Source organism: Gorilla gorilla, chromosome 3 (assembly GCF_029281585.2).
Source record: "Gorilla gorilla gorilla isolate KB3781 chromosome 3, NHGRI_mGorGor1-v2.1_pri, whole genome shotgun sequence".
Classification (NCBI taxonomy): Eukaryota; Metazoa; Chordata; class Mammalia; order Primates; family Hominidae; genus Gorilla; species Gorilla gorilla.
This window is the reverse complement of record NC_073227.2, coordinates 39,631,864-39,703,952: the sequence shown is the minus strand read 5'-3', so window position 1 is coordinate 39,703,952 and position 72,089 is coordinate 39,631,864. Positions and strand designations below refer to the sequence as shown.

Below are 72,089 nucleotides of genomic sequence, written 5' to 3'. Positions count from 1 at the left end.
TAACCTCTATGTCCTTCATAGTTCTTTTTATTAAGTTTTAATTATGACACGAAAGAAGTGAAAACAAAATGCCTTAAGAAAAAGTAGAATGTGGTGTGTCGCCATCAGTGGCCCTGTGAACTGTAGCTTTCAATGCAATCGCATGACTCGTCTAACACTGACAATATCCAATAGTTATTTTTTAAAAAAAAAAAATAGGCTTATAAAGCCCCAAATGGGAAGCTTTATTATTTGGTTATATTTTTTCCTAAAGATTTTTATTGATCCTTAAATCAAAGGAATTTCCTTGTTGATATATCAGTGTAGCTCTCAAGTTTTTTGTGTGCATTCCAAGTTGTGAAATAAAATGAAAAAAGGACCTCAATTCATGAAGTCAATCAAATTATTATGATGGTGCTTTATTTATTCCCTGGGATACTGCTCCAAGAGCAATAGCTTTCTTGTCAGATTTATTTTCTGATCTTTAACCTTGATATGTGTATTTATTAGATTACCACTGGCATCCATGCTTTGTTAAAGAAATTTGAGTGTTTAAAAAAGAGTGAGGTTTGTAGAAATATCAATTTTTGTACAAAGCAGAGAGTCAAAAGGGCAATTTGTGGCTCATCACAGAGTAGAAAATATAATCCTAAACTGGATAGAAGCAGGGTTTCATAGATTGCCTTCACCCCACCTTTGAACCAAGTGAATATCTCAAGAACATGTATGCTGTGTTCTTTATGAGAATAAAGTTTGAAGCAAGTTTGTCCTATGTTTAAGTTCTTTTTTTATCATGTACTTATGTGGCTTTTTTACAAGTTATTTAATGTCTCTGAGGGGCAATATCTTCTTTTGTAAAATAAGGATATTGATACCGTTTCATATGATCATTGAGAGAACTGAAGAGGCAGAACTTACAGTGTAATTGTTAAGAATCCTGGTTATGCCAGAGTCAGAGGGTCTAATTTTGAACTCTACTGATTCTGAACCTATCAGTAATGAAGTATATTTTGGGGGCAAGTTACTTAACCTCTTTGAGCTCATATATATGATATGGATACTAATATTTCCTCCTACATTTCATTTTCACAACCCTTCATAAGGATTAAATAACATGGTTATACTAGTTTTCTATTGTTTCTTATTATCTCTGCATATTTCACGGCTTAAAACAATACCCATTCATTATCTCACAAATTCTGTAGGTCAGGGGTCTGAACATGCCTAACTGGGTCCTCTGTTTAGGGCCTTACAGAAATGTAAGCATTGGCCAGGTTATATATCTTCCTGGAGCTCCAGTGCTTTTCCAAGGCCATCTAGTTATTGGCAAAATTCACTTCCTCCTGGTTGTCGGACTGCCATCCCTGTTTTCTTTCTGGCTCTCAGCAGGGGGATGCTCTCACCCAACCTTTCACAGTACAACAGTTTAATTCTTCAAGGCCAACAATTTCCTCTCTTCAAAAATGATCTAGTCCTTCTTTTATGAGATTTTACCTTACCCCATTAAGTTAGGCTAACCTAGAAAATTCTCCCTTTTGATCAACTCCTAAGCAATAAATTTGGATTCTTTATTACATCTGCTAAATTCCCTTACCTTTGTCTTATAGTGCAACCTAATTATTGTGGTGGCATAGCATCATATTTATGTATTCCATCCACAGGCAAATGGAGAGAATTATCTGAGGCATGGGTACCGGTGATGGATATCAGGTAGGATTTTGCCTACCATTGCGACGAAGAAAAGTGTTCAGTACCAAATCTGGCAAGTAGTATAAATATTCAATGTACGTTAGCTGTTATCATATACAGGACTTTGCCTAGTTGATGATAACTCTCTAAAGAGTAACTACTAAAATTATGATTATTTTGACTACTCAGTGAATTAATACAACATATTTTCCTTGCCAACATGTTTGACCTCAACAACATTTGCATTGTTATCTTATCACTCATCAAGCTTCAATAATTTCCTTGATCAATTGGGAATTTGCATTTTTTTGTGTTAGTAAGACTTACAGTAGCAGGTGTTGTGATATTCCTGTAGCTACAAAAAAACCCCACAAACTTTAGTTTCAAAAGAAAAATCATGTAGTGGCTACTTTCACTAAGTTTTCTGGAGAAAATTAATATTTTGGATTTCATCTGGCCAAGAAAAAATGTTTTATAGAATGAGGTTCATGAACATCAGGACAAGTAAGTATTGTTTTATCTGATATTTGACATATTATGTACCAGTTCAGTTGACTGTTGTATTCAGTGTCTCTTTTCCCTTTGTACTTGGTTAAATGAAAAATTAAACAGGCTTGGTGTGGTGGCTCCCAGCACTTTGGGAGGCCAAGGTGGAAGGAACACTTGAGTCCAGGAGTTCAAGTCTGCAGTGAGCCATGATCATGCCACTGTACTCCATCCTGAGTTACAGAGGAAGATTCTGTCTCAAAATATATATATATATACACAAAATGAAATCTTATGTTGACGTTTTCATTGTTCAAAAATGGGTTCAAGAGATTCTCTGGCCTCAGCCTCCCCAGTAGCTGAGATTACAGGCGTGCAACACCTTGTCTGGCTAATTTTTTTTTGTATTTTTAGTAGAGACGGAGTTTCACCATGTTGGTCAGGCTGGTCTCGAACTCCTGAACTCAACTGATCCAGCCGCCTAGGCTTCCGAAAGTGCTGGGATTAAGGCTTGAGCCACCGAGCCCACCCAAGATTTTGTTTTTAAAATAAAAATTCTTATACATGGTTAAAAGGTAATTTATAAGGCTACTTTGCCTTAATTGTATTCAAAATCATTTAAAGCCCCACACTATTTAGTGTATATAAGGCTGGGATAAACACCATCATTTTTCAATTTCTCACAAATGATGGCTTTTTTTTTCTAAAATTCTGTGAGCATAGTAATTTCTAATTATGTACAAAGGAGGGAATATTCAGTACTTATTTTATTAGCACCATTTTGGGATATTTTTCTGATTATAATTTTCTCTTTGGACCAAATTAGAGATCTTTTGATTCCCAGAGAAATTTACAACTTCATTGAGTCTAAATAGCTGCCCCACTGACAGTCATTTTCCAAAAACTGTGGTTGTAATATGAGCTGAAATTCATTACTATCTGGATCTGTTAAAAGGAAAAGCAGAGTTAAGATTCCACACTGGGGAGAATTGCATCAGCTGAATGCTGTCTTTTTCATAAAAACATAAGACTATAACAGAAATCTATTCCCACTTAAAATCGTACCCCAGATACTATGCTTTGTAAATCATTTTATTTCCCCTAGAAAACATTTCCATTCATTCTCGAGTGATAACTAGAGGTGACTTTTCCATGTGTTTTTGAACTAGTAAGTGTAGGTAATTATTTCTTAAAGGTTGACAAAATGAAGTTAAATCAGATGGTAGAAGGATCTTCAGGTAACAACGCCTTTAATGTGTACCGTTAATAATGGCAGAGTAGTTTAATCAATCTTCGTCACAGAAGCTACCAATGATCGATCTGTAAATTAGAATATTGAAAACATTTAAGTTTTTTAAAGGTTCATATATGCACAATTTGGTGCCAAAATGCAAATTCATGCATACATAAAACTTTGTGCTGACCACTTGTTTCTAATTTGGCATATTTAAAGAAATAAATGTCATAGCAATGTAGAGTTCTGCTCATTTAGTAATAATAACATATTTTCATTGAAAATTTTATTTCTATAAGATAATTCAATGGATGAGAACAATTCGTGCTTATTGTCTCAAGTAGTGTATAGAATTAGTGGGAATGAGCAACCAAAGTTTTACAAAAGCCATAATTATGTTCAAATCTTAACTATTTACATTGCGTATTGGCAATCCTCCACTTGTTAATAACAGCGATTTTCATTCCAGTTTAAAGATCTAATATTTGTAAGACGTACCCTTCATTTTAATTTAGCTAAATAGAGATAAACAGGGTGATAAGAATTTCACATCCTCTCAAATAAATTTATACATAAGTTGAATATAAACTAATACATGTTGCCATTTAGGCATTCAAAATTTACTTCTAAAGTCTTCTGAAACTCAGCTTTACTGACCTGTACCAGATTACCTTATGGTTTATTTAGAAAGAAATTCTTCCCTTAGCCTTTGGGAATATAACACAAAGTACAGAATTTTTGTCAATCCAATGCTCTTTGTCTCAGATTAACTGTCAATACAGTGTTATTTCATGCTGGAATATTTCATGGTTTTCTGTATTTGAAAAAACTTCCCAGAGCATGGCAGGATTTCAGGTTCTTTTCATCCTCAAGTAGATACTTTTGAAGAAATAGCTCTGACATATGTTTAAAATGGCATAAAACAGGTGTTAGCAATCTCTTCTGGGCCAAATCCGGCTGACTGCCTGTTTTGAAAATAAAGTTTTATTGGAACAGAGCCATTCCATTTGTTTAAGTATTGTCTATGGTTGTTTTCATGCTACAATGGGAGAGCTGAATTGTTGTGACAGAGACTACATGTTCTGGAAAGTATGAACTGTTTACTCTCTGGCCCTTTATGGAAAAAGTTGACTATTTTTTGGCATAGAGGAAAATGGGAAGATTCTCAAGTTGAAGTAATATTAATATTTTAATAAAATAATCTCAGTTATTAAAAACGAAGTTTATATATTATGGCTATTATATTCATTAAACATTGTTTTAATTTTTTTATTTTATTTATTTATTTATTTTTTATTTTTTTGAGACGGAGTCTCACTCTGTCGCCCAGGCTGAAGTGCAGTGACATGATCTCGGCTCACTGCAAGCTCTTCTCCTAGGTTCACGCCATTCTCCTGCCTCAGCTTCCCGAGTAGCTAGGACTACAGGCACCCGCCACAATGCCTGACTAATTTTTTTGTATTTTTAGTAGAGATGGCATTTCACCATGTTAGCCAGGATGGTCTCGATCTCCTGACCTCATGATCTGACCATCTCGGCCTCCCAAAGTGCTGGGATTAGAGACGTGAGCCACAGTGCCCAGCCTGTTTTAAATTTTTTACTTTATGTAACATATTTAAAGATGTGTAGTTATAAGGTAGAATAAAAATGCATACACGAAAAAGCAGAGATAACATAAGCTGAATTGGCTTGCCTCTAATTTTGAAACCATCGAATCTTTTTGAATTATTACATGTCCTTCAAAGCCTAAAGCAAAATAAATAAATAAATAAATAAATAAATAAATAAATAAATAAATAAATAACACCCACAAGACAATTACCTTTCTGACTTTTACAGAATCACTTTTTCCTGTACATTAGGAACAAGTAAGGTCCAGTTTTGCAATTATTTCTCATCTTTAAAATCATTTTTATTTTCAATTATAGTGAAAATTACAACATAAAATTGACCACCAGTAACCAATGCTCAATTTAGTTGTGTTATATTCTTTTTTTTTTTTTTTTGTGCCACAGATCTCTAGAACCGTTTCCTCTTGCAAAAGTGAAACTCAATTCCCAATCAATGGTACCTCCCTATTTCCCCCTCTTCTCAGCTTCTGGAAACTACTATATAATTTTTTGAATTATATATCATAATTATACATATTTTAGGGTATACATAATATTATGCTACATGTATGCAATGTATAATAATCAAATGAGGGTAATTCAGGTATCCATAACCTCAGACATTTGTCTTTTCTTTGTGTTGGGAACATTAAAATTCTTCTCTTCTTGTTATTTTGAAATATGTAATAAAGTATTATTAACTATAATTTTCCTATTTTACTATCAAATACTAGATTGTATTCCTTCTAGCTAACTGTATTTTGTACACAGTAACCAACTTCTCTTCATCTCCCCTTCCTTGTTCCATTTCTAGCCTCTGGTAACCACCATTCTATTCTTTACCTTCATGAGACCCACTTTTTTAGACCCACAAATGTATCTTTCCATGCCTGGCTTATTTCACTTATCATAATGACTTCCAGTTCCATCTGTATTGCTGCAAAAGACAGCATTTTATTTTTTTTCAATGGCTAAATAATATCCCACTGTGTATATAAACCACATTTTAAAAATCTACTTATTCATTGATGAGCATTTAGGTTGATTCCATATCTTAGAGATTGTGAATTGTGCTACAGTGAACATGGGAGTGTAGATATCTCTTTGATATACTGATTTCCTTTTTCAAAAATGTATATACTCAGCAGTGGGATTGCTGAATTGTATGCAGTTGTATTTTTCAGTTTTTTGAGGAACCACCACACTGTTTTCCATAATGGCTGTACTATTTTACTTTCCCACCAATGGTCTGTAAGTGTTCTTTCTCTGCATCCTTGCCAGCATTTGCTATATGTTTGTTTTTTAAAATAATATTCATTCTGATAGCGACAGGAGACAGACACATTCCTAAGCAGATGGAGACAGGTTCCTGATGAAACCCAACCTTCAAGCCAAGGACATTCTAAAGCCTGAAAACAGAGCTGCCAGTTCCAGATAGAGTCCACGGCTGGAGTAACAACTTCCATCCCCGTCTTACCCACTCCCTCTCTATTGTTTTCTTCCAAATGATGCCATCTAACCAGTTGAATTGTGTTCTTTCCAAGACCACCCATGGACCAATCAGCATATACTCCCACATTCTAAGCCCATAAAAACCCCAGATTAAGCCTCACAGACAGCTACCCACTTCAGGTCCCATCTCATTATTGAGAGCTTTTATTTCACCCAGTGAAATTCTATTCTGCCTTACTCTCTGGTGTCTGTGTACCTCATTCCTCTTGGTCGTGAGACAAGAACCCAGAACTCAGCGAATGGCAGGAGTGAAAGAGCTCTAACACCCCTGCCTGCCAAGCTGTGAGTGGTCGGAATAAAAGAGCTGTAACCCTCTCTCCCACTAACCGAACAACAGGAGAGAAGAAGCCACTGGGTGCCATTCCCTCCCGTTCACAGAACTATAGAAGTGGAAAAGCCACTGGGTGCCACATAATCCTGCTCACTTAGCTATAGAAGTGAAGAAACTGCTGGGCATCACTCTCTCCCACTCACTGAACTATGGGAGCACAAATGGCACAATAATTCTAACTCAAGTGAGATGGTATCTTACTGCGGTTTTAATTTTCCCGGAAAGGACTTTTTGAAACTAATTTAAGCAACATGCGAAGTGAGGCAAACAATTCTTCAGGGTTGAAAAAAGGTCTTCTCTATTTCAGGAGTAATAAAGGGAAGAAAATACACACACGCATGTGTATACTATATCTATTTTACTAGTTTATATTTATATATGTTATAGTTTTAAATTATGTATGTATACAATATATACAGATACAATACTTAAACATAGAGGGTTATAAGAATAAGAGGAGAAAACATGCATACATGTGGTCGAATAAGATTCTACTCAACGTCTTCATTTATATGACAATAGAATAGCATTTTGTTTTCACAATCGTTCATTCACAGACAATAGCACCAAATAAATCCTACTTCTCCCTCGGCTATAATTGTAGATCAAGCTTCACCATTTCGATAGAAATATGGGAGGACCTGTGTTATTCCTATATTTGTCCCTTTCTCCCCTAATCCCTGGTGAACAACATTTTTTTCACTGTCTCCATGATTTTGCCTTTCTCCAGAATGTCATATAGTTGAAATCATACAGTACGTAGCTTTTACAGATTGGCTTTTTTCACTTTGTTATATGCATTTAAATTGCCTCCAAGTCTTTTTATAACTTGCTTGCTCATTTATTTTTATCGCTAAATAATGTTTTATTGTCTATGTGTACCATAGTTTATCCACTTGCCTATTGACAGACATCTTGGTGGCTTCCAAGTTTTGGCAATTGTGAATTAAGCTTTTATGAACATCTGTGTGCAGGTTTCTAATTTTCAACTCCTTTAAATGAGTACCAAACTGGATCATAAGGTAAGAGTATGTTCAGCTTTTAAGAAATTGACAAAATGTTCTCCAAAGTGGATGTACCATTTTGCAGTCCCATCAGCAAGAGTAAGATTTCTTATTGTTCCACATCCTCACCAGCATCTGATGTTGCCAATGTTTTCTATCTTGGCTATTATAATAGCTGTGCAGTGTTATATCATTTTTGTTTTAATTTGTAATAGCTTGATAACATATAATGTTGAACATCTTTTAATATGCATACTTGTCTCCTGTATATCTTCTTTTTTGAACAAAGTGTCTTTTGCCTATTTTCTAACTAGGTTATTCATTTTCATATTGTTGACTCTTAAGAGTTCTTTTTATATATTGGATAACAGTTCTTATCAGATGTCTCTTTTGCAAATATTTTCTCCAAATCTGTAGCCTGTCTTCTTAATCCCTTTACAGTGGTTTTTGCACAGCAGTAGTGTTCAATTTTAATGAAATCCAGCTTGTTAATTATTTATTTCATGGATCATGTCTTTGGTATTGTTTCTAGAAAGTCATGTGACAACCAAGTTCATCAAGGCTTTCTGCTGTTATCTTCTAGGAATTTTATAGGTTTACGTTTTACATTTAGGTATATAATTCATTTTGAGTTAATTTTTGAGAATGGTATAAGGTCTGTGTCACTATGCACTTTTTTTCACTTAGATTGCCAATTTTTTCAGCACCATTGGTTGAAAAGATAATTTTTGCCCTTTTGTATTACTGTTGTGACTTTGTCAAAGATCAATCGATTATATTCGTGTGGATCTATTCTGGGGCTCTCTTTTCTGTTCTTTTGTTTTCCGTTCTTTTCTTTTTCTGTTTTTTTTTTTTTTTAGTCAATCATTTTGCCAGTATTATACTGTCTTGATTACTATAGCTTAATAGCAAGTTTTAAATTTATGTGTCTCTGACTTTCATCTTCTCTTTCAGTATTGAGTTGGCTATTCTAGGTCTTTTGCTCTCCCAAACTTTGGAACCAGTTTGGCAATATTCATACGATAACTTGTTGGGATTTTATTGGACTTTTTCGACTCTATAGATCAAATTAAGAACTGACAACTTGATAATATTGAGTATTATAATCCATGAACATGGAATATCTCTCCACTTATTGAGTTTTCTTTGGTATCTTTCATCTAAATGTAGATTTTCTCATATGAATCTTGAATATATTTTGTTAGATTTTAAACAGTTCATTTTGTGAGGTGATCATGTAAATAATAATGTGTTTTGTTTCAAATTCCTTGTTCATTGATGATGTATAGGAAAGCAACTGACTTTTGTATATTAAACTTGCATCCTGCAACCTTTCTATAATTGCTTATTAATTCCATGAGGAGCAATTGGTTTGGATTTTCTATCTAGACAATCATGTTATCTATAAACAGACTTCTTGTATTACCTAGGACTTCCAGTACATTGAAAAGCAGTGGTGAGAGAGGAAATCCTTATCTTGTTCCTGATATGAGTGGCAAAGCTTCTAATTTTTTACTATTAAGTAAAGCCACGGATTGCATAACCACATTTTGGTAAATGACAGACTGCATTAATAATAATGGTTCCATAAGATTAGAATGCCACATTCTTACTGTACCTTTTCTGTATTTAGGCACGTTTAGATACACTAACACTTACCATTATGTCACAATTGCCTACAATATTCAGCACAGTAATATTCAAAACAAGTTAGTAGCCTAGAAGCAATAGGCTATAACTTACAGTCTTGGTGTGTAGTAGGCTAGACCGTCTGGGTTAGCATAAGTACACTCTATGATATTCATAAATAGCAAAATTGCTTAATGACGCATTTCTCAGAATGTGTCTCTGTCATAATGTGACACATGACTGTATGATGTTAGCTGCAGATTTTCTTCTTTTAAAATCAAATTGGGTAGATTCTCCTCTATTTGTTCCAAAAACAAAACAAAACAATCTATCATGAAAAGGTGCTGGATTTTGTCGAATGCTTTTTCTTCATCTATTAATGTGATCATAGAATTTTTATTTTTTGATGTATTAGTGTGTATTTTATTATACTTTAAGTTCAGGGATATGTGTGCAGAATTTGCAGCACTCTTGTATTTTGCCTCACATGTGTTGGTGTTCTCTAAGGACATACAGGTTAAGGATTGTTATGTCTTAATGAAGTATTAGTCCCTTTATTATTATATATACCTCTTATTATCCCTGATAACTATCCTTGCTCTGAAGCCTTCTCTCCCTAGAATTAGTATAGTTACTCTCATTTATTTTGGATAAGTGTTAGTGTGCTGTATCTTTCTCCATCCCTTCACTTTTTAACCTATATGTGTTTTCGTGTTTAAGAAGGGTTTCTTATAGACAACATACAGTTGAGTCTTGTTTTTTGATCCACTCTGACAATCTCTATCTCCTAATTGTATTTAGAACATTGATGTTTAATGTGATTATTGAATAATCTCTACAATATTTTTATAGTGTTCTATTTATTGCCCTTGTTGGTTTTCATTTCTGTCTTTTACAATTTTTTGTCTCTTCTGATTTAATTTAGCATTTATGGTTCCATTTTCTGTCAGTTTTTAGGATAACATTATACTTCTTTTTTAATGTATTTTTTCCATTTTAGTAGTTGCCCTTGAATTTACTATATAGTTTACAGCTAATTGAAGTCCACTCTAGAAAAACACTATACCATTTCATCTGGAGTACGAATACCTTATAATAACAAAATATTTCTAATTCTTCACATCCATCCCTTTTATCATTATTGTCATTCGTTTCACTTATACATAAGCATATATATAATATATATACATATATACACACATGCAGAAGTATGCATACATGAATACATTGTTGCTATTGTTTATAATAAACTATGCTAAATTAGAAATAAGAAAAATAAAAGTTCATATTTGACCTTCACTTATGCTCTGATCTTCTTCTTCTCTTTGTATAGATACAGGTTATTTGCCTATACCATTTTTCTTTCTCTACTATTTGTTAAAAATATTTTTAAAAATAATTTTTGTTTTTGTTAAAAATAGTATTTCTAAAAAGACTAAGATAAGGAATTTATATACAAAGACTTATCTGGTAGCTTTATATTTAAAGCCTGATTTATGTTGTTGAATGGAGAAAGCCTTTATAAAACTATTTTCCTTGTGATGTTCAAGGTTTTGTGCTCTCCAACCTTTTATAGTGGCTCCACAGTTCTTGAATATTCTGTTCTGTTTTTAAGTTTTTCAGTCTTTTTCTGTATGCTTTTTAATTTAGAAGTTTCTATGGTCATATTGTCCAGTTCAGAGGTTCTTTCTTCAGCCGTGTTCATTCTGCTAATGAGCACATCAAAGCATTCTTTATTTCTGTTACAGTGTTTTTATCTCTAGAACTTCTTTTTTATCCTTTCTCAGAATTTCCATCTCTCTGCTTACGTTATCCATCTGTTCTTGTATGTTGACTACTTTTTTTCATTAATACACTTAACATATTAATCCTAATTTAAAAAAATTCCTGCTCTGATAATTCCAAAATTCCTGCCATATCTGAGTCTGGTTATGATACCTGTTCAGTCTCTTCAACTGTGTATCTTTTCCTTTTTTGTGTGCCTTGAATTTTTTCTCTAAAGGCAGACATTAAATACTAGCTAAAAGGAACTGTGGTAAGTAGGTCTTTTATAACGTAGTGGTAAGCTGTGGTACAAGAAACATTGCATAGCCCTATGGTTAGGTCTCAGTCTTTCTGTGAACCTGTGTCCCTGGACTGTGAACTTTATTGTTGCTTCTCAATTTCTCCTGCCTTAGGTGAGACAAAATGGCTGAAGTGAACTGGAATTATGTATTTCTCTTCCCCCACAGTGAAGGCTACAGAAGCTGGAGCCGGGTATTTCCCTTCCCCCAGGTAATATAGGTTCTGGAAACCTTGGCTGATTAGGCTTTGGCAAAATAGATTTTCCTAACAGCAGGCCTTGTTAAGAAGGACAGAATGCTCTGGAATGTTTCAAAAACAGTTCCTTTTCTTCCTCTCTCTGCTAGAAACACAAGGAGATTTTTCTCCAATATTCAGTGTGAGGATCTGGTAGATCCTCTAATGGTAAAACCCAAAGAAGTGTAGGGCTGGCCTTCCAGAAGTTTGTCAAAGTATAAGTTTTTCTCCCCTAGTATTGGTTCCCCAGTAGGTCTCTGCTCATGGGTTTCTGCTCCAGTTAAGTTGTGGTTTCTCTGTGTCTGCTGTTCTGTCTCTCCAATTTTGAGGGCAGTGGTTTGCTCTGTGACCTTACTTCTCTTACAGATCTAGAATTGATTTTTCAGTCTACCTTTACACTTGTGAAAGCTTTTTACTTGTTTTTGTGGCAACTTCCCAACTCCTTATATGCAGAATCAAAAACCATAAGTCACAACACCTTTAGAAACCCTTCAATTCACAGCATTTTAATTAAGTTCTAATTGCCCATAATTTCTTAAATATACCTACAATGTCACTTGGTCAAAACAAGGAATAGACTATGCTTACATATAAGCAGTTTAAAAATAATTTTGACTAAAAACAAACAAAAACATAAAAGATGTTGTTATTTCTACTTCCTAAAGTAAATTACCTCTGTATTTATTTTAGAAGTCTTTTAAATAGCTTTGTCTATTCCTTTCCAGATTAAATATCCTTAAAATTTAATTGTAGCATATAAATTAATTTGAAATGATGATAATGGTAACAGAAAAGATTCTTTGTATTTTTATTAGAAACATTTTAATAATTTTTAAAGCAAAAGAGGCATAAAGAATCTTAAGAAATACTGTGCCCAATCATCTTGTCTTAGAGATATGCTGCCCCAAGTCATACAAGTGATCTGTGTTACAGCAACTTAGGAAAGTTGATTCCCTGACTCTGGGTCTATTACTTTTACCACTGCAAGAGGCTCATGTGGATTTTGTTTACTTTACCTTTTCTTGTTTTTCAAGGGCATAGAAAGGTGGAGCTGCATGGGGGGACTCATTTGTGCATTGTTTTCTGGTTATCAGTGATTTTTATTTGCTTACTTCTAAGGAATTTTATAAAGTATTTACACACAACTAAACAAGTAAATTAAATTACCAAAATCTTTTGGAGGAGGCACAAAAATAAATATTCTAGGAGCCTTCATGATTAGTAAATATATTTTGCATTTACTTTTATGTTTTCCAAAGCTAAAATAAAGCATGGAGTTGTGTAATACCATTTGCCAATGGCAAAAACATAACATTTTCACGTGATAGAACTTTTCTGCATACTAAATTATCAAATTTAGTTACTTGCAGTTTTTTCAACTAATTGCTTGGAGTATGAATAAAATCATACATATAATAGCAACTATTTTCATGATTGCTTCTTCTGATGATAGACTTTCTTCAAATGGCTCTTAGAGCTTATAGTTTTATCTGTGTGTATATACCTACAGTAGAAGCAGAGCATTATTAATAATTAAAGAAAATGTGGGAGGTCGAGTAAGTCTTGGGAAGGAGTGCTGCTATTGATGTTCATGTACATGACTTCAATGATCTCTATAATTACAAACAATAGGGTCATATGGAATGGATAAATACCATCTTAATACTATTTTATCACTTATAGTCATTCTAGCTGACCTTTGTACAGGAATGAAGACAGAGTTGAATAGTAGCATCTATAGTGCCATATTCAGCTTTTCCATTTTTTTTTTAAAGACAGAGTCTGGCTCTGTCACCCAGGCAGACCTCAGCCTCCACTTCCAGAGTTCAAGCAATTCTGGTGTCTCAGCCTCCTAAGTAGGTGGGCTTACAGGCACCCACCAAAACTCCCAGTAATTTTTTGAAATTTTAGTAGAGACAGGGTTCGCTATGTTGTCTGGGCTGCTCTCGAACTCCCAGCCTCAGGAGATCCACCCACCTCGGCCTCCTAAACTTTTGGGATTACAGGCGTGAACCACCATGCCTGGCTCACATTCAGCTTTTTCAACTAAAAGAAAATTCTTTTGCAAGAATATAATCGGTAACGCAATTGATGAGTCTGGCTTTTATTCTCACCCAGAGTGAGCATTATCTAACATCTTCATGGAGAGTGAAGAAAATTAAATTATAGTCAACATTTTTTGAGGCGATTTTTGTGATTTTGGATGAGCAAAGTTGATTGAGCAAGCATTCTGTGATCCCCGGTTTTTGCCCTAAAGCCTGGAAGAGATCAGAAATGTTTTTTAAAAAATCAATAATACATATTTTTAATTAATATTATATATTATTATTTTGTTTATTATATTATAATAATAAATATCTTAATTTATTATCAATTGGGTTAGCTAAAATGAAAGCCACACTGTTTTAGGCATGCCTCTGTGTAAAAGTTGTAATGGAAAATTCTAATTTATTAGAAATATAATTGAGAAAGTGGGACTATATTCATTGTGATATAATTAACTATGGATATTTCGTTAAGTTCTCCTACAACAAGTTGAGGACGAAGTAAAGTACAATTTTTGTACACCAATTTTTAAACTAGACATTAAAATGGCTGTCTACTCACGTCACTGTACTTAACTAACAAACAAGTCTATAAATCAGATGCCGATATTCCCATTTAACAGATCAGAAACTGAGGTAAAAATATCTCTGGTAACTGGTTCAAAACCAGCCAGATGACAAATTGTAACATAGGTATTACAATACTGGCTTATCTGATTTCAAAGCTCATCTTCCCTTCAGTTCTTTTCATATCTTTAAAATAACTGCGTTCATAAAAACACACTATTTATAGTGTGTACTTGCAATAGTTTCATAAACAAGGAAAACATGTGGTTTAGGAGCAAATATTTCTTCATCGGTTACTATTTCTCCATTCTAAGATCTTATCTGAAGGAATCTTTTAAATTAGTCTAGATTTGTTTTTATAGTTCTCAATTATTCCATCATTCTCTCCCTCAAGGTGAAGTCTTACTGCTACCTCTTAATTTTAGCAACGTATTTTTACTACCTTGTTATTTCCCACAGCAGCTAGCATTGTTTCTTATTGTGAGTAGCCTCTCTGTTAATCATAGTTGGTTTTCTACCATTGCAAAACAAACCGACTCAAAACATTGGATTAAAATCATTTATTATTTCTTAAGATTCTGTGGTTACACCAGGCAGTTTTTGCTTTGTTTTGTTTTGTTTTTACCAACACCTCCTTGTCTCATTCATGGAGTTGCAGTCTACTGTGACTCAGCAGAAAATGGATGGTTTATGATCACCTGACTCCCATATATCTGGAGTTGTGCTGCTGGCAATTGGCAGGTCCTCCCTCTTTCAAGTTGGTCTCTCATCAGTTAGCAGTGTGGCTTGGCTTCCTTAAAGGAGAGAAAAAGCATGAACAACAAGGACTCTTGGGGCTATTCTCTAGAATTCACATAATGTTTAATTTGCCTATTCCTATTGGTCAAACAAGTCACAGGACCAGCCTGGATTCAAGATTTGGGGAAATAGTCTCCACCTTTTGATAGAAGGACTGTAAAATATTGTATCCATATTTTCAATCTCCCATAATCATGCATATTTATGTTAGTATTACTAGAAAAAGTACTAGTATTAGTATTAAGAGATACAGAATCGTGTAGAACTAATATCTCCAACTCGAGGGTATGATGGGCCTGGGTTCAAACCCCAGCACTACTACTTATATCTGTGTAAACTTGGGAAAGTTAATAAATCTTTCTGCATCTCAGTTTTCTTATATCTAAAATAAGGATGATTTAATAGTATCTACCAATAAGGATATTAAGAGGATAAAATTGTTTTATATCATAAAGTGCTTAGAACAGTACCGGGCTTGTAGTAAGCACTACATAAGCGTTTAAATTTTCCATACTCTGTAATCTTAGAATTAGTTAATTAATACACTAATGAAGTACTTTGAAGCAATTAACTACTTACTGCATATTTGATGCTTAAATCTAGATAGTGTCAAGGTTTATCATTGTTTCAGATTAAAGTCCATATTGGGAACAGACATAATACCACCTCACTTTTCCTCACCTGCCTTCCTTGCAAGTTAACCTTCTCAAATATTCTTTCTCTCTCTCCATTCCATAGTCATTCTAAATATAATCAGTTGCATGTCTTAAAACTATCTTCTTCCATTTAGCCCTTTGCCAATGCCTTGGTTGAGACTTTCAGATCCTCATAATAAAGTATTACAGTGACCTCCCTATAAATGTGACAGCTTGCTTTTTGTCTTTGTTAAAATTATCTCAAATACAAAACTTGAGACAAGGATATGGGTACTGACAGACAACCTATTTGGGAAGTGATCACAGGCAGCAGTATTTAGGGAATGAGTTGCTGGTGTGGGAACCAGGCTCGAATCCACTGGGAGTGTTGACAAATGTGAAGACTCATCACATGCAGAATGGGAGGGGTGCATTTATCAGTCAACTTTCATCCTTCACAGATGAGGACCTAAACCTGGGAGGCTTAAAACACCCCTCTCTACCTCCCTGCTATGACTTCCGGGCTGTGCTTATGGAGAAACTACAGGAATAAAAAGTTCCTTGAGCAAATTATAAATTATACAGCTTGCAACTGAGGTAAGACAGTGGGAAAATTTGGTGAATGTGAGCTCACAAGATGTGACTGAAATCACAAGTGGATTGAAGGGATATAATGCAGTCAACAGAGGCATCTGCTGTGTCCACATATAACTTCCACCCAGTTACCAGAATAAACCTTCTCTCTTAATCCATTTAGGCTGCTATAACAAAATACCATAGAGTGGGTAATTTATAAACAATAGAAATTTACTTCTCCCACTTCTGGAGGCTGAGATGTTCTAGATAAAGGCTCCAGCAGATTTGCCGTCTGGTGAGGACCCACTTCCTGATTTTTAGAGGGTTGCCTTTTTGCTGTGTTTTCACGTGACAGAAGTAACAATGGAGCTCACTGAGGAGGGTGGAGGGTGCTTGTTATAAGGGACTAATAATCTCTTAATGACCCCACTTATAAATTTGTTTCAATGCATGAATTTTCATGGAGATGTAAGTGGTCTATAAGCATCTGCTATGACCTAAATCTGACCTCGTCAAATTCCATCCCCCAAAGACGTCCACAAATTAATCTCCAGGAACCAGTGAATATGTTATCTTACATGTCAAAAGAGACTGTGCAGATGTAATTAAGGTTATGGATTGTAAAAGGGGGGATTATCCTGGATTTTCTGGATGGGCTCAGTGTAATTCGACGGGTGGTTAAAAACAAACAAAAAAAGTTTGTCTAGATGTGAGCAGAACAGACTTGGTAGAAGATAAGCAGCAAAAAGTGAAGTCAGAGAGATTCCAAGTGTGAGAAGGATTTGATGAGCCATTGCTTGTTCTGAAGTGAGAGGGTCACATATAAGGAACAGAAAGAAACCTCTAGGAGCTAGAGGCCACCCCTAGCTGACAGCCATCAAAGAATAGGGACCTCAGTTCTACAGTTATAAAAAGATGGATTCTTTGAACAAGCTGAATGAACTGGAAAGCAGATTCACCCCAAAGCCTCCAGAGAAGAGCCCAGCCAATAAATACTTAGACTTTAGCCTTGTAACTCTTGGGTCATATAAACCAATTGAGCCGAATGGGACTTTTTGACCTGTAAAACTGTGAAATAATTAATTTGTATTGTTTTAAACCACTAAATTTGTGGTACTTAGTTGTGGCAGCAATAGACAACTAAAATAACATGCAGAACATGTCAATAATTTTCCACCACTTTTGCTGGATAATGACCAATGAATTCATTTGCAGAACATTTGATGTCAACCCAGCCTAGACTTCCAATGTCAGCTCCTGCAAAACCCCCTGAGAGATCTAGCTGAAACAATACCAGAAATACTTTCATGATTTCTACCCATCCATGCACACCATTTCATCATGCTTTTTAAAATATGCATCAACATTTTGAACACTATTCTCTTTGTCCTAAATTACCATGTCACTTTCCTATTCAAATTGTGAAAGAATTCTCACCTAAACAAAGAAGAAAAGAAAACTCTTTTAGGCTCAAAAAGCAAATAATGTAGAGCAAAACAAAATAGAGCTAAAATAAAATATGAGGAAATGTAAATGTACTTAGGAAGTTCTGAATCATAATGAGATAAGGCAGGCAAAGGAGGAAAAGAACAGATCTTGAATGATCCTGGATGCTATTGTAAGGGGCTTATTCTTGTAATCTATCATTTGAGAGAATCCATTGATGGATATTTTGTAGAGGAGTTGCATAATGAGATTGGAGGCTTTTTAGAATAGTGCTCTGAAACAGTATGAAAGAGACAATTGAAAAAGTCATAATGAAAGTATACCATGCCATTAATAGGAAAGATACAAATTAGAAAGGATGTGTAACATAAGCATTGGTGGAGACAATAATACCTAAGAAATATTTGGCTTAGTGTATTCAGCAATAAAAAATTAATGAATTAATGTTACACACAACCTGAATGAATCTGAAAAATATTATGTCGAACAAAATAAGTCACATACAAAAGAATATGCACAATATGGTTTTCTGTATTAAAGTTCTAGAAAAAGTAAATCTAAATTGTGGTGATAAAACTCAGCTCAACGGTTGCCTTGGGAGGATGACTCTGACTCTAAGAAGTTATGTGTAAACTTTTTGGGATTTAAAAAATATTTTATAGCTTGATTAAGGTGGTGTTTCTATAGGTAGATACATTTGTCAAAACTCAACAAACATACATTAAAATATATGCATTTTATTTTTGAAAATTATAACTGAATAAAGTCTATTAAAACATTTAGAGGCAAAATTAGCAAAAATATAGATTTGAGGGGTAAGGGGAGGAGATATTCAAGTAATAAAGGCAATAACTTCAGACTTTCAACATGGGCATAAGGACACGGGAATGTCATGAGTTGAGTGAGGGAATCCATAGGGTGAAGTAGGATAGAGGGACATGATAATGATGAGTTCAATTTGCAATGTAAGTCTGCAGTGTGCATGAAATCTCCACATAGAGGTGTTTGTATTTTTGAGATTGAAGTCGAGAACAAAACATGAAAACTTGTATTTCTGTCATCATTTTTGGTATTGTCCATGTGCTTTATTTAATTATTTATAATTTAACTAGTCATGGCAGATATCCAGGAAAACCATTCATGTTTATGTATTGATTAATTCTGTGACTTGCTTCATTAGCAAACTCTCTAAGTTCTCATCGTTTCTAAATCATTCTCATTGTTTCTAAATCATTTCCATGGGTTTTCTATGTAGACAATCATAATATCTGCAAATAAGCAAGGAAATGAAATTACTTTCTCTTCCTCAGCTTTTAGATCTTATTGGTATCCCCATCCTTTCCATACTGAAGACACTTTCAGCACAATGATAGAGAATAGAAGCCAAATGCCTTGATATAGCTGTGAAATAAGATTTTCCTTGCAATTCATTGAATTCTAGAACAGGGAAAGAACCAATTAGCATGGTGTAATCTTCAGTGGCATGTGTTTTAGAGTTGCACAGAAATTGATTTATGTCTTAATAATGTTATTTTAATAGTGATATGATCTTGGACAAGTGGTTTAACATCCATGAGGCAAAATTCCCATAACAGTAAATTTAAAAAAAGAATAATAATACTTTTCATGTGCATTTCTGTGAAGATTAAGTGTAATGCAATACCAGATGTGGTAAGTTGTTTGAAATAAGATCATAATATCCACAAATATTCTTTTCTAATATCCATGGCTTTTTACAATGGCTTTGCAGCAACTTTGATGAAGGGCTAGTTTATTTTTTATCTGAATTTAGATGGCCTTATGACTTGATTTGATGAATAGAATGCAGTACAAGTCAATACCTAAAATCTCAGACTCAAAATGTTGTAGAAACCAAGAAACTCTTATTTTAGATCCTATGAATCTCTGTTGTCAATATCTCGTGTTCAGTATGTAGTTGGGCAGTTTTTTTGTCAGCCAAAATGAAAATCTTCTCTTCTAACAATTAAGTCTATTCATATTTATTTCTATGACTGTTATTATTGGTCTCAGCTGTCAGATTTATAATTGCTATTTGTATTATATTTGATATATTTTATTGACTATGAATAATTTTTTTCTTTTTTTTAAATTTGGTTGATATTTAGAAATATCAGTAGTTTTGATCCTATGATTATCTTTATACCTTTACTTGTTTAAAAGCCTTTAATCTCTCTCTCTTTTTTTTTTACATTTTACTCTGCTACTTCTTATGGCATCTTTTGGTTCCCACCTATTGATTTTCATTATTCAGTGAATATATATTTCTTATTCCCATCTCCCCTTTTCTACCATTCTTTACATTCATTATTTTGACTCTGTCAGAATACATTTTGATTTATATATGTATACATACTGAAGTACGCATATGTATGTTTGTATATGTATATGTGTATATCTACAATAATTTTTTGGCCCTTGCCTTTACAATGAAATGTTCATCAATAGTGCTTTTGCCAGTGTTTATTTAGTCATCTCTTGGTTGGTTAGATGAAGCACATTTTTTAACACAGGAATTAATATGCTCCCAGGGGCCAAATCTGGCATACATCCTGTTAAATTATGGTCCATGAAATTTGTATTTCACAATTTTAAACAGTTGTAGAAAAACTAAAGAAGAAGAAAATATGACAGAAACACATAGAACCAACAAAGCTTAAAATATTCATTATGTGACTCCTTAGCAAAAACTTTTCTGACCACTCTAGTCAATTGCTTGAGAACAGCTAGTGAGTATAGTATTCCCTGGGCTATGCACTATTTAAAACAATATTTAAATAGCTTTGATACTTGATGGACAATTTAATAGTAAACATCCTTTTTCACTCGTTTTTTAATTAAATTTCTTTAAAAACTGATGCTCCATTAAAGGCTTGCTTTTTATATTGTTTTGATAAATCTGATGCCAGTCTAATTGTATTGTCTTGTTATTTAATTGGTAATTTCATTTGGAAGTTGTGGTGGTTAATTTTATATGCCAACTTGGCTTGTCCACAGTACCCAGATATTTGTTCATACACGTCTGAATATTGCTGTGAAGGTATTTTTTAAATGAGATTAATATTTTTTTTATAAACTATGGTCTAATTTTTATTTTTTTTTAATTTTTTTATTATACTTTAAGTTTTAGGGTACATGTGCACATTGTGCAGGTTAGTTACATATGTATACATGTGCCATGCTGGTGCGCTGCACCCACTAACTCGTCATCTAGCATTAGGTATATCTCCCAATGCTATCCCTCCCCCCTCCCCCCACCCCACAACAGTCCCCAGAGTGTGATATTCCCCTTCCTGTGTCCATGTGATCTCATTGTTCAATTCCCACCTATGAGTGAGAATATGCGGTGTTTGGTTTTTTGTTCTTGCGATAGTTTACTGAGAATGATGGTTTCCAATTTCATCCATGTCCCTACAAAGGACATGAACTCATCATTTTTTATGGCTGCATAGTATTCCATGGTGTATGTGTGCCACATTTTCTTAATCCAGTCTATCATTGTTGGACATTTGGGTTGGTTCCAAGTCTTTGCTATTGTGAATAATGCCGCAATAAACATACGTGTGCATGTGTCTTTATAGCAGCATGATTTATAGTCCTTTGGGTATATACCCAATAAGTAGACTTTGAGTAAAATAGACACTCTTCATAATGTGGATGAACCTTATCCAATTAGTTGAAAGTCTTGAGAAAATTAAGAATCATCTCCCCCAGGGAAGGAGAAATTCTGCCAGCAGACAGCCTTCAGATTCAACTTCAACTCTTCCTTGGGTCTTCAACCTGTCCATTTACCCTGAAGACTTTGGAATTGCTAGCTTTCCCAATAGCATGAACCAATTTTTAAAAATAAACCTCTGTGAGTGTACGTGCGTGTGTGTGTTGTGTCTGAGTGTGTAGATAGATAGATGCACATATATTTATAATCATCTATATATTCATGTGCATTTATGTGTATATACATGTATTTATAGACATATTTATATATGGCTATATACATAGTCATATATATTCTCATATATATATATACTTATATAGAGAGACCTTTTATCACTGTTCCTCTATATTTAATATGTATTTTTTCCTTACTGCTTTTGAGATTATTTCTTAATCTTTAGGTCTCATATTTAATTATAATGTGATTAGGTGGTGTTTTCTTTTTAATTAACATTCTTGGCCTTTATTTCACTCTAAAAATCTTTGGGTTACTGTAAGTTACCAAATTTAAAAAATTTTCAGGAAATAATTCTTCAAATAGTTTTACGCATAATTTTTTCTCTCTTCTTTTTCTGGAACTCTGATAGAAATATGTGAATATAAGCTGTTCTCCCATTACAGGAAAGAAAATTCCTTTCCCTGTGATTTTTTTAAAGGAAAAAAATTATAAAGATGAAATTCATACACCATATAATTCATGCATTTAAAGTGTATAATTCAGTGTTTTATAGTGTATTCACAGAGTTGTGCTATAATCAGCATAGTCCATTTTAGAACATTTTTGTCATTCCCAAAATAAACCTTGTACTCTTCACCTTACAACCTTCCCATTGTCTCTAGCCCTAGGCAACCACTCATCTACTTTCTGTCTCTATAGATTTGCTTATTATGGACATTGCATATACATGGGATCACACTAATGTTGTCTTTTGTCACTGGCTTCTTTCACTGTACTAAGTGAAACATTATACTTACTGTTTCAAAAATTGACCCATGTTGTATCATCTATCAGTGCTTCATTCCTTTTTGTAACTGAATAATACTTCATAGGATAATGGTCATCCATTTATCAGTTGATAGGTCTTTGGGTTGTTCCCATATTTTGACCTTCTTGCTCCTTGACTTTTAATGCAAAAAGAAAAAGGGAAATCCTTAAACAGTACTTTCCCATGAGACTTACAGAAATGTTAAACCCAAGGAAAACATCGATTAGGATCAAACTGGAAATTTTGAAATACTGTTCTTTATTCTACTTACAAATTATCCATTATATAAATTTATTAAAGCAGAGATTTTTAAATGTGTGGTTTATTTTCTATCTCTAGAGTAGGTGGTCAGTTATCTACAGAATTAATAAATGAATATATTTTCTGCCTCCAATACCAGGGAATAGTCCTCACTTAAGAATTTCTTTGGGGCCTGACGTGGTGGCTCACACCTGTAATCCCAGCAATTTGGGAGGCCAAGGCAGGTGGATCACCTGATGTCAGGAGTTGAAGACCAGCCTGGGCAACATGGTGAAACCCTATCTCTACTAACATACAAAAAATTAGCTGGGTGTGACTACGTGTGCCTGTAGTCCCAGCTACTTGGGAAGCTCAGGCAGGAGAATTGCTTGAACCCGGGAGGTGGGGGTTCCAGTGAGCCGAGACCATGCCACTGCACTCCAGCCTGGGTGACAGAGTGAGATTCCATCACAAAAAAAAAAAAAAAAAAAAAATTAGCTGGGTGTGGTGGTGGGGGCCTATAATCCCAGATACTTACTCGGGAGGCTGAGGCAGAAGAATTGCTTAAACCCAGGAGGCAGAGGTTGCAGTGAGCCAAAATTGCACCATTGTACTCCAGCCTGGGCAAAAAGAGTGAAACTCTATCTCAAAAAAAAAAAAATTTTCTTTGGGTAAACAATATTTTTCTCACACTTTTTGTTGTGTGAGACAGGTGATTATTTCCATGATTTATTCCATACTTAAGGGCAGAATAAGTCTACTGTTAGTTTTTTTAGAGAGATTCCAAGCGCTTGTTGTAGCCATCAAAGAGGGTCCTAAATTTTATCTGAAGAATGTCTAACATGATACTTAATAGTCATTGTTTAAGGCCTCAATTTGGGAATCTACTAATTAGTCTCATACTGAATTATATTATCTTCATCTCTTTATTTCATGCATATTCAACCAAACATTTGTTCAACACATATGACTTTGCTGATGACTTTGCCAATAAATGAATTTACTGGCAGCACAGTAAATGCAAAAAGAAAAATACAGCCACACTACTTTTCAGTTCCTTTTGAGACGTGTTCTTACTTTGTTGCCCAGGCTGGGGTACAGTGACATGATCATGGCTTACTGCAGCCTCAAACTCCTATGCTCCATCAATCTTCCTGCCTTGGCCTCCCAAAGTGCTGGGGTTATACACATAAGCCAACATGCCCTGAACCTTGCAGCTATTCTAATCAATGTGTAGTTTATATTTATGCCCTTTGAATCTGAGCTGCCCTGGTGATTTCCTTTGAATGACAAAATTTAGAAACGATGGAAGAATTTGAAGACTTGACCTTAGGAAGCCTTGCATATTCCACTCTTGCTGTCATTGTGGACCTGGTTGCCATTTGAGTAAGCCTGGGCTGACCTACAGGAGGCAGAAATAAACCATCAAAGAAGAGACTCTTTGAGACCAATGAGCCATGAGACAACCTGGCAGCTGACCACGTTTCACATGAGTCTTGCCAAAACCAGTGGAAAACTTAACCCAGATAAATGTGGCCCAACATGTAGACTTACAGAATAGTGACATAAATAAATAATATTTTAAGCTACAAGTTTTGGGCTAAGTGGTTAAAGCAGAAAGTTAAATAATGTCATTGTATAGTGGCCAAAAAGCCACGTATATCAATAATCACACAGTTAAAATGAAAGTATCAAAAGTCTAGAAAAATGCAGAAATATAGCTGAGAAAATTTTTAATCTTAGCTTTTTTTGAACTTCTACTTGTTGAATGCAGTGGTAGTCTCTTTCATATTTTCATCATGAATTGTTATACATGAATACATGCAACAAAACTGTTCTATCAGGCAGTCACTTTTTCCATTATTTTAGCTTTTTCTGGCCTTTTTATGATCATCTGTGAAATCAACTGTGACTTTGAGAAAGTTGTTGGCAGTTGTAAATTTATTTATTGAAAAGTAGAAATAAGACTTCTACAAGAGAAAAATGAAAATGTATCAACTCAATCAGAAAAAAATATTAGATTAAAGAACTTTTCTCAGTAAAAATAACTCTCATTTTTTTCAGACATTTGAAATTGAAAAAATAAAATCTATAGGCAACCACATTGTTAATAATGAGGTGTTTGATATCTAGCAGCAATTATGGTCAGGCTTCATACAAGAAACATGGAGTGAATAAAAATAAAACAGAAGATTTACTATCTCTGATGAATTCGTGTGTGAGTGAAACCAGATGTACAACTTTAGAACTAAAAGGGGCTTATGAAGTCATAAAACTTAACATTCTTCAGTTTAAAAAGAGGAAATAGGGATTCATGGTAAGCTCTTTTGCCGGTGACAAAAACTAGTATTACACATTGGCCTGGGATCTAAGTTTTCAAAGTCCAGTTTACTAGTTTTTCATATATATTTTTGACAATTAATTTTATATTTTACCGTAAAATTTGAATGCAGCTTTACTTAGTGATAAAGATACAAATCTATAGAAATTTTAAATAATGTATTTAGCATGCATTTACTTAAGGAAAATCTTTATATACTTCAGTCTTCCTTGAAATACATTGTATTTTTTTCTTTATTCTACAAATTCTGAAGTAAACATGACTTTTTAATATGCTTTTGTATATAACAGTTTTGAATGTACAAATTTAGATAATCAACTGTTTTCCATATTATAAGATTTTTCTATTTTATTTGTATTAAAATGTTAGTTAAGTAAAAAAAATAGTTTATTTCCAAAGCAAATTGTAGATATGAAGACAGTGGTTAACATTCTGTATTTTGGTATAAGCTTTGGTATAAGTTTGAATTTGCTATATATGTTATTAGCTTTCTACTACTGAGGCACTTATTTTATCTATATCTAAGTTACTTAACTTCCATGAGACTCAATTACATCATCGTTGAAATGGCTTAATAAGACTGTTTGGGAAAATGGAAATGATTGTCTTAGTCTGTCTTGTGCTGCTATAAGAAAGAAAATACCTAAGACTGGATAATTTATAAAGGATAATAATTTGTTTTCTCAAGGATCTGGAAGCTAGAAAGTCTATGATCAAGGTGCTAGCATCTTAAATGGCCCTTCTTGCTGTGCTATAACATGTCAGAAGACATCACACGAGGAAGACAGAGAGAAAAGGGGGGTGAACTCATCTTTTTATTAGGAATCTACTCCAACGATAATGAACCCACTGTTGAAATAATGGAATTAATTCATTCGTGAGGTAACGACTCCCATGACTTAACCAATTTGAAAGGTCTCACCTCTTAACACGGTTGCATTCGGAAATAAGTTTCAAACACATAAACTTTGGGGGATGCATTTGAACCTTAGCAATGATTATGTGCATTGTAAAAATGGGAATTGCAGGACCTATTTTCCTTGGATTTGTAGTTTTGGGAAAGTCAGCTACATTTTTTAGTACTACATTTTTTAGTTTGGACATCAAAGACAGGACTCCTGTTTTTGGTAATGGGAAAAACCTTTGACCGTATACCTAAGAGACATTTTTTTAAAACAAGTGCCTTAGAAGAGGCTGGTACCCGAAACAGGAAAGAGTCTCAGTGTTGCATATATCAAGATAAGGTGATTGATACTAACAAATGATCTACACATACTCTTCTAATCCAAATGCTCATGTGTTTTAATCAGACACATTTAGGGTAAAAAATATTTTTTAATAGAAAAAGTGAAGTTTTAAGTATGTGGAAAATTAACCAGTGTGAATAAGCTATTCCCCAGTGAGAACAGAATGACATAATGATTTAAAAGAAAAACTCACTTGAGAAGCTTGACGGTATCAGTATAAGTTGAAGTACTGAATTTCTTCCTACTGTCTTTTTTTTTTAATTTTTTCCAATGCTTTTCTCTAACCTTTCCTCCAGTTTTTTTAAATTAGTTAATTAACTGTTTAGTGATGAACACTGTCAAAACTAAATTAATATCTATAGAAACATTTCGTTAGGGAGTGTTGCAAATTTCTAGTTACAAGAGCAAATTGTTGCATTACAGCCAGTAGACTGGGATTTATATGGAACCTGAAATAAATTTTTTCCTATATTTTATATTAACCTGGTTCAAATCAGGGGTACACCAAGCATTTGAATACCCATTAGTTGAGAAAAACAAAACTAAACCAGTATTCTAGGTCAATATTTTTTAAACTTTTTAAAAAGTTCGATCAATTCTATTTTTGCCCATTAAATACTTGCACACATGCACATTTCTGTATATAATTTAAAACATTTCTTACTTTTACTAAATGTGATCCATTTCTATTTTAATCTGTTCTTTTTCATTTAAGAAATGTTCTTTTTCTAGTTTTAGCTCCAACAGTTAAAGAGCCTGAAAGTCATCACTTCAGTTCTGACAAGTTGAGAAATCTTAACAAACTGAAACCTTATGACTTTTCTTGAAGTTATCAGAGACCTGAGGTCACAGAGCAAACTGAGATCTTGAAATATGGAGAGATAGGTTGAATCCAAAAGTCATTGCCAAGATCTATTCATCTGGAGCAGAGGCTGCTGGGGTCAGTAAGTCAGAACAAGTAATCTTAATGAATGCTGAACACTGAGTGTGAACTACAGGGAGAGTGAGTAACTTCTGAGGCTACAGTTAAGTGGGTACTTTCTCCAGGAGCCCCATCAGTCTCTCACAGTCAGGAGCCAAGAAGGATACCCTCCTGGCTCTAGCGGTGGGAAGGGAAGAATAATCATCATGAAATAAATTCAAGTTTTACCCACAAAAAGATTTAATCTGTAGGGGAAAAGGCTAACATAGGGTTATCCCATCTAGGAGAAGATAACTGCTCAAACATCACACTGCTTGCCTTCCTGTCTCACTTAAGTGGGGATAAAAAGTTAAGAAATGTGTGAAAATCACAGCCCAGAAACATCAGCTCACTATCAGACAGAATTTAATCATAAGATTACACAATACTTTCTTTCTCCTACAATTTACCACTAGACCAACAGGTTTCAGTGGAATAGCAGTGGATTATAGCTAACAAAAACAACAAAAAAGCTGCAAGTTTCAGACTCTCCCTGAAAGCAATTATTAGAAAAGCCCAAAGACCATGTAGAAGACAGAGAAAGAAAAGAAAAATAATTTTAATCCTTAGTATATACAACTATAGAAAACAGTAAACACAATCCTATTTCAAGCAGGAGTAACATAAATCTTCACACAAAAGGCCACATATAATGTAATCCTTATTAATAGGACAGATACATCATGTCTGACTTTAACAAAAAGTTATAAGGCCTGCCAAACGGCAAGAAAAAACATATTTTGAAGAGACAAAGCATTCATAATAACAAGAACCAAATCTGATATAGATGTTGGAATTGTCAAACAAGGAATTTTAAATAACTATGAATATATAATAAACATATAAAATAAATAGAAAACAGTTATAAATGTGGTAGATATTAATACAACTATATCGACAATCATTTTAAATGTGAGTGGTCTGGATATTGTAATTAAAAGAAAAAATGGTAGGATACAGAAAAAATAATACACAACGTCTATTAAAAAATTCAGTTAACTATAGATATATACATAGATTAAAAGTATATAAATGGAGAGTTACATCACGCTAACACTAATAAAAGAAAGCTAGTGTAACTATTTAATTTTCAACAAAGAAAACCATAGTGCAATAAAATTCCAAGTGTTAGAGCATTGCATAGTGCTAAAAGGACCAATTCTCCAAGAAAACATAATTATTCTAAAGATATATGAAAGATGATAATATTAGGAGGTGGCGCCTTTGGGACAGTGATAAGGTCGTGTATTAGTCAGGGTTCTCTAGAGGGAGAGAGCTAGTAGGCTATATATAATGTGTGTGTATATGTATATATATATCTGTCTCTCTGTCTGTCTGTCTCTCTCTCTCTCTCTCTCTATATATATATATATAAACATATATATAGATACACACATATATAAAAAGGGAAGTTTTTAGACATAAAAGGAGGAGTTTATGTCTGTCTGTCTGTCTCTCTCTCTCTCTCTCTCTCTCTATATATAAACATATATATAGATACACACATATATAAAAAGGGAAGTTTTTAGACATAAAAGGAGGAGTTTATTAGATATTAACTCCCTTAATGACTTTGCGGATAAATGAATTTACTGGCAGCACAGTAAATGCAAAAGGAAAAAAGAAAAATACAGCCACACTACTTTTCAGTTCCTTTTGAGACTTGTTCTTACTTTGTTGCCCAGGGTGGGTTACAGTGGCATGATCACAATCACAAGGTCCCATAATAGGCCATCTGAAAGCTGAGGAGGAAGGAGAGCCAGTCTGAGTCCCATAACTGAAGAACTTGGAGTTTCATGTTCCAGGGCAGGAAGCATCCAGCATGGGAGAAAGATGTAGGGGGCGGCTGGGAGGCTAGTCCAGTCTAGTCTTTTCACATTTTTTTTTCTGCTTGCTTTATAGTCTAGCCACACTGGCAACTGATTCGATGGTGCCCCCGCAGATTAAGGGTAAGTCTGCCTTTCCCATCCCACTGACTCAAATGTTAATCTCCTTTGGCAACACCTTCAGACACACCCAAGATCAATGCTTTGCATCCTTCAATCCAGTCAAGTTGACACTCACTATTAACCATAACAGGTCATGAGGGTAAAAGTCTCATAAATGAGATTAGCCTCTTATAAAAGAGGCCCAAACAAAACCTCCTCATCCCTTTCATCATGCAAAGAAACAGTGATGAGATGCTATCTAAGAATCGGAAAGTAGAAACTCATCAGACACCAAAACTGCCAGTATCTTGATCTTGAGCTTCTCAGCATTCAGAACTGTGAAAAACAGACTTCTTTGTTTATAAGCTACCCAGTATATAGTATTTTATCACAGCAGTCTGAAAAGACTAAGACAGAGACTCAAGTATACTTTTATCATTAATTGACAGAACGAGCAGACGGAAAATTAGTAAAGATATATTTGACATCAAGAACAATATCAATCAACTCAATCTAATTAACATTCACAGCACATCCCATTAAAAAACAGACTGTTCTTCTTAAATTCCTGTGTCTTATTTGCATAGAGAGTCCACCTTCTGGGAAATAAAACATACCTTTATAATTTAAATGTTTAGAAATCATACAATGCATGTTCTCAGACCATAACGGAATTAAACTATAAATCTATATCTAAACGATAGCTAAGAAATCCCCAACTATTTACAGCATGTACAACATATTTTCAAATAGCATATATGACAATAAAGAAATCTCAAGAGAAATTTAAAAATATTTAGAACTAAATATAAATGAAATTACAACTTATAAAAATGTATGAGATATACCAAAAGCAATAATTAAAGAGAGATTTATAACATTAAAGACATATTAGGAAAAAAGGAGAGATCAAAAATCAATAGCCTAAGCTTCTGCCTTAGGAAATTAGGAAAAGAGTGATTTAGTTCTAACACAACTAAATTAATAAAACATAATAATTAGAGCAAAAGTCAATAATATTGAAAATAGGAAAAAAAGGGAAATTATCAATAAAATAAAAAGCTGAAAACTTTAAAATATCAATCAAATTGATAAACCATTAGTAAAGCTAACAGAAAGTGATCATACATTATCAATATCAGAAATAAAAGAGTAATCATTACCACTGATGTAGACATCATTAAAGGATAGTCCAGGTGTTCATTGAACAGGGCTATTCCCACAAATTTGATGTTAGATGATATTTACCAATTTATTGAAAGATATAAAGTATTAAAACTCCTACAAGGAGAAGTAGAAAATAGTTCTATAAGTATCAAATACATTGTATCACTAATTAACAACCTTACAAAAAGATAAAGCAGCTCATATTGTTTTACTGGAAAATTTTAGCAGTTATTTAAGAAAAAAAAATCAATTCTTCTCAACCTCTTCCAGGCAACAGACACAGGAAACATGTTTTCTAACTCATTATATAGGGCCAATATTATATATTGCTAAAGTGTAATGAATTTATTAAAAATAAGGAAACTACATACTAATATCTTCCATGCATGTAGACTCAAATGTCCCAAAAAATAGTACCCAATTGAAACCACAATATATGAAAAGAATTATTTATGACAAACAAGTGTGATTTGTTTCAGCTATTTAAGATTGATTCATCACTGAAAATCAAACAATGTGACTCAACATGTCAACAAGCTGAAGAAGAAAAATCATGTGATCATGTTATCTGATGGAGAAAGAACTTCAAAAAACCCAATATTAATTTACAATTAAAAAAATCACAGCAAATTGAGAATATAGATGAATATTACCAATTTGATAAAGAACGCAACATTAATTTGCAATAAAAAATACACAGCAAATTGGGAATATAGATTAACATTACCAACTTGATAAAGAACATCTACCAAAAAACCTGTAATCAATAACACACAGAATTAGATGCTTTCCCCATAAGATAAGAAACAAAGTAAGGATGTCTTCTCTCAGCACATCTATTCAACACTAGATTGGAAGTCCTAGCTACTGCAATTAGACAAGGAAAATAAAAGCTATGCAGTTAAGAAGGTAATAATAATGATTTTTTAGTGACATGATGACATGATTATCTTTGTAGAAAATCTTAAAGATCCTACAAAAAGAAAAATTTCTTGGAATTAAAGTGAATATGAAAATATCACAAGATACAAAGACAATACACAAACTCAATTGCTTTCCTATATACTAACAATGACAAATTGGAATGTGAAATTATAAAAAAGATACCATTTATAATAGTACCAAAAAAGGAAATACATAAGTATAAATTTAGCAAAATACATACACAGCTTATACGCAGAAAACTACAGAACTCTGATGAAAATGTTACAGAAGAGATAAATAAATAAATATGTTACGTTTATGAATTGTAGAATTCAATATTGTAAAGCTGTCAATTCTTCACAACTTTATAGATCCCATTCAAAATCACAGAAAGCTGTTTTAGATATTACCCACCTGATTCTAAACTTTATAGCGATAAGCAAAAGACTTAAAATTACCAACAAAATAGTACAGAAGAAGAAAAAATTTAAGAACGTACAGTAGCAATATCAAGATCTATTTTAATAGAGCTAATGAAGACCTTGTAGTATTGCCAAAAGAAAAGATACATAGATTAACAGAATAGAATAGAGTCCAGAAATAGACCCATGCAAATATAGCCAACTGATCACTGACAAAGGAGCAAATTAATTCAATGTAGAAGAAATACTTTTTAACTAATAATATTCCAAAGATTAGAAATTCCTATGCACAGAAATGAACCTACAAGCAGGCACTAGTTCTTTCATAAAAATTAACTCAAAATGTATCATAGATCTTAAATATAGAAGCACAATTATAAAATGTCTAGAAGAAAAACTAGGAGATCTTCAGTTTGGAAATTTTTTAAATAAAACAGTAAACTCATGATCTATGAAGGAAAAGCTGATAAGCTGAACTTGGTTAAAATTAAAAATTTCTATTCTGCAAAAGATACTATTAAGAAAATGAAAATACAGACCACCAACTGTTAGAAAATAATTGGAAAACACCTATAATGAAAAACTTGTGTTCAAATATACAAAGAACACTCAAAACTCAACAATACAAAAAAAATTCATTTTAAAAAGAAAAAAAATCTGAACAAATACCTTGGATGTAAAGATGGAAAATAAACATGTGAGAAGATGGTCAACATCATTTGTCATTAGAGAGTTGCAAATTCAAATAGTATAACAGCACATTAGAATGGCAAAAAAAAAAAAAAAGAAAGAAAAGCAAACACACACCAAAAAAACTGACAATACCAAACAGGATGAAAAGCAACAGGAAATCTCGTTCATTCCCGGTGAGAATGCAAAATGGTACAGCCCCTTCAATAACAGTTTAGCAGATCTTATAATGCTAACTAACAGTCTAGCAATTGGACTTCTAGATATGTAACTAAGTGACATGAATACTTTTATCTACATAAAAACTTGCACATATATGTTTATAGTAGCTTTATACATAATCACACAAAACTAAAAGCAAACAAAATGTCCTTCAATAGGTGAATGGATAAACCTGCAGTATATCCATACAGTTTAATATTATTTTGTGATTAAAATAAATTTGGTAGGAACTAATGAAAAACTAGATGAGTCTTAAATATAAAAAAAGTATAGTTTGTACTTTTTTTCCTTCCAAGATTGTTGAATAGAGGCTTTGCCAGCATAACTTAACCACTTGGAAATAGCAAAATAGTGTGTACAGATTAATGTGGTGAATTTTCACTCAAGAAAGAATGTGGGAGTTCAACAGAAAAGCAAGGAAAACTTCAGATATTGAGAAAAAGAATGCAGACAGCAACCCACATTTACTTTGTCCAGCTGAAAATTAGTGAATCTCAAGTGTGTGTTTTTTGGGGGTGAGGGTAGTGTCTCTGTGATACACATTCCCACTGAGGAATCATGCAAACCAGACCACAGGGGAGCCTCTTGACCATCCCAAGCCTTGGATCTAACATGGGAAGGAGCCAGGAGACTGTGAGAAAGAATGACACTGGGAAGTGTTCCATTAATGTTTTCATTCCTGGAGACAAATAGAAAGAAGCCATTTCTGATGCTAGCTCACAGCAGGCTGTATGGAAACCTGCCAGCCAGTGGAGGTAACAGCCACTGGTTTAGAAAGTGTCAGACCGGGGATTGGCATTCTGGTCTCAGGCAGAGGAGGGAACCTATGGTCAGAACTCAGAGTTGAGTGTGGTTTTGTCTCCAGCCATGAGTGTTAGAGTTTAGCAACCCTCATTCATAGGACCAGATCATGAGGGGATTTGTCTTAGAGGCATGGTTTTGACCCAGCTGGCAAGTTCTGCAGCCTGAGGAAGTTTAACAGATTGAAGGCACTCTGCATGTGACTTATCTAACAGTCCCAAAAAGCTGCCAGAGTTGTCCCATGAGGGACTCCTGCAAGATTTGAGCATAAGAACAGAGCAGATCTCAGTCCTGCTTAGTCCTGCCTCTCCTGGCTGTGGAGCTAGGACTGCCCCTCTTTCCTAGTACTGTGACTTAAGCACAGATGCAGTTACTTCACTCATTGCAGGGTCATTTCTCCCAAGGCCTGAGGACTGCTCCCTGACTCCAGTCAGGCCCAGCCTTTGTGCCCATCATTGTGGGGTCCAAGTGCAGGATTGCCTGGTCCAACCCTGCCTGGGTCACTTCTGCCCCCTCCTCAGAGGCAGAGCACAGAACCAGGACCACTGAGCATTCCATTGTCCAACCCATCACCTGGGACACCCAAGTAACTCCCCTAGTTAAACTCTAGTGAACAAAGGCTAAGAATAAACCCTACTGCCACCACTGCAGCTGGTTCTCACTTGTAAGTGCCACCTACTGGTCTGGAGGTTGATTTGCATAGCTCATTACAATGACTGCTGACACAAATGCACAGCACTTGCAGAGAAGCTTCTCACAATCTCTGCTACCACCATCACCCATGCCACCCCAGTTTCTCAAGAGGTCATGAGCCTGCTTACTGACCCAGCATACTGCTATAACTGGCATTTGAGAAAGCCACCACACTAAGGCTATGTATGACCAATGGGATCATACAGTCTTTGCCACTGAATGCACCCAGAAGCAAAGCCAAACGGTCCTACTCAATATACATCATAATCACATTCTAAAGCAAAAAAATTCCTGCCCCAAGGAAAGTAAATTCAAAAGTAAAAAACATCAAGTTTCTTCAGATGGGAATAAATCAGTGTAAAAATACTGGAAGTGTGAAAAAGCAAGGTGTTATGATATCCTCCTCCCCAAAACAAAGTAATTCTCTAGCAATGAATCCTTACCAAAAAATAAACCAAAAAAAAGTTTCCAATATTTCACATAAAGTATTTGAAATATTGATTTTAAAGAAGCTCAATGAGATGCAAGAGAAATCTAAAACCTATACACATAAATCAGAAAATGATTGAAGATATGAATAAGAAATTCACCAGGAAGATAAATATATTTAAAACCAAAAACAAAACAGAACTTCTGGAAATAAATGCATTGAGGGAATTACAACAAACATTTGTAAGCTTCAAAAATAGACTATACCACACACAAGAATGAATCTCAGAACCTGAAGATGGGTCTTTTGATTTAATCAATCATATAAAAATAAAGAAAACAATAATAAAGAATGAACAAATCTTTCAAGAAGTAAAGTATCAAATAAATTGAACGCACAAATCATCAGTTTTTTTTAAGGAAAGAGAAAAAGTAAAATTCTAGAAAATCTATTTAAGAAAACAATAGAAAAATTTCCTAGTCTAGCAAAACCTTTAGACATCCAGTCAATACATTGCAGGACAGACCAAACCATGGCATATAGTCATAAGACTGTCTGAAGTCAATATGAAGTAAAAAAAAACCAAAATCGGCAAAAGTGTCAAGTCACCTATTGAAGAAACCTCATCAGACCAACAGTACACTTCTTAGCAGAAATCTTACAAGCCAGAAGCAATTGGGATCCTATTAAAAAAAAAAAAAACTGCCAACCATAAATTATATATCCTGCCTAAATAGCTTCATAATAAAGAAGAAATAAAATTTTTCCCAGGCAAGCAATTTTTTTCTCACTTTCAAACAAGTGAGTAAATTCATCACTACTAGAATGGTCCTATAAGAAATGCTCAATGGCCAGGTGTGGTGGCTCATGCCTGTAATCTCAGCTGTTTGTGAGGCTAAGGCAGGTAGATTACGAGGTCAGTAGATCAAGACCATCCTGGCTGACAAGGTGAAACCCCATCTGTACTAAAAATACAAAAAATTAGCAGAGCATAGTGGCATATGCCTGTAGTCCCAGCTACTCCGGAGGCTGAGGCAGGATAATCGCTTGAACTTGGGAGGAGGAGGTTGCAGTGAGCCGAGATCACAACATTGCAAACAAACAAAAAAAAAAAAAAAAAGAAAAAATGCTCAAAAGAATTCTAAACTTGGAAATGAAAATTGGTATTCACTATCATAATAACACATAAAAGTAAGAAATACACAGATCTCATGAAACAATTACGCAAAGGAGGAAGAGAAAAAAACTCAATGGCAATATGACAGAATTTCACCAAACAACAAAGATAAACAGAGGAAAAAAGATAAAAAAAATTCACAAAACAACTAGACAAAAATCAACATTATAACAGAAATAAAACCTCATATGTTAATATTAACCTTGGATATAAATGTACTAAATGGTTTACATAAAAGATACAATTTGGTGGAATGAATTTTTAAAACATTAAGTCATTATATTCTGCTATTCTGCTTACAAGAAACTCATTTATCTGGTAAAAATGCTTATTGAATGCATTTTTACCTGCAATGCTTATTGCAGGTAAAGGGGTGAGAAAAGATATTTCACACAAATGAAAAACAGAAGCAAGCTGGAGTATGTACTTACATCAGATAAAGATATCAAATCAATGACAATAAGAAAGACAAAGAAGATCATTTTGTAATGATAAATGGATCAATATGACAAGAGAATATAACAATTATAAATATTCTAATATATGCACCCAACATCAGAGCACCCAGATTCATAAAGCAAATATTACTAGAGCTAAAGGAAAATATGAATAGCCATACAATAATAATGCGGGCTTTGATTCCTATCTCACAGCACTAGATATAACATTGAAACAGAAAATAAACAAAGAAAAGCTGGAATTAAACCAGACTTTAGAATAAATGGACCTATCAGACATTAACAGAACATTCTATCCAACAACCACAGAATATATATTCTTCCCATCAGGACATGGAACATTCTCCAAGATACAGCTTATGTTAGGCCACAAAACAAGTCTCAATAAATTTTTTAAAATAAAATTATATCAAGTATCTTCTCAGACCACAGAATAAAACTAGATATTAACACCAAAAGGAACTATTGAAGCTGTTCAAAAACTTGAAAATTAAACAACATGATGTGGAACAATCTTTAAAGCAACAAAAGTAAGATAAAAAATTTAAATTTTGAAATGAATGAAGATCAAAACACGACATACAAAAACCTTTTTTTGATACAGCAAAAACAATGCTGGGGGGAAGTTTACATTGTTAAATGCCCACATAAAAAAAGGAATATTACAAATTAACAACTTCACATCACAATTCAAAGAACGAGGAAAAACTAAACCCAAAGCTGGCTAAAGAAAAGATATAACAAAGATCAGGGCAGAACTAAATGAAATAGACACACACACACACACACACACACACACACACTACAATGGATAGAGAAAATAATAAGTTGGTTTTTAGAAAGATAAAAAAATTGATTAATTGCCAGTTAGACTAATGAAGAAGAAGATCCAAATAAACATAATCAGAAATGAAAAAGAAGACAGTACAACTGATAACAAAGAAATACAAAAGATTATCAGAGGCTACTGTGAAATGCTGTGAACTGTATGCTCACAAACTAGAAAATCAAGAGGAAATGAGTCAATTCCTGGAAAACAACCTCTCAAAATTGATCCAGAAAGAAAGAGAAATTCTGAGTAGAGCATTAATGAATAGTGAGAGTAAATCAATACTACAAAATTTTCTAAAAAAAGAAAAGACCAGGACCACAGAGATTCAAAGCCAAATTCTATCAAATGTATAAAAAGGAATGGGTAGCAATCCTCTTAAAACTTTTGCAAACAGTTGAGGAGGAAGTATACCTCCATAATTCATTCTAAGAAGACCTCATAGAATGAATTGTCTGGATAACAAAGTTAGGCAAGGAAATAACAAAAAAAGGAAACTATAGAACAATATCCCTATTGAAAATAGATTCAAAATTTGTCTACAAGTACCAACAAACCAAATCCAGCAGCACAATAAAAAGATAATACACCATGATCAAGTAGGAATTTTTTTCCCGGGAATGCAAGGATGATTTAACATATACAAATTAAAAATGTGATTTATCACATTAACAGAATTAAGGTTAAAAACCATATGATTATTTCAATAGATACAGAAATAGCATTTGATAAAACTGAGCATTCTTTCATAATGAAAACCCCCAAAAACTAGGTATAAAAAGAATATACCTCAAAATAATGAAGGCTATATACAACAAACCCACAGCTGACATCATACTGGAAGGGGAAAAATTAAAGCATTCCTTATAAGAATTGGTACAAGGATGTCCACTTTTACCATTCCTATTCAAAATAGTAATGGAAGTCCTAGCCAGAGTAATCAGTCAAGAAAAGGCAATAAAAGGCATCCATATTGGAAAAAAGGAAGTCAAATTATATGTTTGCTAATAAAATAATCTTATACTTGGAAAACCCTAAAGACTTCTCCAGAAAATTCTTAAATTTGCAAAATGCATTCAATTTCAGGATACAAAAAACAATGTACACAAATCAGTAGCATTTCCATACATTAATAATGATCAAGGTGAGAATTAAATCAAGAAATCAATTCCATTTACAATAGCTACAAAAAAAAATCCTAACAAGGAAGTGAAAGATCTGTATAAGAAAAAACTAGAATATGGACGAAATAAATTTTAGTTAACTCAAACAAATGGGAAAACATCCCATGCTCATGGATCAGAAGACTTAATATAGTTAAATGACCAGACAGCTCAATGTATACCAGGTTTTCAGTTGGAAGAAAAGATAAACAGTTGAAACAAATGAAAATGTCAGGGGTTGTGAATTATTATCTATGATACTGAAAGTGTGGATACATGACACAATGCATTTATTAAAATTCATACAATTGGAGCATAAAGAGTGAAACTCTGGTTTGAATTTCAACATATAAAATATTTTTAAAAAGGAAAAACATTTGCAATAAGAGGATCCAGGATAAGATGAAGAATGTGAAAAAACTATCTAATTGTATTAAAATTTCATGAAATAACCTTAATGAAGTGGTGTGGGTCAGGGTGTTGGCCTGAGTAACTTGGGAAACGAGTGAAGACTACAACATTTAGAAAAAAATAATAGACAAGACCTCTGTATTCTAGTTGATATTTTTTTCTATGGCAGTGTGCATGAACAGTCATAACACTACTATATGTATTGAACAAATCAGTAAATGGATGGTAAATGGAGAGAGCCAGATTTTTCTCTTTTGGAGTTGAAGATTGCAAATAAACAAGAGGAGAAAGAATGTTCCTTGTGGTAATAGATCAGAATTTAGGTCATCAATAGGAACTTATGTGTAGCTTAATATAAATACAGATACATGTAAAAATATGTGTAGTTTTTTGTATATACCGAGTTTAGTATTCCTTTCTCTGTCACACATAATATTCCTTTCTCTGTCAGCTGACAATGCTTAGAAGCAAGGATATCCCAGTAGCTGTAAGCACAGATGGCAGTCAGATCTTGTCTCTTAATATCATTATATAATAAAAGGAACTGTGGCTTTTTGGATAAATGACTGATTCTAAGACTGGGTCAAGAAATATACAAGAAAGCCTGACACATCCTGTAGTGCCAGAAAGTAATGATTTGCTACACACACACACACACACACACTGATAGTGCTTTTTCAAAGGGACACTGAGGCTAATTGCAAGAATTTCCATTGAACAAAGTTAGAAAACAGAACAACAGAATTAAATATTAGATTATAACCAAAAATATAGAACATATTCATTATTTCATACTGAAATAAAAGAGCAAATAAACAGATGTAGGTTTGTGGAATGATGTCAACAAAATGGTGGAAAAGAAGATCTCTAAGCATCAATCCCCCCCCAAAAAAATACAACTGGAAACTACACAAAGACAAGAATACCACTAGCGTTCACTAGAGCTCAAGGGAGAAGCAAAGAAACCCCTGTGCCCACAGGATTAAAACAAGCCATGACTAATCGCATGAATGGTCATTTCAAACTGTGCCACCCTTTCCCCAGGCCAGCCTAATGCCACTTACACATAATTTAACTAGACCCATGTTTTTGAGATGGCAAGCGGGAATTGGAGGTGGAGTTTAATCTTCCCATTGGTCTTAGAATTTTTGTGGGAAGCCCACTCTGGTCCTATCCTATGGGAATCACTGAGAGTGTCAGGAGGACTGAACCAACTGGAGTGAATGCAAGACAAAGAGCAGGTACTAATCACAGCAATAGGCATGTGAATCTCGACGGCTACTCTGCACTCTGATCAGTGGGGATACCACATTGAAGAGATTGTCCAGTTCCGTAGTGTGCCAGGAAGCATAATCCACGGCAAGACCCAAATCCCTGGCCAGATTTTCCACAAAGCCCAGATGTTTGTGGGAAGCCTTCTACTGACCAAGAATAAGCTGAAAGTTCAGTATTAAAATACAGTGCCTGCTTAAGTCACCCCGGATCAGAAAAGAATGGCAGGGCAGTAAATTCCAATGCAGCATTTTAGTTCCACTGTTTGCAATAAGTCTTCCCAGAATTAAAAGAAACAACAAGTCAGCATTTAAATCTCAATATTAATTATTAAAGGTCTAACATCACAAAAGAACACCTAAAAAATCTGGAGGAGATGTCTGTCTCCTCAAATGCACAAGAATCAATGCAAAAATGCAAACACTGAAAAAATCCAGGACCATGTGACACCACCACCAAAATAAACCAATGAAGCTCCAGCAATGGACCCAGAAGAATTGAAAATCTGTAAAATGTCAGGGAGGTAATTCAGAATATTCCCCTTAATGAATTTTAGTGAATTGCAAAAAATATGTGAGCAGAAAACAAAAGAAAATTTGAAACAAAATTCAAGAACAAAATAATACATTTGACAAATAGAAACAATTTTTAAAAATCCAAGAAATAAATAATACAATAGTTAAATTGAAAAACTCATTAGAAAATTTCAATAGCAGAATTGATCAGACAGAGAAAAAAGTGAGCTTGAAGACAGAACATGAACAATTACAATGGCAGATATGATAAGATCTGCTGTCACTGGGGAGGGAATGTCCTGGGTCCAAAATCTGTGGCTCACATTGCCAAGTTGGGAAAGGTAAAGGATGAATAACTTGCCATTAAACTGGATTAAATGTACACTGTTGAGTTTTCTATATATAAAAATCACATAAAAAATAAACCTGTACAGACCAACAACAAGTAATGAGATCAAAGCAGTAACAAAACATATGCTATCAAAGAAAAGCCCAGAACGTGATTGGCTTACTACTTAATTCTACCAAACATTTAAAGAAGAACCAATACTAGATTCTACTCAAACTGTTTCAAAAGATTGAAAAGGGAGGGTTACTTCCAAACTCATTTTGTGAAGCTAGAATTACCATTATAACAAAATCAGGCAAGCACACAACAAAAGGAGAAAATATCAGGTCAATATCCCTTAAAAACATAGAGGCAAAAATCCTCAACAAAATACTAGCAAACTGAATTCAATGTTACATTAAAAAGTTTATCAATCATGATCAAGTAGGATGTATCTGAAGGATGCAAAGAAAGGTGGTTCAACATACACAAATAAACATGATATATCTTATTAACAAAATCAAGAAAATAAGTCTTATGCTTATTTAAATATATTTTTTAAAAAGCATTTAATAAAATTTAGCATCCATCATGATAAAAATTCTCAAAACTCTGGGTATAGAAGGCATATACTTCAAAGCAATATAGACCGTATATGACAAACTCACAACTAATATCATACTGAAGGAGGAAAAATAGAAGGCCTTTCCTCTAATATCTGGAACAGGTATTAGACAACAGAAAGTAGACAAGGATGCTTACTTTACCTCTGTTATTTAACATAGTACTGGAAGTCCTAACCAGAGCAGTTTGAAAAGATAAAGGAATAAAGGTTATCCAATCTGGAAAGAAAAAGTTAAATTATTATCGTTGCAGATGACATGATCCTATATTTAGAAAAACCTAAAGATTCAACTAAAAAAATCTATTAGACCTGATAAATTCAGTAACGTTATGGGATACAAAATCAATATACAAAAGTCAGTATCTTTTCTGTACACCAACAACAAACTATCCGAAAAAAAATCAAGAAGCTATCCAACTTATGGTAACTACAAAATAAATACCTAGGAATAAACTTGACTGAAGAAGTAAAACATCTCTACAATGTAAACTATAAAATGTTGATGAAAGAAATTGAAGAAGACACAAAAATGGGAAGATATCCCATGTTCATGGGTTGAAATTATTAATATTGTTAAAATATCCAGACACTCCCACCAGATGGATGACTAGAAGCAGCGAGTTTGCACTGTTCTCATGGAGAGGAGACAGATTATTGAATAAACACTAGCTCTTCAAATGGATTGTTCAGGGGGGCATGATGGGATTCAGCAAGCAAGCAATGACAACCCACAGAGAGCAGAGAGGAGCAAGGCAGGACAGCCACCCACTTGGACTGGCACAGAGTCAAGGGAGGCTCCCCACTGCTGGGAAAGTTTGAGTAAGTGAGAGCTCCCAAAGACCCAAACTTCTGCCATGGATCTTTGCAGCCCTGGCCACAGAAGATCTCCATTAACCACCCCTTCACTGGAGCCTCCACACTGACAGGGAGAGTTGCATGGAGTATGGGCAGCCCCACCACTCAGGGCCACATAGAGCCCCAGAGGCCTTGGATTCCTGAGCACCTCAGCACCAGCTACCATAGCTCTGCCAAAAGGAAGGACAGGCTATGTTGTGTGCCCCCAGAATAGAGGCCTCATCCACAGTGCTGAAGAGTGGATGGACTACAGTCCTTGCCCCCATTGCACCTTGCCAGAAAAAAACCACTGCTCTGGAACTCCAGCACAGTTTCCCCACCCCCTTTTAGCACTCAAGCTGGTCACAGTTCTGCATTTCTCTAGGATGGAGCTCTCAGAGGTAATTGACATGCCCACAGCTTCTGCTGCTGCCATAACCCCTGCCCCTACTGCCCTCAGGCTGGGGAGGGAGCAAAGAGCTCAAGGACTGTTGCAGACCTCCAGCATTCCGCAGCTGCCTTATAGAAAAGCAGCCAGACAATTTCCCATGTGAATCCCTGCCCCTGCTACTTCTCACTGGGCAGGGCCTCCTGACCTGGGCCCCTGGTATAGCCACCCTACTGACACCTGAACACTTTGGTTGATGGTGGCTCTGCATTTCTCTGGGGTGGAGTTCCCAGAGACAGTCAACAGACCCTCTGTCATTTCTGCTCCAGCAGTACTGTCCTTGTTACTCTTGGCCTGGGGAAAGAACAAAGACCCTGCTCATTTTATTTGCACCTCCAGCGCACCACAGCTGCCATACAAACAGAAGCCCAGTCTCTCCTCCCTTTGATCCCCCGACCCCCTGCTCTTGACCAGGGAGGGCCTCCACTTTGGGCCCACAGCAAAGCCATCCCACACCCAGCTGAACATTCCCATTGGCGGCAGCTCTGTGTCACTCCAAGGTGGAATTGCCAGAGGCAACTGAGAGCTCCTCTATCACTGCCACTGCCATGGTGCCTGCTCTTTTTGCCACCAGGCTGGAGAAGGAATGAAGACCCTGAGTGCTTTACTTGTACCTCCAGCATGCCACAGCTGCCGTATGGAGAAGAGGCCACACTGTCTTCCCTGCAAGCCCCTCTCCTCACTATTCACCAGGCAGTGCCCCCTGGCTTGGGCCCTTCTGGCAGCTACCTCACCCCAAGCTGATCATTCTGATTGGCAGTGGCTCTGCATTACTATGGATGGAGCTCACAGAGATAAGTGACAAGCCCTTAGCCATTGTTACTGTCAGGGTCCCCAGCCCTGCTACCCCCAAGCTCAGGAGGGAACAAAATGCCTGAGCTTATGCTAGGGCTGTGGTGCAAAAGCTGGAGTGACAGGCTGAGATATTTGGCTAGCATTTGATTAAAAGAGGAGTTCACATTCTCAGAGCACTGAGACAGCACAGCTGCAAACAGGAAGAAATACAAAGGAGCCATGCAGCTGAGTGAGAGCCTACTTACTGCTGAGTAAGAGCCTACTTACTGGCCATTATGCTTAAGCAGCGTCTACTAGATTGCAAGCCCAAACTACAACACCAAAAATACCTTGCTAGTTTACTCCTAAGTGAAAACAAGGGCAAGAATTCAGCTACAAATAAAGTATCTGCACAAAGTCTCAGCCCTCTGAAAATATCCAGAAATGAAGCCAACTGAGTATACCCAAATTACACCACACTTAAAGGAACATCAGCCCACACAGATGAGAAAGAACCAGTGCAAGAACCCTAACAACCCATAGTGTCTTCTTACCTCCAAATGACTGCGCTAGCTACCCAGAAGTGGTTCTTAACCAGAATGAAATGTCTGAAATAAGAGACATAAAATTCAGATTCTAGCTGTCAGTACACATTACCAAGATTCAATAAAAAGTTGAATCCCAACACAAGGAATTTAAGGGATACAGTAAAGTGATTTCATTTTACTAATTCATTATCAGCAAAATAAAATATCCATTTTAAGAAAGAGCCAAATTGATCTTATAGAAGTAAAAAGCTCACTACAAGATTTCATAACACAATCGGAAGTATTAATAGAAGTATAGACCAAGCTGAGGAAAGAAGCTCAGAGGTGAAAGATTTGTTGTTCAAATTAACTCAGTCAGAAAAAAGTAAAAACAAATTTGTAAAAATTAATAAAACCTCTGAGAAATGTGAGATTATTTAGAGACCAAACCTATGACTTATTAGTGTCCCTGAAAGAGAGGGAGAAAGAGCTAGAAACATACAAAACATATTTGAGTATATTATCCATGAAAATTTTCCCAACTTTGCTAGATATGTCAACATTCAAATCCCAGGAAATTCAGAAAACCCCTGTGAGGTACTATACAAGACAACCACCGCCAAGACGTATATTCATTAAACTGACTAAGGTCAATATGAAAGAAGAAATATTAAAGGCAGCTAGAGAGAAGTGGCAGGTCACTGACAAAGGAAACTCCATCAGGCTAATATTAGACCTTTCAGCAGAAATCCTATAAGCCAGATAATATTGGGGGCCTATATTCAGCAATTCGTAAAGAGAATAAATTCTACATAAGAATTTCATATCCAGCCATACCAAGCTTCATAAGTGAAGGCTAAATAAAATCCTTTTCAAGTAAGAAAATGCTAAGGAAATTTTCACTACCAGACTTGTCTTAAAAAAGGTCTTTGAGGGGGTGTAAACATGGAAATAAGACTTTTACTGGCCACCACATAAACACACTTAAGTACGTGGGCAATTAACGTAAAGCAACTACACAATGACATCTGCATAATAGCCACCTACAAACATGATGACAGGATCAAATCTGCACATATTAATGTTAACCTTGAATGTAAATGGGGTAAATGCCCCAATTAAAAGGTACAGAGTAGCAAGATGGATTCAGAAGTAAGACCCAACTGTATGGTGTCTTCGGGAGACCCATCAACATGCAATGACACCCATAGGCTCAAAGTAAAGGGATAAAGAAAGATCTACCAAGAAAATGGAAAACAAAAAAGAACGGGGTGCTATTCTTACTTTAGACAAAGCAAACTTTAAGCCAATAGTGATCAAAAAAGAAAAAGAAGGGCATTACATAATGATAAAGGGTTCAGTTTAACAAGATGACTTAACTATCCTAAATATATATGCACCCAACACTGGAGAACCCAGATTTATAAAATAAATTCTTAGAGACCTATAAAGAGACTTAGATAAACAAACAAAAATAGCAGAAGTCTTCAACACCTCACTAACAATATTGGACAGATTATTCAGGCAGAAAACTAATAAAAATATTCAGGACCTAAACTTAATACTTGACCAAAGGGACCTAACAGACATCAACACAACTGTTCACCCAACCACAGTGGAATATACACTCTTCTTAATTGCACATGGCATATGCTCTAAAATCAATCACACACTGGGCCATAAAATAATTCTCAAGAAATTAAAAAAAAAATCATACCAACCACATTTTTGGACCATACTGTCAATAAAAATACAAACAAGAAGATATCTCAAAACTATATAATTATATGGAAATTAAACAATCTGCTCCTGAATGACTTTTGGGTAAACAATTAAACTACAGCAGAAATCAAGAAATTCTTTGAAATAAATGAAAACAGAGATACTACAACCAGGATCTCTAGGATACAGCTAAAGCAGTGTTACAAGGAATGTTTACAGCATTAAACACACACACCAAAAAGTTGTATCTCAAATTAACAACCTAAAATCACAGCTAGGGGAATTAGAAAAACAAGAGCAAATAAATCCCAAAGCTACCAAAAGAAATGAAATAACCAAAACCAGAGTTGAACTGAGCAAAATGGAGATGAGAAAAAAAATCATGCAAAAAATCAAATAAACCAGAAGTTGGTTCTCTGATAGAACATATAAGATTGATACACCACTAGCTAGAATAATAAAGGGAAAAAAGAGAGAAGATCCAAATATACACAATGCTAATGGGGACATCACCACCAACTCCACAGAAATACAAAAAAAAAAAAAACCCTCAAAGACTATTATAACAACCTATTTGCACACAAACCATAAAACCTAGAGGAAACTGATACATTCCTGGAAACATACATCCTTCTAAGATTGAATCAAGGAATCAAAATGCTGAACAGGCTAATAATGTCTTCCAAAAAAGAATAGGTAATTTGTAAAAATTTATTAAGAAGAAAAAGATATGGACCAGATGGATTCAGAGATAAATTTCAATAGACATATAAAGAAGAGCTGGTATGAGTCCTACTGTAACTATTAAAAAAAATCAAGGAGGAACTCCTCTCTAACTCATTCTATGAGGCCAGCATCATTGGGATACATAAAACCTGGCAAAGGCACAATAAAAAATAAATAGAACTTCAGGCCAATATCCCTGATGAACATAGATGAAAAAATTATTAGCAAAATAATAGCCAAGAGAATCCAACAGCACATCAAATAACTAATCCACCATGATCACATAGGCCTTATTCCTGGGATACAAAGCTGGTTCAACATACCCAAATCAATAAATGTGAATCATCACATAAACAGAACTATAAACAAAACCACATGATCTTCTCAATAAACGCAGAAAAGGCTTTCAGTAAAATTCAACATCCCCTCATGTTAAAAACCCTTGACAAACTAGTCATTGAAGAAACACCTCAAAATAATAAGAGCTATCTATGACATACTCACAGCCAACCCCATACTGAACATGAAAACGCTGGAAGCATTCTCCTTGAGAACCAGAACAAGACAAGGATGTCCTTTCTCACCACTCCGATTCAACATACTACTGGATGTTCTACCCAGAGCAATCACGCAAGAGAAAGAAATAAAAGGTATCCAAATAGGAAGAGAGATAGTCAAACTATTTCTTTTCACAGATGATATGATTCATACCCAGAAAAGCCAATAGTCTCTGCCCAAAAACTCCTAGCTCTGATAAACAACTTCAGCAAAGTTTCATGATACAAAATCCATGTATTATACAAAAATCAGTAACATTTCTATACATTAATAATGTCAAAGCTGGCAGCCAAATCAAGAATGTAATCCCGTCCACAATAGTCACAAAAGGAATAAAATACCTAGGAATACTGCTAACCAGGGAGGTGAAAGATCTAGACAATTAGAATTACAAAGAACTGATGAAATAAATCAGAGCTGTTGCAAACAAATTTTTAAAAAGACATTTTTTATGAAATTGGAAAAAAAATCTAAAATTTATATGGAACCTAAACAGAGCCCAAATAGACAAAGCAATCCCAAACAAAAAGAACAAAACTGTAGGCATCACACTACTTAAATTCAAACTATACTTACAAGGCTACAGTAACCAAATCAGCATGGTACTGGCATAAAAACAGATATATATACCAACGGGACAGATTAGAGAATCCAAAAATAAAACCACACACCCACCACCATCTTATTTCAACAGAGCTGACAATAAAAAGCAACAAAGAAAGGATTCCCTAATCGATAAATGATGCTGGGATAACTGGCTATGCAGAAGATTGAAACTGGACCCCTTCCTTTCACCATATACAATAATCAACTCAAGACAGATTAAAGACTTAAATATAAAACCTACAACTATAAAATCCCTGGAAGATAACCTAAGAAGTACCATTCTGGATTTTGGCTCTGTTAAAGATTTCATGAGAAAGTCTTCAAAAGCAATTGCAACAAAAAAAAAATTGATAAGTGGTACCTAATTAAACTAAACAGCCTCTGCACCACAAAGAAACTATCAACAGTAAACAGACAACGTAAAGGATAAGAGAAAATATTTGCCAAACATACTTCCAGCAAAGGTCTAATATCCAGCATCTATAAGGAACTTAAACAAATCAGCAAGCAAAAAACAAGTATCACCATTTAAAAGTAGGTGAAGGACATGAGCAGACACTTCTCAAAAGAAGACATACAAGTAGCCAAGAAACATGAAAAAATGGTCAACATCAATAATCATTAGATAAATGCAAATCAAAACCACAGTGAGATACCATCTCACAGCAGTCAGAATGTTTATTATTAAAAAGTCAAAAAATATCAGATGTTGGCAAGGTTGCAAAGAAAAGGGAACACATACAGTGCCCATGGGAATGTAAATTATTTCAGCTACTGTGGAAAGCAGTTTAAAGATTTTTCAAGGAACTTTAAACAGCACTACCATTTGACTCAGTAGTCTCATTACTAGGTATGTACTCAACGGAATATAAATGGTTCCACTATAAAGACACATGCACATGCATTTTCATTACAGCACTATTCACAATAGCAAAGACATAGAATCAACCTAGATGCCCATCAGTGATGAACTGGCTAAAGAAAACATGGTACATACACATTATGGAATACTAAGCAGCCATTAAAAAGAATGAAATCATGTCCTTTGCTACAACATGAATGAAGTTATAGGTCATTTTCCTAAGCAAATTAATGCAGGAACAGAAAACCAAAAACTGCATGTTCTCACAAGTGGGAGCTAAACACTGCATACAAATAGACACAAAGAGGGAAACAGCAGGCATCAGTGCCAAATCAAGGGTGGAGTGTGGGAGGAGGGTGAGTATCAAAAAACTACCTGTTGTGTACCATATTATTACCTCAGTGACAAAATAATTTGTACAACAAACCCCCTCAAAACACAATTTACCAACATAACAAATGCATATGTACCATCAACTGAACTGAAAATAAAAGTTGAAAGGAATAAAATTGAAAATAATGTCCATATTATGTTAAACAATCTACATATTCAATGGAATTTTCATCCAAATATCAATATCATTCGTCATAGAAAGAGAAAAACTATCCCTAAAATTCATATGGAACCACAAGAGATTCTGAATAGCCAAAACTTCCTTGAGAAAAAAGGAACAAAGCTGGAGGCATCACACTATCAGACTTCAAAATATACTACAAAGCTATAGTAAACAAAACAACATGGTACTGGCACAAAAACAGACAGGTAGACCAATGAAACAGAACAGGAAACCCGGAAGGACGTCAAGGCATTTAATTCAACTCATCTTTTACAAAGGTGCCAAGAAGATACACTGGGGAAAGAACAGTTTTTTCAATAAATAGTACTAGGAAAAGTGGATGTTGTTGTGCAGAATTAAACTACACATATCTCACCATATACAAAAAACAAATCAAAATAGATTAAAGGTGTAAATGATATGCATGAAACTATTAAACTTCTAGAATAAAACACTGTTAAATCACTTCAGGATATTGGTCTAGGCAAAGCGTTTTTGGGTAAAACCTCAAAAGCAGAGGCGACAAAATCAAATACAGACTAATGGGATAACATGAACCTAAATAGCTTCTTCACAGCGAAGGAAACAATCAACCTAGTGAAAGGCACCTAAAGAATGGGAAAAAATATATGCAAACTATCAATTTGATGAGGGAATAATAACCATCATATGTAAGCAACTTTCAAACAACTCAACAGCAAAAAAACAAGTAATTGAATTTTTTAAATGGGCCAATGATCTGAATAGACATTTCACAAAAAAAGATATACAAATGGCCAACAGGTATATGAAAAAAATGCCCAACATCACTAACTATTAGGGAAATGCAAATCAAAACCACAATGAGATATCATTTCACTCCAGTTAACATGACTATTATCAAAAAGCCCAAAGATTATCAAATGCTGGCAATAATGTGGAGAAACGATAACACTAGTAGATTGTTGGTAGGAAGCTAAATTAGTACAACCACTATAAAAAACAGTGTGAAGTTGCCTCAGAAAAATAAAAATAGATCTACCACATGATCTACCAATCCTATTGCTGGGTATATATCCAAATGAAATGAAATCAGTATATTGAAGAGACACCTGCACTCCCATGTTTATTGAAGCACTCATCGTAGTAACCAACTATGGAGGCCACATAAATGGCCATAAATGGATGAATGGATAAATAAATATGGCATATGTACACAGTGGAATATTATTCAGCCATGGAAATGAATAAAATTCTGTCATTTGCAGCAACATGGATGGAACTGCTGGGTGTTATGGTAAGTGAAATGCCAGGCATAGAAAGACAAATATTGGAGGCTCTCACTCATATATGGGAAGTAAAAAAGTTTATCTCAATGGCAGAGAGTAGAAGGATTATTACAAGAGCCTAAGAGAGGTAATTCAGAGAGGGATGATAAAGAGAGGTTGGCTAATGGGTACAAAAATAGATAGAATAAACAAATTCTAGTGTTCAGTAGCAAAATAGAGTGACAAAAGCTAACAAAAATTTACTGGGTATTACAAAAGAGTTGGAAGAGAAGATGTGGAATGTCTCCAACACAAAGAAATGATAAATGCTTGAGGTGATGGATATTCCAATGATCCTGATTGGTCATTACTCACTGTACGCATATATCAAAATATCATATGTACTCCATAAATACGTACAATTATTATGTATCAATAAAAATATGAATGAATAAAAATAGACAAATCTCTTGCACAACATTTGAAGTAATTTATGTAGATATTTCTCCCTTGAGAAGGCCAGGGGTGATTCCCACACTTTAAGTGTGGGTGGTGAAAAGTGATATCCTTCCAAAATTTATAGGATGGGCAGGGCAGGAGGAAAGTAACTTTATAGTGAAGAAAACTGAAAAACACTATCTCCAGCCAGCTGCTCAAGGCCATAATCAATAGTGATAAGACATGTTGATAATATGTACTGTTTGTATGATGTGATGAAAATGGTACTTAACCTCTGTGGTTTTCCTCTTAAAAATCCATAATCCTGCTGGGCGCGGTGACTCACTCCTGTAATCCCAGCACTTTGGGAGGCTGAGGAGGGCGGATCACAAGGTCAGGAGATTGAGACCATCCTGGCTAACACGGTGAAACCCCGTCTCTACTAAAAATACAAAAAAAAAAAAAAATTAGCCAGGCTTGGTGGCCGGCGCCTGTAGTCCCAGCTACTCTCGGGAGGCTGAGGCAGGAGACTGGCGTGAACCTGGGAGGTGGAGCTGGCAGTGAGCCAAGATTGCGCCACTGCACTCCAGCCTGGGCGACAGAGCGAGACTCCGTCTCAAAAAAATAAAATAAAATAAAATAAAAACCATAATCCAACCCTAATCATGAGAAAAACATCAGACAAATCCTAATTGAGGAACATACTATAAATTATCTGACTCATACTCTTTAAAACTGTGCAAGTCATTAAAAACAAGAAAAATCTGAAACACTCTCATGGCCAAGAGGGGCCTAAGGAAACATTAAAGCTAAATGTAATGGGGTATCACAGATGGGAATTTGGAACACACAGACATTAGGTAAATACTAAGAAAATCTGAAAAATATATCAACTTTGCTTAATAACAATATATCAATATTGGTTTATAAGTTGTAATAAATATGCCATACATTTGTAGGATGTTAATAGGGGAAGCTGGGCGTGGTATATATGACAACTCTCTGTACTATCTTCAAATTTTCTGTAATCTTTAACTGGTCTAAAATAAAACTTACTAAATTTAAAAAAGTTATTCTAGTAATAATACACTACATTGGTAATGATAATAACAAGCAATAGGACTTATCATGTGCCCAGCACATGTAAGTAATACCATAGTACGTATAATTACCACAACTAACCCATAAAGGATATCTTAATAATTCCATTTTATGGATAAGAAAACCGGGGCTCAGATAAGTTAAATACCTTGACCAAGGTTACAGCAATTAAATTGCAAAGCCAAAACTCAAGTACATTTGGTCTGTCTCTAGGAGCTAGGCTCTTAATTACCTTACTGTTCTATCTCTTGAACATATTAATTTCATATTTCAATGTTTGGTTGAGTTTGAAAACATTGATGTGAAATGTGTCAGGAAACCCAAGAAACTGGGTCCTCTGAGAGACATCTGATAGAACAATCAGTGCCATTCCAGCAAATATGGGTTTTGTCCTGTTTTTTAAAAATGTTCTATACTCCTTTCTTCCAACTCTGCTTACTTTTTTTTAACCACATTCCTCAATTCCTGATCCTTTCCTCCCCTTTTCATTTCTCTGCTTCACTTTTGTCTGCTTAAACTTCACATAATTGACATTTTCCTTATTTTAAATTTTTCTTACTTTTTAAATAAATACAGTATAAATATAGTTGATATATCTCAGTGGCATATTGTTAATCTCTTTGGTGCCACCAAAGAGTCATCATAGAATTAGGCAAAATAACTGTTGAATTTCTGCTTGATGAATTATACAATTCTGCATTCCCAAACTCCTTTTTGCTCAGTTTCCACATCTTCTGCATATCTACATTGCCAGCATTTTTTATTTTTAGTTGATACATAATGTTTGTACATATGTATAGGGTACATGTAATATTTTGTTACATGCATAGAATGTCTAATGATCAAGTCAGGATAGTTAGGATATACATCACTGTGAGCATTTATCATTCCTACGTGTTGAGAGCATTCCAAGTCCTCACTTCTAGCTATTTTGAAATGTATAGTACATTGTTAACAATAGTCGCTCTACTCTTGAACAAGCATACAGTTAGAGAGAAGAAATAAGTTATAATGTCCTATGGCAGTCTTTATTGATTAAACCATTTAGGCATTTTATCCTATCAAAAATTAAAATAATCTCTTTCTTTGCAAATGAGAATGTGGAGCGTGAAAAAATTCTAACATATCCTAAGGCCACAAAAAATGATGACAGAATATTCATTCAAATGATTTGGCCTATATTTTTAACGCTTTCATATTTATACAATTTAAGAAATAGACTTAGTTTCAAATAAAGTTAATAAGACAGACTGCTAGAATTTATGGTCATATTTGCAAAGTAACCCCATAAAGTTCTTTAGGTCAATTTTAGCAGAAAAAAACTTCTTCTACGTATTATATTACTAAATTGTCTCAGCACCATCCTGAGACAAATACATAACAATATATAATATATAATCCATTTATATTTCCAATGCATATATATTTCCAATATAACCTCTGTGTCACTTATCATTGTTATACCTTTTCTTTATAGGTTATATAATATAACATTTGTGCTGTTTCACAATAATTTTCCAGAGCTATATGGCCACCAGATTGGCCATAGGATAGTCAACTTAGTATTTTAAACTCTATGTTTAGCCAATTTTTGTACAATAGTTTGGATGGGCTGTTGTCAAGTTCATGTAGCTCTTAAGGTAATCAAATAAGCTCTAACTTTAAATTTTTTTCACATTAAAATATTATTTGTTATTATTTTTTTGAGATAGAGTCTCACTCTTGCCCAGGCTAGAGTGCAATGGTGCCATCTCGGCTCACTGCAACCTTCACCTCCTGGATTCAAACAATTCTCCTGCCTCAGCTTCCCAAGTAGCTGGGATTACAGGTGCCCACCACCATGCCTGGCTAATTTTTTTTTGTATTTTTAGCAGAGATGGGGTTTTACCGTGTTGGCAAGGCTGGTCTCGAACTCCTGACCTCAGGTGATCTGTCCACCTTGGCCTCCCAAAGGCTGGGATTACAGGCTAAAATATTATTTTAAAAAGTAAATAATTACATGATATTTGAAATATATATTATATATTATATATACTCAACTTTGAAAAAGGCTATAGATCATCAATGAACTAAGCTGAACGGAACTATCATCAGCCCTTTTCCTCTCTCTCTCTTTCTCTTTTCCTTTTCCTCCCTCTCTAATCTAGATGTGCAAATGCCAGCAAATAGGACAGAGCTCGTTATGAAGGGCATGCTGTCTATGTAATCAGTCCAATTAGATCTTTCCCACCAACAAATTTCTTCAAATAACAACATCCTCTATGAAAATCAATGCAAGAATCAACAAATAATCATTGAATACCTAGTAGAAATGGCTATATATACATGAGGTTATTTTCCTTCTGATGATCTGAAAGGAAAGAATAATTACTGAGAACTCAGGCCTACATTTATGGGCTGTAACTTCAGCAGAGACGCAAACCGATAGCTTCTCAGCAGGGAATTTCATGAGCTGTGCTCATGTTTCAGAGATGAGTGCATATCTTTATCACTGTTTAATAGAGTTTAATAGTGTTTAAGCCTGTTACAGCATGTAGTCTGGTGAAATGAAGCAGTTAAAAGTATATTGAATAGAAAAATAGTTCCCTTGGATATGTCTGTCCCAGATATATTGTCTATGGAATTCATCTCGTCATACCTTTAGTTAGAATTGTACATACCAAAATCGACAATCCGAAGGAGGCCTGTGCAATTTTTTTTGGCTTAGTATAGAAAACAAATAATATCTTCTCCTTATGCTATCAGCCTTTAAGTGAGCCCTAATGGGATGCTAGGCAATTCATCAGAGCCATTGAGCTTTTCCTGGTGCAGTTTAAGAGGTGACAAAGGTAACAAATATCTGCAACCAACAGAATTTGAAGCAAATATATTGCAGTTCAGAGTAGATGCTCACCAGAAGGAGACTGGACATGATGATGATGATGATAATAACAATAATTATTATTTACTGAGCACTTATATGCCCAGTACCATTTTTTAAATAATAGTCTCATATAATACTTGCACTATCATTCTGAGGTAGGTGTTATTTTATTTTCATCTCCATTTTTGAATGAGGGACCTAAATTTAAGAAGATTAAATAATAAAGGCAAACATTTGCTGTGTATGTATTGTGTGACAGATATAATGCTAAGTACTTTACATGTATACATATCTCATCTAAACCTAATAACAGCTCCATAAAGTAACTTCCACTTTAATCCCCATTTATCAATGAAGAAATATACACATGCAAAGGGAACTTGCCCAAGATTACACACCTAGTATTAGAGTAAGACTCAAATCCATTTGTGTCTTGCTGTTGAAACTTAGCCATTAATGACTTCATAATGCCTTTCTTTGATTTGTTTTTTATATGCCAAATTGACTTTGATGTCAAATAGAACTGGCTTTGAATCTTGGTTCTCAAACCAAGCAGCTGTCATTTTAATGTCCCTGAGACCCATTTTCTTCTATAAAATTAAATAGCAATAATAGCTACCTTATAGGATTGTTTAAGGGTTAAATATAACACTGATATGCATAACATTTAGCTCAGGGCTTGGTACATACTAAATACTCCATAAAGAATAGTTACTATTATTATTTTTAAGATTTAGAACAAAAATAATTATTTACCTTAATAAATTGCTTAAGGTAAATATTAAAGCATGCTCAATACCAGTGCAGAAAATGACAATAATCATATCATAAAAGGAAATACAATTTTAGAAAGATAGTAAATTGTCTTACATCTGTATAGTGCTATGGAGTATGTACATTGGTGTTGTACAACCTTTTTCCACTTAATCCTAATTATTTTCCTTGGATTGAGTAAGGCAGTCTGCTCTTCCTCTACCACATGGGTGAAACAGAGGTTCTGAGTGATCATCCAAAGCAAAAAACTGACTAGCGGTTGAGCTGGGACTCTTCCAATCAACTCTCTCAATAAAAATCCACAATTCTCTCTATATTAAGTAAAGTGTACAAGAATACACACCACCCTACTAGTTTTATGTATAGTTGAATTTCTAAGTACAAAATCATTTTACATACTTATGTATTAGTTTCACAATATAAAAACTTAATGTGTATACAAACACCAGGTCCCATCAAGAAACAGACTGTATAGCACTAATAGAATTTTACAAACACTCATTCTAAAAGTCATACTCACTGCTACTTAAGAGAATAAATCTGACACTATCATACAGGAAGGAGAAAAATATACATATTTAAAATAGGAGAGGTCTTTGAAAAGTGCTATGGTTGGAGGAAGTTGATTTTCTTCCATTCATCTAAGTCAAAGCAATTGAAAATAACTCGCATCTAAAGAGAAAAAAATGATGCCTATTAAAAAGCATAAGTGTATTCACTTTTAGGAAACAAGAGCTATCTTCCTTGAACAGACATCTTCATGTGGGATAATAAATCAAAATCAATTAGGTAGATATTTATATTTTAAAATATGATGCTTAGTTTTAGTTTCTGTATGTGAAAATGTTAAGTATTATTCCAGGACACTATTTTAAAAGTTTCAGATTTTTTAAAAATCAAAAATTAAAAAGAGACATGCTGAACTGTGTAAGTTACTTGTTGATTCTAGATATCAGATCTTTATTTGATGCATAGTTTGTGAGGTTGTCACAAACCTGTAAGTTGCCAGTTTACTCCATTGATAGTTTCTTTTGCTGTGCAAAATCTCTTTAGTTTAATCAGGTCGCACTTGTCAATTTTAGTTTTTGTTGCAATTGCTGCTGAGGATTTAGTCATAAATCCTCTGTCCAGAATGGTATTTTCTAGGTTTTCCTCTAGAACTTTTATAGTTTGAGGTCTTACATATAAATATTTAATCCACCTTGAGTCAATTTTTGTGTATGGTGAAAGGTAAAAATCCAATTTCATTCTTCTGTGTCTGGCTAGCCAGTAATCCCAGTACCATTTATTGAATAGGAGTCCTTCCCCATTGCTTTTTATAATTCAAGAAACAAAAAACAAGTGACCACCTTAAAAAGTGAACCAAAGACATGAGCAGACACATCTCAAAAGAAGACATATAAGCAGCCAACGAACAGGAAAAAATGCTCAACATCACTAATCATTAGAGAAGGGCAAATCGAAACCACAATCAGACACCATCTCACGCCAGTCAGAATAGCTATTATTAAAAAGTCAAAAAATAACAGATGCTGGAGAGGTTGCATAGAAAAGGGAATGCTTATACATTGTTGGTGGGAGTCTAAATTAGTTCAACCATGGTGAAAAGAAGTTTGGAGATTTCTCAAGGGTCTTAGAATTACCATGTGACACAGGAATCCCATTACTGGGTATATACCTAAAGGAAAATTAACAGTTCTACCAAAAAGATACGTGAACTTACATATTCATTGCAGCACTATCTGCAATAGCAAAGACATAAAATCAACATACATGAATTGGATAAAGAAAACGTGGTACATATACACTGTAGAATACTGTACAGCTATCAAAAAGAATAAAATCATGTCCTTTGCAACTACAAGGATGCAGATGGAGGCCATTATTCTAAGAAAATTAACTCAGGACCAAGAACAAATTACCACATGTTCTCACTTATAAGTGGGAGTCAAACAACGGGGTACACATGGACATAAAGAAAGGAGTATACACTGGGGACTACTAAAGGGGGTGCCAAAAAAGTGAGGGAAGGACTGAGAAACTGCCTCTTGGCTACTATGCTCACTACCCAGGTAATGAGATCATTTGTACCCCGAACGTCAGCATCACGCAATATACTCATGTAACGAACCTGCATGTGTACTCCCTGAATCTAAAATAAATGTTGACCTTATATTTAAAAACGATATGCTGTTTATCAAACAAAACAAATGAACAAACATCTTCTCCCACCAAGCTCTGTTAACTAGGAAATATTAACACTTAGCAACTTCTGAATCTCAACACTGAGGAAAGTTGGAAAATGGCCATAACACACAAAAACCCAAGTACATTGGTAGTAACTAAAAAGATAAAAAACAAGTAATGCAAAAACACCTACTAAGTGTGTCATATTCTGCTTTTACTTTTTATTAAATCAGGCTCATAGAACATATTGAAAAATCCCACATGACACTTTCTTTTCATTGCCACCTAATCTTTTCCAAACATACACGCCTTTCTGGTACTCACTCTGAGATTAATCAGCCTCTCACTCAGTACCAAAAATGGAGGTCTTTAATAAGAAATTCCTCTACTCTCACTACTGTGTTTCTCTCTCCACTCAAACCTTTTTCCTTCCTTTTTATTTCAGAATAATTTTATTGATCCCATTCACTCAAACCTCCTCTGGGCTTTTAAAAAACTTTTCTTAGTGTTTTTACATATAATTTTTTATTTTTTCTTGAGTTTTGTGCATCCTAATGTTATGCTTAAATTTACTTCATGAAAAAAACATGTTTTTACTCCTTCTTAATGCCTTTTCAAGGAACCCTGTGAGCTTGGACACTGTAGCATGATGAAACGATCAAAAGATAATTCTCTAGATATTCTGGACTATGTGATAGTTACTGATCACTTGATATGTGTTGGACATAGGGCTACATACTTTCAAGTACTTATTAAATTATCAGAAAACTTCATGTATTTCTAATGTTTAAGTCTTAGATTGGATTTCAAAATTGAATACATTTTTAATTTGCATTTCTTACAAATGTATACTTGGAAATATTATACATGCTAGTCTAAATACAAGGCTAAATAGGATTAGTATGTCAAAATTTTATTCCATATCATTTTGATTTTTTCTACCTTAATTGGGCTTAGATAAAAAGTTTGAAATGTCCTTGCAGAAAAACGTATAACAATAAAATTATTAATCATTATTAACAATAACAATAATAGGTATCCCTGGAGTCCTGAATAAGAAAGGAAATCTAGAATATAGCTAATGGATTAATAGAAGACAGATTGATCCAGAAACAAAAAGCCTCCATGAGGTTTAAAATGTGTCTGTATTTAAAGAGAAAAATTGAGAGCTGGAAAAATGTCTGATCAGGTAATAGAATGTTGTAGTGTAAGACTTTATTCATTGTTCATTTTTGGATTATGACAAAGTTCTAGGTGTGGCCTTGAATATATGAAGGCATATGTGGCATGAAACTAAAGCCGTTGGAGTTGAAGAGGAGAAACAATTATAAAACATGGGGATTCAGGATGGGTGCAGTGGCTCACACCTGTAATCCCAGCGCTTTGGGAGGCTGAGGCAGGTGGATCACCTGAGGTCCGGAGTTCGAGACCAGACTGGCTAATATGGTGAAACTCCATTTCTACTAAAAGTACAAAAAATTATCTGGGCGTGGTAGCATGTGCCTGTATTCCCAGCTACTCGGGAGGCTGAGGCAGAAGAATTGCTTGAACCCGGGAGGCCAAGGTTGCAGTGAGCTGAGATCATGCCGTTGCACTCCAGCCTGGGCGACAAGAGCAATACTCCATCTCAAAACAAAACAAAACAAAACAAAGCATGTGGATTCAATTATTATGAATTCCCAAAGACACTATTATAGCCTAGGATTATGATGGCTCCAAGGACAGCCATGAAGTCAGTGACAAAATCTTTTGGTGAATAACTGAGAGTGATTATAACAATTCAGATTATCTGAATTCAACAGTGTTTTTATCTAAGAATAAAGGATTAATAATTTGGAATGGCAATTATAACAAGGAAAAATATCCTTATTCCTGTTCTTGAAGGTTTCATTCTTACCATCAATGTGTAGTGGCTAGAAGATCAACATAATTTTTCAGGGACCACAAGGGAGTCCATGTATTCTGTGGAGACCAGGATTTATTTAAGAAAAGAAAATAATGGGCAGAAAGAGTATTCATTGTAGTTAATTGCGGTAGAGCTAATTAATAGATCAAAGAATCCAGATTTGGCAGAGAGGGCAGAAATAAGAGTCTGAGTTAAAGGAACATTGGATACCATTTCAAAGAGAATATATTATTAAACTAGCTTAGCATCTTAAGGTAGTGAGTTGACAGAAACAAGAGGTGTGTTGGAATTATCTGCTATCAAGATACTTACAGGGACTTTCGGCAAAGGTCCATTCAAATTGGTAATAACACAGCCAGAAGTTTTGGTGCTGTTTGATGGTAAACAACGTTTTTTGCTTGTTGGCCAGTCACATTTATCATTTTGCTTATATTTTCACATACAAGTTTTGCTGGAAAAATTGTGAATTTCCTATTTACTTGTCTTCCAAGGAGAAAGATATTTATTCCAAAAAGGAAAAGGGAGCAGAGAACAATGATTAAGTCCCTTAAATAATTTTTTTACCTATAAGATATTCTTTATAAAGCAACTCTGAATTATTTTTAAAGTGGAAGTGTATTTTCTTTATTATTTTGATACTTCCATATCTATTTTCCCATATTATTTTCTACTATTTCTGTAAATCATCCAGAAGCAGCTTATATTTGTTACTCTAAGCTACATGTTTCTTATTATTGAATATTATCCTTAATCTTTTTCTGATAAAGCTAAATTGAACTGATAGGACCAGAAAAAACACACCTCTTACGGTAAATATTAATTATTCACAGACAGCATTCCAGTATCAGGCACCAAATAAATAAAGAAAAAATATCCCTAATTCTGCACAAGTCAATTTTGGGGAAAACAACATTCACAGTATTAGTCATGTTAATAGTCAGAACTATGAGCAGTTTTAAAGGACAGATGTTATTCTTCTTTCTCCAATGCTGTTTAATGATTTCTCATAGGCATCCTTATAAGGCCATAGAGGTTAGAGTGGGGCAGACATGGGCTCTTCAGTCAAGCAGTCTTGAGTCGGCTTAACTCATTGATTGACATTTATTGGTGGTATTGGACTGTTTAATTTCAGAGCCTCCACTGTTAATACTACACTATATTGCCTCTCATAGGATCAACTCACTTGGCGGTGATGAGAAATAAATGAAATATTTATCTTTTCTATGCTTTTCATTTATTTTATAGTATAGGACAATGAAGCAATTTTTTCAGGGTCCTGAAGCTATCAGGTGGTAGAACTGAGATTAAAAACAAATAAGCAAAAACAAAAACAAAGAAAAAACACTGTCTTAACTTCATATCTAGTGCAATGTCTAATATAACATTTTTTCTCATCCTTGAGAACATGTTTTAAAGTATAATTGCTTTACTTAAGAAAAAAATCAATGAGGTCTGTAATCATTCTGTTTTGAGTCCTGGAATTTTTTTTTTCATAGTCGAAGAAACTAGTGATCTTGAGAATGCTATTGTGCTTATACTGCAATCTGATAGTAATTATATGTATACTGCAGATTCATATAATTTTTCTCTATTTTTTGTTTCACATAGTTTTAAATAATATACAGAAATCACAGAGGTACATTATTGCCAAGATATAAAGATCATCTGTTGAAATGATTAATTATTAATGTATTCACATGCTAGCTGATTAAAAATATTTAGTGTAAGTGTATGTATTAGTCAGGGTTCTCTAGAGGGACAGAACTAATGGAATATATATATATATGTATGTATGAATTTGTTAAGTATTAACTTACAAGATCACAAGGTCCCACAATAGCCCGTCTGCAGGCCGAGGAGCAAGGAGAGACAGTCCGAGTTCCAAAACTAAAGAATCTGGAGTCCAATGTTTGAGGGCAGGAAGCATCCAGCACAGGAGAAAGATGTAGGTTGGGAGGCTAAGCCAGTCTCTTTTTACATTTTTCTGCCGGCTTATATTCTAGACGTGTTGGCAGCTGATTAGACTGTGCCCACCCAGATTAAGGGTGGGTCTGCCTTTCCCATCCCACTGACTCAAATGTTTATCTCCTTTGGCAACACCCTCACAGACTCAACAAAGATTCAGTACTTTGTATCCTTCAATCCAATCAAGTTGACGCTCAGTATTAACCATCACAAGTCCACCCCTTGTCAACTTGAACCCACACACATCTCCTGATATCAGACATAATCTTCAAATAAAGACAATTAATAAGGTTGTAATTATGCCTAACGTAATACAACTATCCTTCATACAATCAGAAACGCACCACTCCCCAACCCAAATACTATTACATAAAGTTAACAATACATAAATGCTAATATGAAGTCAATAAATCTTATGTCACATGATAAAGGAGAAAGGAAATAAAATGAAGATATTTTTTAGTAAAAGTGTATACATGCACAGACATGTTTTTAACAAAATAAGGAGGAAATACTCATGACAATTACAGTCCTCATTGCTGCAGCTGGTCATGTGGTCATAGCTGGTATTGATGACTACCTTCTTCTACTACCCATTCTGTATTCCCTTTGCCTTTAACAGGCACCTCAGCAGGTCGTGTTTTTTTTCCTGGTGGAGTGACCCAAACCTTCATTCCTGAAAGGTCTGGGTCATTTGTGGTCCTGCCTGGATTGGACTATTGTAGTTTCTGATTGACCTTAATCACAGGCCATCGTAATACTAACAGACACCCTAATGGATCTCCTGTATTCCGTGCATACTCTTCCTTACCTCAGTTGTGGAGTAGTAGACTGATTTCATGTTGATAATCTGGGTCAATCGCCCCAGCCAAGTAACTCTTTTCTTAGCCTGTTGACTTCAAGGTAAGAGAAGCCCAAAGTGTCCAGGTGGCAATCTTAACTTCTAGTTGAATGGAATCGTTGTTGTGTCTCCTGGCGGCAGTGCTTCTCCCTCTGGAACTAAGACCTCTAGGCCAGCAAAATATAATGTCATGGGAACAGGAAGCAAAAATTTTGCCAGTGGATCTCTAGGGGTGTTGGTGAGTGGTGCCACTTCCATTTCCACCCCTTGATTCCTGGACTCGTGAATCTTGGCTATGGGAGAAACAGTACCGTATATCGGCCTCTGATTCAGAGCATGCACAGCCTTCTGGAGCACTTTGCCCCAGCCTGCAAAGTATTGTCACCTAGTTACCATTGTAATTGTGACTTCAAAAGGGCATTCCAGCATTCTGTCAATCCAGCTGCTTCAGGGTGTTAAGGAACATGATAAGACCAGTAAATTCCATGAACATGAGCCCATTGCCGCACTTCTTTACCCATAAGTGAGTGCCTTGGTCAAAGGCAATGCTGTGTGAAATACTATGACAGTGGATAAGGCATTCTGTGAGTCCATGGATGGTAGTCTTGGCAGAAGAATTGCGTGCAAGATAGGCAAACACATATCCAGAATAAGTGTCTGTTCCAGTGAGGACAAACCTCTGCCCTTTCCATGATGGAAAATGTCCAATATAATTAACCTGCCACTAAGTAGCTTGCTGATCACCTCAAGGAATGGTGCCATATCAAGGGTTCGGTGTTGGTCTCTACTGCTGGGAAATTGGGCAATCAGCAGTAGTCACCGCCAGGTCAGCCTTGGTAAGTCCATGTTGCTGAGCCCATGCATAACCTCCATCCCTGCCACCATGGCCACTTTGTTCATAGGCCCATTGGGCTGTGACAGGGTGGCTGGAGAAAGAGGCTGAGTGGTGTCCACAAAACTGATCATCCTTTTCACTTGATTATTAAAATCCTTCTCTGCTGAGGTGACCCCTTGGTGACCACTCACATGGGATACAAATAAATTCACAATTTTTGACCACTCAGAGAGGTCCATTCACATACCTCTTCCCCAAATTTCTTTATCACCAATTCTCCAATCATGCTTCCTCCAAGTTCCTGACCATCCAGCCAAACCATTGGCTGAAGCCCATGAATCAGTACATAATCGCATATCTGGCCATTTCTCCTTCCTTGCACAGTGCACAACAAGGTGCACTGCTCGAAGTTCTGCCCACTGGGAAGATTTCCCTTCATAGCTGCCCTTCAGGGATGTCCTAGAAAAAGATTGTAGTGCTGCAGCTGTCCACTTTTGGGTAATGCCTGAATATTGTGAAGAACCTGTGAACCAGGCCCTAGTCTACTTTTCCTCTGTCAACTGATCACAGGGAACACCCCATGTAGCCATCGGTGCAGGCTAGGGAAGAAAAGGCAGAGTGGCAGGAGTGGAGACCATGGGCATTTGAGCCACTTCCTCTTGTAACTTACTTGTGCCTTCAGGACCTGCTCGAGCCTGATCACGCATATACCACTTTCATTTGATGATGGACTGCTGCTGTGCACAACCTACTTTATGGCTAGATGGGCCAGAAAGCACCCAGTTCATGATAGGCAGTTCAGGTTACATGGTGCCTTGATGACCCATAGTCAAATGTTCAATTTCCACCAAAGCCCAGTAATGGGCTAAGAGTTGTCTCTCAAAAGGAGAGTAGTTATCTGCAGAAGATGGCAGGGCCTTGCTCCAAAATCCTACAGGCCTCTGCTGTGATTCACCTATGAGGGCCTGTCAAAGGCTCCAAACAACATCCCTACCTGCAACTGAAACCTCAAACACCATAAACACCATTGGATCTTCTGGGTCTTATGGCCCAAGTGGCAGAGCAGCTTGCACAGCAGCCTGGACCTGTTGCAGAGCCTTCTCCTGTTCTGGACCCCACTCAAAACTGGCCACCTTTTGGGTCACTTGATAAATGGGCTAGAGTAACACACCCAAATGAGCAATGTGTTGCCTCCAAAATCCAAATAGACCCACTAGGCATTGTGCCTCTTTCTTGATTGTAGGAAGGGCCAAATGCAGCAACTTATCCTTCACCTTAGAAGGAATATCTTGGCAGGCTCCACACCACTGGACCCCTAGAAATTTCCCTGAGGTAGAAGGTCTCTGAATTTATTTGGATTTATTTCCCATCCTCTGGCATGCAAATGTCTCACCAATAAGTTTAGTGTGTTTGCTACTTCTTGCTCACTTTATCCAATCAACATAATGTCATTAATGTAATGGACCAGTGTGATATCTTGTGAAAGTGAAAAACTATCAAAGTCTCTCCAAATAAGATTATGACACAAAGCCGGAGAGTTGATATACCCCTGAGGTAGGACAGTGAAGGTATATTGCTGGCCTTGCCAGCTGAAGGCAAATTGCTTCTGGTGAGCCTTATGGACAGGAATGGAGAAAAAGCATTGGCCAAGTCAATGTCTGCATACCAGGTACCAGGTGTTAATTTGCTCAAGCAATGAAACCACATCTGGTACAGCAGCTGCAATTGGAGTCACTACTTGGTTAAGCTTACAATAATCCACTGTCATTCTCCAGGATCCATCTGTCTTCTGCACAGGCCAAATGGGAGAGTTGAACGGAATGTGGTGAGAATCACCACCCCTGCGTCTTTCAAATCCTTGATGGTGGCACTAATCTCTGTAATCCCTCCAGGGATGCGATATTGTTTTTGATTTACTATTTTTCTGGGAAGAAGCAGCTCAAGTGGCTTCCATTTGGCCTTTCCCACCATAATAGCTTTCACCCTACCAGTCAGGGAGTCAATGTGGGGGTTCCGCCAGCTGTTAAGTATGTCTATGTCAATTATGCATTCTGGCACTGGGGAAATTACCACAGGATGAGTCTGGGGACCGACTGGACCCACTGTAAGTCGAACCTGAACTACAACTCCATTAATTTTCTGACCTCCAAAAGCCTCTACTTTAACTAGAGGACTACAATGACATTTTGGGTCCCCTGGAATCAACGTCAGCTCAGAGCTAGTGTCCAGTAGTCCCCAAAATGTCTGACCGTTTCCCTTTTCCCAATGCACCGTTACCTAGGTTAAAGACCAGAGGTCTCTTTGGTGAAGGATGGGAGAAAGATTCATTGCATAAATTGTTGGTAATGCAGCGAGGTCCTTCCTCAAGGGGACCCAGCCTCGTCTTCATTCAAGGCGTTCTTTGTCTGTAAACTGCCTTAAGCCTGGAAATTGATTGAGGGGCCATGATTCTCTATTTTTATCATTCAAATTAGTCTTTTGTCTATTTGATCTAGAAGTTTTCTGCTTGTATAAACTAAGTAGAAATGCAGCAGACTTCCTACCAATTTCACTTCTAGGAACACCATTTTTAATTAGCCAATGCCAGAGCTCTACAGGAGTCAGACGATTCTGATTGCTGCTTGCCTCTGCAGCCCATGATGGTAGCTATGCCTACCTTGCCTTTGATGATTGAGTGCTACCACTTGGCCTCTGCCACCTTGGGATCTAATTATTCCCATTGTATTTAAATTTTGCGGTTGAGGGACTGTATTTCCCATTGTTAGATATGACATACACAGAAAAGCAATTACAAGCCTCTTCAAAGATGCAGAAGCTGCCCTCACAAATCTATTTTTCAAGGCATTGTTCAAAGATATATCTTCTGGACCCTCTCAGCTGGGATGAGTAGATCTAAAGTGACTAATCCACTCCACTATCCCAATCTCCCTAAGCCTTTGGATCTCTTCCTTTACATTAAACCAAGGGAGATCAGGCATTTCCAGCTCACTCAGAGTGGGCTATCTTTTAATCCATATTTTAGATAACCAAGCAAATAAACTATTAAAACCATCTTAACTCCCTGAGCTGCAATATTAAATATAGAGTCCCTACATAGTGGGCCTAAACAATAAATTCAGCCTGATCCAACTCTATGTTCCTTCCACCATTATCCCACACCCTTAATATCCATTCCCATGCCTGTTCTCCAGATTTCTGGTAATACAAATTAGAAAACTCAAACAGTTATTTTTAAGTGTAGCACCCCTCCTCATGGGTCACACTCTCAACCTCACCTCTAGGGGCCCACTGGGACTTTAGTCTAGTTATAGGTCTAGAAGCAAACAAGGGTGTTGGGGGTGACTCCTGAGGAGAATCAACATTATCTTGCCTGGCAACTAACTTAGGAGAGGCAAGCACTGTTGTCTCAGGCAACACAGGGTTTATCTCCTCAGACAAAGGTGGAAAAGTTGATGGCAGCATGGGTCAGGGAGGGAATGTTGTCACTACTGGTGAGGGGGAAGCTATTTCTTCTGGCAAAAAAAAATGTTCAATCAGAGTTTACAAACTCACTGTCCCCAGCTTCATCAGGTCCTCCCACACATCCCCATTCCAAATTGCAGGGTCCCATTCTTTTCCAGACAATGCCCTCACTTTAACAGTAGACAACTAGCGAGGCTGTGCATGCACCTTTCATTGCAGGTCAGCCACTCGCATGATAAGAGCTTGTGTCTGTTTTTTCATAATTTCAGCTCTTTCTCTACAGGAGATAAGACTCTCACTCAGGGCAATCTTAGCAAATTTCAGCCTCAATAATTTTACGGATAGAATCCCCGAGTTCATCATTTTCTTTCATCACTTTGTCCAGTAAACTGAGGAGCAACCAATCAGCTTCATTACATTCCTCGGTTCCCCATATATGGTCAAAGGTATCATGTACAGAGTCACTAAACTCCTTGGCTCTCACAAGCAATGAATCATGAGGATCAAATGCATTTATTTTGCATAACTCTCTAAACAGTTCATGCCAAAGACTACCAGCGTACTCCATACTACTAGAAATATAGTCCTTAGCATTTTGGAGTCTAATCATATTAAGCAACCAACTCCAGAAACCCCAAAACTAATGAAAGAACTCCATCCTTAATATTCTGTTCCTCTAGAACCACGCCTGGTACCAAAATCTATATTATTCAGGGTTCTCTAGAGAGATAGAACTGATGGAAAACATATGTGTGTGTGTGTGTGTGTGTGTGTGTGTGTGTGTGTAAAGGGGAGTTTATTAAGCATTAACTTACACAATCACAAGGTCCCACAATAGAACATCTGTAGGCTGAGGAGCAAGGAGAGCCAATCTGAATTCCAAAACTGAAGAACTTGGAGTCTGATGTTCAGGGGCAGGAAGCATCCAGCAACGGACAAAGATGACAAAGATACAGGCTGGGAAGCTAGGCCAGTCTCTCTTTTCACATTTTTCTGCCTGCTTATATATTCTAGCCATGTTGGCAGCTGATTAGACTGTGCCCACCCAGATTAAGGGTGGGTTTGCCTTTCCCAGCCAATTGACTCAAATGTTAATCTCTTTTGGCAACACCCTCACAGACACACCCAAGATCAATACTTTGTATCCTTCAATCCAATCAAGTTGACACTCAGTATTAACCATCAGAGTGTATTTTCTTTATCCAAAACTACACTGAGTGCTAGGATAAGACACAAACTCTGATTTCAAAAATAATTTTTTTTCTCAAATTTAATTTTGGATATATATACATATATGCACCACTATGTATACATATACACATATATATAATCCATTACAAATATTTTTTTACTCGTGTAAGATCTAAATTCTTTTACTTTTCAAATTTCTTACTCCTTATAACAGTAGGAAATTGCAGCATTGCCAAGGTCATCTCCTGGCCGACTGCCTCTTTTCTATAGTCCCATAAGCAGGGTTCATTGACCTGTCTCCTAGATACAGTTTCCCTAGATTCCAGCTTTTCTTGTTTTCTCTACTTAACAATAACCTAAATTTACACTTTGATAAATATCCTTCAGAAATTGGATTAGGACAGGAATAGGAATTCTGGTACCAGAATACAGTTAGCTACTGTGTATCTTGAATTCCAAAGAGATACTTACTAAATACAATCAGATAAATATAAGACTCTATTATCATACAGTGGAAATCTCTTGAGTGCCCACTAGGTTACAGGCATATGTTCCCAAAGACGATCTATTCATATTTTAAAGCGTTACTCATCTAAATGTTTCTGCATTGGCTCATCTTCAATTAAATGCATCCTTCCTTTACTCTCCATCGAGAGGATACAAATTCTACTCAGTTCTATTTACTTCAAAGATATATTTAAAAGATATGAGGAGGGGGGACGGATCTCTGTTTTGAAATTTTGAACTCATGGGCTCACTTCCAACCATATTATTGTCACTTTGTGTCTGCTGAAGAAATTAATACCATAAAGTTATAGGACTTTTAAAAATGTAATTAATCTGTGAAATGTTCCTGTATACAAATACATTAACTAATTTCATGAAGTCTATCTGAAAGCTTCATTTTTTGACACCATTCCAAGACTCATTAATAGCGTGCTCTCTTTAGTATATGAAAATGGTACATTGGTGCCTGTAATGCTCAGCATTGTTTGTAGGATTTTTTATCCCACATCACCTTATTGGCAGTGAACATCTACTAAATTATTCTTCTCTCTAACTTGACATCTTTTATTTTTAGCATTAACTATTTAACATACAGTTCAATTGATGTATTTTCAATTTTGGGAAGCATATATATATATATATACAATTACATATAACAATAATATTTATCAAATATCAATAACACATTTTCATTAGGAAATCATTATGCTCTTTTTTATTTTTGTATTTTACAGTTTTTACAAAACTGAAAGATTTACCAGTATACTAAGATTGTTATAAATGGACAAAGATTCATAAATATAAAACAACATTACCACTCTCTGGTTTGCAAGGTAAGGGAAATGTCCTCAAAACAACAATAATAGTAGTAATATTAATAATACAATTTATGTTTTTACTAGTACTTTTCAATTGACAGTTATTTATAAAGACATTTGGAGAGATATTATCAACATTTTATAGAAAAGGACCCTCATCCTGACTATGCTATGTGAGTACATAAAAAAATTGAATCCAGACATTCCAACTGTAAGTCGAGTGCATTTTCCACTATAATGAAAAGACAACAGATGCTGGAGAGGATGTGGAGAAATAGAAACGCTTTTACACTGTTGGTGGGAGTGTAAATTAGTTCAACCATTGTGGAAGTCAGTGTGGCAATTCCTCAAGGATATAGAACTAGAAATACCATTTAACCCAGCGATCCCATTTCTGGGTATATATACCCAAAGGATTATATATCATTCTACTATAAAGATGCATGCACACGTATGTTTATTGTGGCACTGTTCACAATAGCAAAGACTTGGAATCAACCCAAATGCCCATCAGTGGTAGACTGGATAAAGAAAATGTGTCATATATACACCATGGGATACTGGGCAGCCATAAAAAAGATGAGTTATTGCCCTTTGTAGGGACATGGATGAAGCTGGAAACCATCATTCTCAGCAAATTAACACAAGAACAGAAAAGCAAACACCGCATGTTCTCACTCATAAGTGGGAGTTGAACAATGAGAACACATGGACACAGGGAGGGGAGCATCACACTCCATGGCCTGTCAGTGGATGGGGGGCTAGGGGAAGGATAGCATTAGGAGAAATACCTAATGTAGATGACGGGTTGATGGGTGCAACAAACCATCATGGCAGGCGTGTACCTATGTAACAAACCTGCACGTTCTGCACATCTACCCCAGAACTTAAAGTATAATAAAAAAATTTTTTAAAAAAGAGAGAGACTCAACCTCTGTCTTGCAACACAGCTAGGATCTGGATAAACTGGAATTGGAAAGGGTGGAAGGGTGGGTGAGTTTCTGGGCAAGAGTTGGAACCAGGAAAGAGAAAGCTATGGGAAAAATAATAATAATATTCAAAGTACAAATGATTTTCATTTATTTTAGTAACTTTTAGCATAAAGACTCTTACATTGAGGAAATTTGTACTTCAATGACTTCATAGTTAAAAAGTATTGTAACTCAGTTCTAAATGTTCATTAGAAGTACTTTTTACTATCACTATATAATCTTTGTAAATGTCATTCGTGTATATTCTAATGAAGCAAGTTATGTAAAACCACAGTATTACTTTGCAATATAATCCATATAAAAACCTTAATTAGAAAGTCATGTAAATTTCCCTGTTACTAATTATCAAAAATTTGCTTCTTTAAAACTATCAGCCATTCGTACTTGCTCTTCCAAAAAAGTCAGACATCTTTGTTTGGGAAAATTCAGTTACTACTATGGTAACCCGGGACCATGAAATTTTGTGGTTTTTCTTTTTTAACACACCATACACATTATTCATTCACAGCTATAACTGTAAATATCTAATATCTTCAGCTATTATCAAAAGGGTTTGCAAAGGGAATACTGGAAAAAGTATTTGTGTTTTCTGTTCCTTATTCAATGTATATAGCCGCCTGATGTCAAGTGACTGAAAATAAATCTGCATAGTATGTTCAATATGAAATGAAGACACGAGTTTGAAATTAAAACACAGATTATGAACATTGTAATTTTAAATTTTGCATTTCAAGTTTGAATGTTAAGTTGCTACAACTATAAAAGTGACTAATCTTTTCATTTGAGAATGGTGCCTAATAACATTTAAAAAACAATACCTAGCTCTCTAGTTATTTTCTTGTCTAATGATCAGCCTTGCTGGCAATTAAAACTTTTTAGTAATAGAAAATTTTACAAATTAAAATAGTCCTAACCACTCCCTATTAATCAAATTTCTTTACACTTAGCAAGGCAGTCAATAATAAATAACTTCTTATTTGACCAGAAACTACTAGAGAAAAAAAGAATGTATTTTAGTGCATTAAAAAATAGAACATTTTATTCATTTATTTCAATGTTTTTACTCATTGTTTAACGAATACTTTATTGAATAACTTTTACTGAATACAATGCACTAGGGATACAGCAAGCAACACAGAAAAATCTACTCTGGTAAAGCTTACGTTTCTGAAATAGACACAAGGGAAAAAAGTCAAATATATGGGAAAATCAAGTAAAAATAAGCATTATGAAGAAAAATTAAGAATAAAAGAAAGAGAGAGAGAGGCATATTGTGTGGCTAGTTAAATATAGTGGTCAGGGAAGACACTGTTCATAAAGTGACATTTGAGCACATATCTGAAGAAGGGAGAGAACAAGACAAGGAGCTCTCTGGGGAAAGATTTCAGACAATAAAAGCCAAGGTACAGGGGTGGCTGACAAGGAGAGAGTAAGTAAAGGATTTGCGGGAGATAACATCAGACATATGAAGAAGAGCAATCAGGTAAGGACTAATAGAATGTTCCAGGGACTTTCGTTTTTAAGCTGTATGATATAGGGATGTATTAGAGGATTCCAAATAGGTAAGTAGTGTAATATAGCAAATTTTAGAGCAAACTGCTGACTGCTGTGTTGTGAATTGACCATAGAGGGCAGATAAGGGGTAGTAGATTACTTCTGAGCCAAGTGGAAAATACCAGGCAAAATGATTAAAGCCACACTGGAATATGACTTGGTAGGTGTTCATCTTTACAACTGAAAATGACAAGTAGACACGCTGAATCTGTTTTGCTTTGTTTTGTTTGAGACTAAGTCTCGCTCTGTCACCTAGGCTGGAGTTCAGTGATGCGATCTCAGCTCACCACAGCCTCCGCCTCCCGGGTTCAAGCGATTCTCCTGCCTCAGCCTTCCTAGTAGCTGGAACTAATGCTCACACCATCACACCCAGCTAATTTTTTTGTAATTTTAG

The 72,089-nt window shown here is 35.3% G+C and overlaps 1 long non-coding RNA gene across 3 annotated transcripts; it reads right to left on the bottom strand.

The window, feature by feature from the left end:
• Positions 1-13,860: 13,860 nt before the first annotated feature.
• LOC129532966 (uncharacterized) lies at positions 13,861-62,667 on the bottom strand. 3 transcript variants are annotated; one of them, XR_010133209.1, is made up of 5 exons: positions 62,307-62,667; positions 59,843-60,013; positions 22,547-22,693; positions 15,083-15,178; positions 13,956-14,030 (listed from the first exon to the last, which is right to left on the bottom strand). It is a non-coding gene; the product is annotated as an uncharacterized lncRNA (long non-coding RNA). The 3 variants fall into 3 exon arrangements; XR_010133210.1 differs by lacking the exon at positions 22,547-22,693; XR_008678949.2 differs by lacking the exons at positions 22,547-22,693; positions 59,843-60,013 and having other exon boundaries at positions 13,861-14,030.
• Between the last annotated feature and the right edge of the window lie 9,422 nt (positions 62,668-72,089).